This window comes from Emydura macquarii, unplaced genomic scaffold (genome assembly GCF_026122565.2).
Source record: "Emydura macquarii macquarii isolate MOO-44397 ecotype Brisbane River unplaced genomic scaffold, CSIRO-AGI_Emac_v2 contig_1305, whole genome shotgun sequence".
NCBI classification, from domain to species: domain Eukaryota; kingdom Metazoa; phylum Chordata; order Testudines; family Chelidae; genus Emydura; species Emydura macquarii.
The window spans coordinates 1,650,952-1,720,328 of record NW_027131442.1 but is presented as its reverse complement, the minus strand read 5'-3'; the positions used below and the strand labels follow the sequence as shown (position 1 = coordinate 1,720,328).

The 69,377-nt window shown below is 51.5% G+C and overlaps 2 protein-coding genes across 3 annotated transcripts; one reads left to right on the top strand and one right to left on the bottom strand.

The window, feature by feature from the left end:
- Window positions 1-47,463: 47,463 nt before the first annotated feature.
- On the top strand, window positions 47,464-59,575 carry CHURC1 (churchill domain containing 1). The gene is made up of 4 exons (XM_067550650.1): window positions 47,464-47,610; window positions 50,667-50,802; window positions 53,740-53,810; window positions 59,380-59,575. The coding sequence occupies exons 1-4, from the start codon at window positions 47,572-47,574 to the stop codon at window positions 59,470-59,472; spliced, it is 339 nt and encodes a 112-aa protein (XP_067406751.1). The 5' UTR covers window positions 47,464-47,571; the 3' UTR covers window positions 59,473-59,575.
- A 3,883-nt stretch (window positions 59,576-63,458) lies between these two features.
- Window positions 63,459-69,161, bottom strand: GPX2 (glutathione peroxidase 2). Of its 2 annotated transcripts, XM_067550754.1 has the most exons (3): window positions 68,613-69,161; window positions 65,520-65,953; window positions 63,460-64,095 (listed from the first exon to the last, which is right to left on the bottom strand). In XM_067550754.1, exons 2-3 carry the CDS (start codon window positions 65,739-65,741, stop codon window positions 63,745-63,747), a joined length of 573 nt encoding a protein of 190 aa, XP_067406855.1. In that variant the 5' UTR covers window positions 65,742-65,953; window positions 68,613-69,161; the 3' UTR covers window positions 63,460-63,744. The 2 variants fall into 2 exon arrangements, with proteins under 2 accessions (XP_067406856.1, XP_067406855.1); XM_067550755.1 differs by lacking the exon at window positions 68,613-69,161 and having other exon boundaries at window positions 63,459-64,095; window positions 65,520-65,761.
- Window positions 69,162-69,377: the final 216 nt, after the last annotated feature.

Sequence of the window (69,377 nt, the reverse complement as noted above, 5' to 3'; positions counted from 1 at the left end):
GGCCACTCACAGCCGATGCTAGATGCAGAAGAGATTTGTCGGTGCCATTGCATAGTCAAGGCGGGAGGGACCCCAACCGTTCCCCGATTCCCTTTGAAAGGTGGCAGGCTGCTGTAAGCTGTACCAGAGAGCAACAGGACCCTTTCTGGGTGTCACTGGAGCCTGAGTACAGCGCTCCCAAGGCACAGCTTGATAGTATTATCATCCAGTTTACTGAATGACACAAATAACAGTATCACCCGAAACAGCTGTAGCCAAGCCGCCGGGTTGTGAGTTCCCCAGGCGGCCTCCTCCTCCGCCTGGAATTAAAAAGAGCTCTTTCCAGCACGCCTGGTGTAGAAATTCCCCTCTAAAAGTAGCCCAGCTTCAAATAGCCAGGCTAAGGTGATATCGGCACCAGCTGTCCAATGCTCCCTCCTCTCCCAGCAGGCCGGGGGCACTGCATACCTGTGCCGGTCGTTTGAAAGATTTAGGTCTAGACCCTTACTATCTATAACTGCCTGGAAGCAACTGTCAATTCAGAAAGGATCAGGAAGGCTAAGGTGTCTCCAGCAGCGCCAGCGCTCATCGGCCAGCAAGCCCCACCCGGGAGATTTAGGAAGGTTAACGTTATCCTTGCTAAGAACAAAAGGAATTCCAGGGGAGAGAATCAGGCTGCTCTCACCATTTGGGGAAACAGCTGATGGCAAAGAATGTTAAGACTCTCAGGGGACCGAGTAACCCCAGGGGAAACAGAGGCCGGCATTTTAATTTCCACTCAGAAAAGCCCTATTTTCTAGCTCTGGCCATCAAGTATTTTCTAGTGCGGAGGATGCGGGGCAGTAATTCATAGATCTTATGGGCAGAAAGAACCAATCTGATGATATAGTTTGGCCTCCCCCCGGCACAGAACCGTCCCACACCTCTTCTCCGCTACAAGTAGTAATGCCATTGTCTGGGGCTCATCTGGGGCACCGAGTTCTGTTCTGGTCAACCCCATTCAAGGCTGATGAATTCCAATGGGAACAGGCGCAGAGAAGAGCTATAAGGGTGGTCAGGGGACCGGAGGGCCGATCTTATGAGAGGAGAGGCCCAGCTTGACAAAGCCCTGGCTGGGATGATTGAGTTGGGGTTGGCCCTGCTTTGAGCAGGGGATGGGACTAGATGACCTCCTGGGGTCCCTTCCAACCCTAACCTTCTATGATTCTATAGGACTGGAAGAGCTGGGCTTGCGTTGACTGACAAACGCAGGCTGAGAGGATCTGATTGCGCTCTATAAATATGCCAGGGGGCCGGGAGACAACCGGGAGGGTGAGGAGCTATTAAAGCTAACAGATGAAGTTGGAACAAGTCCAAATGGGGATAGACTGACCAGCAATGATCTGAGGCTGGGAATGAGAAGGCGGCTACTAACCACCCAAGGAGGGGGTCCAGGAACAGCCTCCCAAGAGGAACAGTGGAGGGCAAAGAACATGACTAGCTTGAAGATGGGGCCAGATTGGTTCATTTACAGGATGACCTGGACTCGATGACCCAGGAGGGCCCTCCCTTTTCCACGTCCGTTCACACCAACACTTCCTGCCAATCAGCGGTGACCATGGGCCCAGCAGCTACTTCGCTTTGGCTGTAGAAGCAAAGCTGCCGGAGCACTCAGACATCCCGAGGAATCAGACACTGACAGCCCATCCCGCTCACTGCCCCGCACTCCCAGGGCATGGAGGGATGCAGCGGGATCTGCTAGTGTCCGCTGCCAACGGCCACGCAGGGACGAGGCACTAGAGGAGCGCAGATCCGAGCTGCAGCCGCAGTGAGCGCCTTGCTTTTGCTGGTGATGTGAAACGGAAATGTCTACAAATCAAATTCCTCCTGGGGTTAAGACGTTCACTGCCAGGTCCTCAGCCGGTGCAAGTCGGCAGAGACCCAGGGCACAGCACTAATTTGCACCAGCTGATCCCGCGGTCTCCAGTGCAGCTGGGAACCTGGCCCCGCTGATTCCAAGGGAACTATGGCCGATCTGCAGCTGGGAACCTGCTAAATTGACTCCAATGGAGTCCAGCTGGGGATCTGTCCCTGCTCCCTGGTCCCTTCCGCTGGTGTGTGGAGTACTGTGAGGGGGTGATAGAGAACCCTAGGCCCTTTTCTAAAGGAGTCAGGGATGGCCCCGGTGTCACTGGCCATGCTAATCATTGGCTATTGCTGTAGGTGCTATTGCTTTAAGGACAGTGACCATGCCAGGATATTTGGCACAGGTTTGGACGGGGGCAACGGAAGGCTGTCCAGCACCCTGTTCACCTCCCGTCCAGTAACCAGGGGAGCACCACTGACTTCCTCCAGGAGCCAGGGCTGCATCATGCCAGCCAATAGCACTGCTCTCTTGGAAGCCCTTGGAAACTACTAATGTGGCTGGCTGGGCCTTGTTTCGACTTCTGGGAGGCCTTTGACTTGGTTCTGCACGACATTTTGATTAAAAAACTAGAACAATATAAAGTGAACAGGCACATGTTAAATGTATTAAAAACTGGCTAACTGATAGGTCTCAGAATATAACTGTAAATGGGAAATCATCATCATCGAACGGGTGTGTTTCTAATGGGGACTAGCTGAGATCAGTTCCTGGCCCTTCACTGTTTAATGTTTTTATCAATGGCCTGGAAGTGAGCCTGATCACTGATAAAGTTTGCAGGTGACACAAAGATGGGGGAGTGGTGAATAATGAAGAGGACAGGTCACTGTTATAGAGTGATCTAGATCACTTGGTAAGCTAGGGTCAAGCAAACAATGTGTGTTTTAATACAGCTAAATGTAAATGTATACATCTAGGAACAAAGAATGTGGGTCCTACTTACAGGTTGGGTGACTATCCTGGGAAGCAGAGACTGAAAAAGATTTGCGGGTCGTGGTAGATAATCAGCTGAACATGAGCTCCCAGTGTGATTCTGTGGCCAAAAATGTTAAGGCAACCCTTGGATGTATAAAGAGAGGAATCTCAAGTAGGAGTTGTGACATTCTGTACCTCAAAATAGCACCCTGGAACCCCCATATTCACCACTGTGATATGATTATGATATGTTTGGTACAAAGTATGCTTGTGAGGTACCATCTGAGAAGTCATAATCTGTTGAATATTATTACGGTCCTGTTAAATTATGTGTGCTACCATTGTATGTGAAGTTATGAAGTTTTGCTATGTGTGTGTGACTGAAATATGTTGTGAGGTTGGGAGACGCCCACAGCTAGCCTTTTGGTGGCCACAAAGGAGCAACTAACACTGGCCAGACAGGCGTTGATGGCCCATCAAGAAGAATCGACTCTCCCAGAGACTCCTTGGAGAGAGCAAGGTACACAGTGGGGGGCTACCTAACCCCCATGTCACAGCCAGGCTCTTTCTAGCACCTGGAGAGAGAGTATAAATGAGGTTTGATGACATCACCACAGGGCCTTTCTCCTCCCCCATCTCAGCACCTGGAAGATTGTTTGGAAGACAAAGACTTTGAACTGGGGAGATTGGTCCTAGGCTGGGAAGGAAAATCCCGCCTGTGTAATAAGTAGTATAAACTGCCTGAAACATCCAGTGGGGCGAGACACCGCTTGATTCAAATCTTGCTTAGTCTGTAGAATTTAGACTGTGATTTTATTTTTATTTCTTATGTAACCAACTTTGATTTCTATTCCTGCTGCTTATAATCACTTCAAATCTAGCTTTCTGTAGTTAATCAATCTATTTTATATTTTACCTCAAACAGTGGGGTTTTGGGCTGAAGTGCTTAGAAAATCTCAGCTCAGTTAACAAGGGCTGTTGCACGTCCACCACCCTTTGCTGGAGCGGCAAACTAATTAATGAGCTTGCCCTGTCCAAGGGAGTCTTGAGCAGTGTAAGACAGTATAGTTCTGGGTATAGTTGGGTGGTTTGCTGGTGCCTGCCTTCATACAATTCATGAGCAGCTTAGAGAGCCTTCATGCAATTCAGCTGAGTGTGAGGCCCCACGTGCTGATGGCTGAGTGATCACAGCTCCTGGAGGGGTGCTGTGCTTGTCATTGGCATAGCACTGTAAGCGACAGCCCAGGCTGGATTGTTAAGGAGGAATAGTGGTCACACAGTTCCAGGTTGTACCCCCGGAATCCTGTCACAGGAGCAGAGAGGTTATTTTACCTTTGAATTTGACATTGGGGCTCCCGTTGCTGGATATGCTGTCTCCAGTTCTGGTGTCCCCAGGTCAAGAAGCAGGTCGATAAATTGGAGAGGGTTCAGAGAAGAGTCACAAGAATGATTAAAGGGCTAAAAACCTGACTTACATAGAGATACACTCAAAGCGCCCAAGAGAAAGCTAAGGGATGACTTGATTACAGTCTATACATACCTACATAGGGAACATGTATTTAATAATGGGCTCTTCAGTCTGGAAAAGAAAGGGCTAACATGATCCAATGGCTGGAAGTTGAAGCTACACAAATTCAGGCTGGAAGCAAGGTGCTCATTTTTAACTTTCAGAGCAATGAACCACTGGAACAATTTACCAAGGGCTGTGGTGAATTCTCCATCACTGCAATTTTTGATCCCAGCTCTGCTCTAGGAATTATTCTGGGGCAGGTCTCTGGCCTGTGTTTCCAGGAGGCCAGACTAGATGATTACAGTGGTCCCTTCTGGCCTTGAAATGGAGGAATCCTTGCTCCAGGCCCCCTGCTCAAGACACTGGAAAGCTCCAGTGCTGATGTACAGAGACACTTGTTAAGAGGGAGAAAAAACAAGCGAAAGCCAAACCCAGCTACAAAGAGCAAGCTGAAAACCTCCGTACACCTTTATCTGGGGCTGGCAGAGATGTACTGCGCCCTTTGTTTATCTCACAGCTTGTTACATCCACACCTATAGGAATGCCCTAATCAGCAATACCAGGGGCAGGCACTTGGCTAAGTACCGCTTTGGCGCTTGGAAGCAGTAGCAGGGACTCAGGCTGCAGGCTGTTCTGTGCAGGCAGAATCGCAGGGGGCACATGCCCCGAGCTGCTGGCGGGATCGGGGCCTGGGGGGGGGCAGCGTGTGTGTGATGCACATCCCCTTAACGTCTATTTCCACAGAGACAGCCAAAGCATCTGGCAGTTGAAAGATGCTTGATGGTTTCATCGGGGGAGGGATAACTTGGCTTCCTACATGGGGGCACCTAGTAAGGTGTCTAGCCGCCATCCCGCTCGGATGACGTGAGCATGTGGGTCAGACGTGGGATTGAACCGGGGCCACGGAGCGCAAGGCACTGCGGCTAAAGCTACAGGATCCCTTCCCGGAGGTGGAAGTTGCAACAGATTCAGAGCGGTCGTGGCTCAGAGGTGACCACCTAGCGCGCAGCGAGCCATGCGTCACACCCCGCCAGGGGCAAATCTTCAGCTGGAGCTAGGACAATCTCCGCCCATTGATGATCTGCCTCACCCCGGAGCCGCAGACATTTTGTCAAGTGTCGTGTTTCTCTGGCTATCGCTCCAAGCAGTTTCTGCAGTTTAAGGCCAGAACGGATCATTGAAACCATTCCACTCTGACCTTGATGGCACAGGCCACCAAAACCAGCCAGCTTCACAAACATTTTTTGGTTGGGAGCCCCTTTGAAAATATTTCAGGCTGTAGCAACCCCCTCCAAAAAAGTGATGACCCCCCCATGCCATGCCACCCTTACCGGCCAGCGCGAGGGCTGACAGCTCACAACCCCCCCCCAATAACCTAGTGACCCCCCTTAGGGATCATGACCCCCAGTTTGAGAACCCCGATCCAACCTGTTGTGAGCCATAGGCAGAGACAAGGTGAGACTGAGGTGCCACCAATGCAGTGAGAGGGAACGGATTAGGTGGGAGATGCCCAGCTGATTCCAGCAGGCAAACCACTCCCCGAGCTGCAGAGGAAGGAGAAACACCCCCTAAGGTCTTCATCAATCTGACCTGAGGGGAACTTCCTTCCTGACTCCAAATCTGGTCATCAGTTTGACCCCCAGCCAGGCAGCTAGAAAGAAGAGTCTCTGCATGTGCGCTTAACGCCAGCAGACAGCGAGTGTTCACAAAGCGTCCGGTGAGGGCACCCGGCTTCCGTGTGTGTCTGCTCTGACAGCAGGTGGGCACAAGAGTGGGCAGCGCACGCGCGACAATGGGGAGCGGCCAGCATGAAAGCACACGCCCTCCAATACCCGGCACTGGTGTGCTGCAACAGATGCTACCGTGCCTATGATAAATGTCATGGCCACACTGTCAGAGCGGACAGGTGCAGAGACACGCATGTACATGGCATGACGGCATGCAGGGGCGCTATAAAGCACGTGCTGTAAGCACAGCTAGCAGCATTCATGGACCCAACATGAGTGGCTAGCGTCCTGTGCGCTAGACTGGCAGAGTGAGTTTGCAGTGACGGCCAACAGCAGGTGTGCCCTGACAGCTGATGGCTGCCAAGTAATGAGAGAGAAGAGCGTGTGTGTCGCGCTTCGGTCCTGACAACAAGCACGCTACACCAGACCGACTCCGATCCAATCGCACACTCTTACGCCAGGCCAGCCCTGACTGGTATGTAGAGGCAGGAATCCAGGGGAAATCCAATGCCCCAGGGTGGGGTTACGGCTGCTCTCTTTTGGGTCAGATGGAAAGCGAGACCCTCCTCACTTGTCATGCAAAATCCCGTGGTGCTCTCCCGCTGTCCTGGCCCAGTTCCAGCATTGGTAAATACCTCCTGCCAACCTCACTTTCCCTGGCAGTTTCATCTGGATCCAGGGTTCCTCGTCACCCCCCAGATGGCCGTGTAGTCTTGCTGGGGGCCGCTAAGGGCCATTCTTAAGGTCAAATCTAGTCGATTATGAAGTCTGAGCTGGGCACCCTTGACAACGGCTGGGGGTTTCCAATCACATTTCCCTGGGTCTTTAAAAAAGTGTTTTTCCCTCCCCTGTTGCCACATGAAAGAGCCACACAAACCAGAGGGGAAACCGACATGAAACCAATACCACAAAGCACTGCCAAGTGGGCAGAGCAAACCAACTACCCAAGCCCTACCTGTTTCCGCTAATCTTGCGCATGTTTTAAGAACATTTGCTGGAACAGCAGCAGGGGAAACGTTCTCAGGAGAAAGTGTGGGGTTTAAATAGAGGGTATTGTATTAAACAGCTGCCGTGTTCTGCCCCAGAAGTGGCTGCATTTCAATGGGGCAGGAAGTGGAAGGACCCCTGTTGTAGCTGTAGCTGTCTTTCCCATTCCTCACTCCTCCCCCAAAGTTCAGGGTGAGAGGCTCCTACCCCTCACCCCCGCTGAAGCAGGATGGAGGTGACTTTGTCGGAAAGCGGTAGGGCCAGAGTCCCTCATTACTTCCCACATCAACACGTCACAGCAACTAGCTCCCCAACATCTTGCCATCACCTCCGCCGGACAATGCTCCTAGAACGAGCAGCACTGAAAGAGTTAATAGAGCCAACTCTGAAGCCTACTGATGACAGTGAAGCAGCAACATCCCTGGGGAGGGCACATGAGCTGGTGTTCCAGGCCGCCTGCCACCTCAGGCACATGTCGCTGCCTCACTGCACCGGCCGCCCGTGCTCTGATGATTATCTTCACAACAGCAAGGTGAGCCGTGCGCTGCTCAACCTGCTGCGGTGCTGGTCATACGGCACTGGCTCCTCCTTCTCATTTCCAGCAGCCACGCGACCTTAAGCGGCATCCCCCCGGCCCCCGATCTTACTTTCCCCTGTAGCTGCCACATGGTCACGGGTGGGAGAGGAGGCGCCGCAACCTCCTCCTTGCTCTGCAGGCCAAGGAATCATTGCATTGCAACGTCAAGGGGTACTGGGTAGGCTCCAGGGCCCTTCTGCACTAAGGATTTTTGCATGAGGTTGGTGCTGGAATAGCAGCTGCAGCAATAGCAAGCTCCAATACACCACAGCCCTGCGCTGGGGGCCATCCTACGAGAACAACTGAGACACCTTGGCTTAGCGACCTTTCAAACAAAAGATTCTGGGGCTCAATTAGGCAGCAACTTTTCTCTTGTTTTGCTGAGCAATCCATTATTCGGCTGATGGCAGCCCGAGCAGTTCTAATTCTAGGTCCGAGACTAGGGGTGTCTTGAGGCTCCAGAACATCAAGTCCAAACGTGTTGCTGTGACTACAAACTACACGCACAAAAGAATGCAAAGGCCGGCCTGACACCAAAGAAAAGAAGGCGTTGAACTAGACCATTCATAGGGTCATCCATTTCCAGGTCACAAGGGACCATTATGATCATCTCATGCAACCTTCTCCCGAACCGGGACCTCCATCTGGGAATCCTGCCCAGAACTTCTGGCTGAGCCAGAGTGGAGCTTTTAGAAAGAGAATCCAGTCTGATGGACTCCACCACATGCCTACATCAGCTGTTCCAATAATTAATTAGTGTCACGGCTAAAAATTTGCACCTTATTTCTAGCCTGACTTTTAAAAGGGTTAAGAACTTCAAGAACGACTAAGCATAAAAGTAGGCCTCAGCTGAGCTGAGCCAGGGATGGAAGGTTTGGTTCGGGAACTTTAAGATGATATCAGTGCAAAGAAGGTCTGGTCTATACTAAGAAAGGGTTGCTGCTATAGTGGAGATACAGCTTATCCCAGCAAAAAAGTGCTTTTGCACATTTCGTTTATAGCAGTTCCCCAAATAAAATAAGCCATACGGGCATAACTGTGTCTACACTGTATGCGAGGGCATGTAACCTAGTGGAAAGAGCACTGGTTTGGACATCTGGATTCTATTCCCAGCTCAGGAATAGACCTTAGCTGAGTCACTTTGCTTCTCTGTGCCTCAGTTTCCCATGTGTAAAAACAGGGGTAAAGTACTTGGGATCTGCTGATGGAAAGCACTATGTAAAAGCCAGGGCTTATTATTTTCTATTCCTCCTTTCACTGTTAGGTATTCAGTGTGGAGTGCAGCTCCCATTAGTAACCCTCTCTTCATAGACATTCGGAGCATTCATGTCTCAGATGAGCAATATGGGCGGGAGAACCCCGTAGAAGCACCTTTAAGTTTTGCAGGTCCCTGATTTTTGAGTACTTGATCTGGCAGAGGTTACATTGCATTCATGCTGCAAAGGGAGGGTCTTTGCCTTTAATATTTATACGCCACGTAACTCTGCGAAGTGCCTTGAGGCTCGTGAAGTGGGCCGCAGAAATCGACTAATAGATTAATGGAATGGCAGATGGGCCCAGGCCGTGGGCTGGCGTGTGGAATCTTGTTTATGTGTAGGAGGCACAATGCAGTGAGAGGCAGCAAGGTCACGTGCACTGAGGTGGGAATCAGGACACCTGGGTTCTATTCCCAACTCTCCTCTGTGACCCTAGACAAATTGCTTCCCCTCTGTGCCTCAGTTTCCCTTTGTCTGTTGAGGTTGTAAGCTCTTTGGGGCAGGGGCTGTCCCTCGCTGTGGGGATAGTACTCAGCACGATTCAGCCCTGATAGCAGCAGGGGTCTGTGAGCACTACTGTAATATGAGTTATAAACAACGTCCAAGGGGCTCCTCTGTTCTCCTTTGGCACGGATCGAGGGTAGACGAGCCATGTCACAGAACAGGCCTCCCGAGAAGAAAAACAGCTTTGAACGTAATTACTTCTGGGGGATCAAATTGTGCCGACAGCGTTCATTGAAAGAGCTGCTCTCAAACCTTTTAAGTCTTTTCACTTGGCGGTGCCTTAGAAATAACATCAGACAGAGAAGGGCCACCGGCAACGGCCTTTGTGCAGTGATGGATTCTCTCTGCTGCCCCTGCTGCGCTAATGAAGCAGCAAGGTTCTGACTCCCAACGGGAGAGCTCATCAGAGGCCAGCGTGAGCTCCCACGATTGGCATGGCAGGTAACCACCCTCACCCCTACCCTGTCACAGGCAAGCAAAGCAAACCTGATGAGACCTCGCCAGATCTACTGTGCTTGTCACAAGGAGCAGAGCAGGGATCGAACCTGCACAGCCTCTTGATCAGCACATTAAAGAGCACAGCCCTAGATAAGGCTCTAGCAGCTCCTTCAGTTGCTAGCCCTGGCCCAGCTACCACTAGTGGGGACTGAGTGCTGCCTGGCGGGGGTCACCCAGGCCAGCCCATTTCACCCTGATTTAGCTCTTCCCCGTACAGCACGTTGAGCCTGCGTTCCGGAGCCGGGAGCGTGCACACGTTGCTGGAGCAGGCTCCGGGCTCTCCACAACACGTGCCTTTAGGAGGGGTTCTCCCGTGGCCTGGAGTCAGTCTGCAAATCAGCTAGAGGAATGACGTTTTTACTGTTAAAACCGTGGAAACCCTGAGCTGATTCAATAGCCACGTTTCCACAGGACAGCCGGGAGAAAGGGGCACGCTCCCCGCCCCCAATGAGACTAGACTAGACCTTCCCACGCCCCGCAACTTTTTCCAGTTGCTCATCCAAACGCCAAACCTGGACTGTGCATGGGTGCGAGAACGCGCCGGCCGGCTGTCTGGCAGTCTCTGTTGCACTGGCTGTGGGGGAAAAGCCTGAAGCTGCTCTGCTTTCTCCAGCTGCCCTTTCACCTTCTCTTGGGTTTCTGTACAGTGGGTATTTCAATGGCAACTTCAGCAAAGAGCAGTATCAGCTCCTCAGAGGGTTAAGAGCCAATCTGCTTGCAACTCGGGCTTTGCTTGAAGGGAGGACTTGTGCCAGACACAGCCAACCCCCAGCCTCGTGCAAATCTGAATTTGCCATGGGAAAAATTGGAGAACTTATCTATAATACTTATTTGGCCCCATCATCACAGCTGAAGGTTCACTTAAGATATATTTAACCTCATCCCCATGCAGTGGTATTGTCCCCATTTTACAGATGGGGATGAAAGATGCTAAGAGACTGGCCTAGGGTCACACAGGAAGAGCAGGGATTTGAACACCACTCATCTAAGACAGAGGCTAGCACCCTAAGCAGAGGGCCATTCTTCCTCTCACCCTGCAGGGTGGATGGAGGTGGTAACAGGAGAATGAAGCAAGTCCAATAGTGCAGCACCTCACCCTGTCTGGGTTTTGTTCAGCGGCCTGCTGGAGCCCTGCAACTCAGGAGGCAGTGGACGCGTGACCTTTCTAGGAAGGTAGCTGGGGTGGGGGAACGAGGAGGGCATCTTTTGCAGTAGCTCAACAAATGTCTCCATTTTCCGTCTATGCTGGTCCAGAACCCTCTTCCCCAGGGCTGGGAAAGTAAAGCGCTCATACTATTCTAAACAGAACCAGCTGGAAAATGGGCTCGCCAGCTTGCAGAACGTCCCGAGATTTCAAACACCGGCTTCAGCCTCCAATTGGGACAAAAGGTCAGAATTTCTGAGAAATGAAATAACTCGAAATATTTCATTGCGACCTTGTCGAAGCGTTTCATTTTTATTTAGACTTCTAGGTGAGCTCATGTTACTTTATGGTTTCTAATATAACAGTCTAAATGTTCTGATTTGATAATAAAATGTGATGATCATTTATTATTATTTGTATGGCTGTCACTTCTCAGCGCCACCAATCCTGGACCCATTGCGCTAGGTGCTGCAGAGACCCAGAACAAGGAAATGGTCTCTGCCCCACAGAGCTTCCAATCTCATTTAATACAACAGAAAAGTCTAAGCAATAAAGCTGAAATGCACGGTTTTGATGCTTTCCTGTGAAAGCGTCAGTGAAATCAATATGTTCCCACAAAACATTTCAGTTTTTGTCAATCAGCATTTTCGAAAACTTTCCAACCAGTTCTCATTTTCAGCGGCTATACAGTAAGATTGGCCCTCATAGCAAAAGCATGCTCTCAAGTGTCTGTTTGCCAGAAGCTGGGAATGGATCACTTGATGATTACCTGTTCTGTTCATTCCCTCTGAAGCACCTGGCATCGGAAGACAGGATACTGGGCTAGATGGACCATTCGTCTGACCGAGTACGGCCGTTCTTATGTTATTATGTTCATAAGGGAGACCCCTTCAGAAGCAAGGGAATTTGTCCAGCAATGCAATCCATGGCGTGCTGCTTTTGGAAATGTCTTGTTAGACTTCCAGAGTATTCGTAACCTACTGCTTCCCGCAGATGATTATAGTGTTTCTGCCTTGCATCAGAACAGAGTCACTTATACTATACCAGCCCACAACCGGCCACACTGAATCTGGGATGGTTATTTGCTTTTGTTCTACAAGCTCCATCCACCATCCCTGCAGCACAGCCTGAGTTGGAATCACAGCAGTCAGCAACCACCCCGCTCACAGGCCCCACATGCTCATCACACAGACCCTCCATTCCCTGTGGGCCTAGACTGAGATAATCCCACCTGATATATTTAGTGTTGTTAAAATGCGGTGAATCTTAGATGCAGATTTTTTTTTTAATTCCCAGAAGGGACCATTTAGTCTAACATGAGGCAAATCCGAGGAACTGAGCAACTTTTAGCATGCGGCGCTGTTTGATTTCTCATTATGCGAGATTTTAAACTCGACCTGGCCAACCAGCAGCCATTCAAACAGTTAATTTGCAACAGCACCTCCACCTCTTTCCTCCAGCAAAGGAGACGGGCACATTCCCGGCTTTGTACACTTCCTCGCCTGGCAACACGGGAGTGCCAGGGGCTTACTGCAGACAGAAGCTGTGTTCGGAGCTGATCACCCCAGAACAGCAGCAAGCAGGACAGGCGGCTTCCCTGATTATTTTTTTCCAAGCGTACAACGACACACAGAAAAGCGGTCACCGAAATTAACGCAGCCAGGGGCTGCCTCTGACTGAGATTTCACCCGTGCCCCATGCGGAACATCCAAGCTGGGCAAAGGAGGTGTTTCAGAAGGGCAGACCCGGTGTTGAAACAGTCTCTCACGGGCCCCGTTTGTGTGACAACTGCACATGAGTTCGGGACACTAGTTCCGACGGGCTCCATCGTGTTGACAACACGGTAGAAGTTTATAAGCTTTAAGGTCAAAAGGGACCATTCTGATCATCCTGTCTGACCTCCTGAATAACCCAGGCCAGGGCCCCCTACCCAGTGATCAAAGGCTAATTCCCCTCCCAGTTAAAATGTGAGCCTTATCTCCAGTTGACATTTGGCTAGCTGCCAGCCATTGGATCTTGGGCGGCCTTTATCTACTATAAACTTCTGCTATCAGAACCCTCCCCTCTTAACCTTTTCTGTGTCTGCACTACTGCAGCTGTGCTGCTGGAGTACCTAGGATAGACATTGACAGAAGGGGTTTTTCCAGCAATGTAGTTAATCCACCTCTCTTGAGAGGCAGAAGAATTCTTCCATTGTCCTAGCTGCGTCCATGCTGGGGGTTAGGGTGACCTAACTACAGTGCTGAGGATGCAAACTTTTTCACAGCTCTGAGCCACTATAGCTAAGTCAATCTAATTTTTAAGTGTAGACCAGGTCTAAGGAGAGCTACTTTACTCTCTCCCTGTAAGACAGGTTTTTCAAGCTTTCACCACATCATTTTTGTGGCTCTTCTATGAGAGTACGTCTTTGCTACAAAAAAGGTGCATTCTTAACTCGGGTTAACTAACTCAGGTTAAAATAGAAATGAAGATTAAAAACGTCGACTTTTAAGTTCGGTTAGCCACTTGAATTAAACCTTTACGGCAGTCTGGGGTTGAACTCAAGCGGCTGTCCTGAGTTAAAAGCCACGTTGCCGTGTCTTCACTGGTATTCTAATGAGAGTTAGCTAACTGGAGTTAACAGACATTTTATTTGCAGTGTAGACAGACCTGGAATTCCATCCAGTTTTCAACTTCCTGTTTATAGCTTGGACGCCAGAACTGGATGTTGGAGTTGGAGTGTAAGGTGTCCTTCCGCTGGGAGGTTGTGTTATTATCACTCTGTTGCCCCTTGGCTTAGATGGGCATCAAATCCAACCAACTGGTGTGGTCCCATCAGAAATGAGGGATTGCATTGTACATTATTGGAAGCAGGAATCGATGCTAGCACTAGAAGAGCAGATTAGTCCTGTCTAATATTGGAACAGGGTGCTTAGAGAGTAGAAACATCCCCTGGAGTACGTGGGAAAATAGGAAATTCCCATTTGGGATTTTCATCGGTCGTATGAGCTGCTAGGTGTGTTACGCTTCCATTGCATGACAAGCATTGGATTATGGGGGCGGAGGAGGCTGGGAGAATTTTGTGATTTTTAATGGGTTTTGTCTAAGACTTAAATTTCAAAAAGAGCAGGGTAAGGCCTTGGCTACACGGGAGAAACTGACCGATGTGGTTAGAAATAAAATAAACAACGAAGCGACTTATTTCAAAATAGAGTGTCCACGTGGACGAGCTGTTTTGGAATAGCGACAGCTGACCAGCCGTCCCGGAACAGCAGAGTCAGGCAGCTTCCCCAGGTGGAAACGCCCTTCATCTCGTTTAAAGTCCAAGGGGCACAGGCACTTAGGACATTTTACCTGAGACCTAACTCTGGTCCTGGAACTAAAGCCACGTCTACACTACTAAACGACGTCGACCTGACTTATGCCGGCACACAGTCACCGCCATTCTTGAATCACTCATGCGGGCGCACACTTGGCTCCTCGTGTTGGCGGGGCGTGTCCTCACCACGAACGCTCGTATTGATTGTGGTGTCAGTCTGGGGCATTGTGAGACAGCTCCTGAACACCAGTGACAGTCGAGATGAGCAACGCAGTGTCTACATTGACACTGCTTCCACATAAATGACATGGACCGTGACTCTACGCCGCTCGGGGATGTGGTGTGACAACATGGGTGCAGAGAGTCACTTAGGTTGGCAGGAACCAAATTTAAGTGAAGACATATCACAGCGAGGTCGACGCAAGGCAGCTTACAGCGACCTAACCCTGTAGCATAGACCTGGCCTAAATTAAAACCTCAACTACCCAAGGATTTAGCCAAGTTATATCGTGCCTACCCGCGGCCCCGTACAATGCTAATTGCAGCCAGATTGTAACCGGGTTCCCTGCCTCCGTTAGAGTTAGGAGAGAAATTTTCCAAGACCCCCAATGACTGAGGAGTGCAAGTCCCACTGACTTGCAATAGGAGTTGGGTGCCCAGCTCCCAATGTCTATGGATGAGGTGTGACTTGAGAGCCCATGTCTTATTGACAGACAGTGGGACTGGGACCCCTAAGTTAGCTGGGTGCTTTTGGAAATTTCCCCCCGGAGCTATTGGGCATTGGGCGCCTAACTCAATTCCGCTCCTTTAGAACGCCCAGCTGCAACGTAAACAGACTTTAGTGAAGCAGTGACTCTGCTTAGTATTCAGGATTATAAAGCAAGCAATGCTTTGTAGCTGCTCTCCATCAGCTTGGAGCAAAAGGCAAAATTGCCCGCTCCCCCTCCCATCCCCCCCGGTGTTGGCCAAAATCTTGTTTTTGAAATATATGTAAGAACAGAGCCACAAACACCCCCCCCCCTTCCTACCAAAAGGCACATCAGTCTGAATCAAAAGCTAAAACCTCAAACTGACTCTTACTGTTCTACCCTTTTAAATGTTAATTCAAGTCTGTCTGCATTTTGTATAATTTTAAGATTGTTTGTAAATGTCTGTGCTATGTCCACTGGCCAGTTTATCTGTTAATTTTACCTGCTTCCAATATATTTGTAAAAATCCTATTCTAAGTACAAAAGCCACACTGCAATGTAATGTATCTATCTAATTGTGAAAGACACTGTCAAAAATGAAATAAGGTTTGCTCTAAAAAAAATAATATGTAAGTTCTTCAGCTAGGAGTTGGCCCTGAGTGACTGAAGTGTGAATGGCTGAGCAATTGAGTTGGGTGTAGACAAAAAGAGTGATTGAACAATTGGTCTGAGTAAGGGATATCGAAACAGACATGAAGAAAACACCAGCCTCACCTAAAACGCTTGAGGGAAGAAGAAAGAAGCAAAGATGATCAAATGGCTGAAAAGGAGCCCACCCTGATAACTTTGGAGCCAGCCCATTTCAAAGGACAAAATCTGATCAGGCTTGCAACAATGTGGGTGATTGAGGATCACACCAAGAATGCAGTTGCAGCATGACAATGCAAAACCCATAGACTTACATGGGGTCCTTTCCCTATAAAATGGGACAAGAAGATGAAGGCTGGAGGTTCGGGTCTACAACATCACATCAGCCAGGAGTACCGATGCGCATCGGCAGAACCTTGCTCCTCATCCTCATGCTCTAGTCACCTGGCCAGTGACTATCATGAGCACCAAGAAGCTGGTAACTATGACATCTGGAAGATCCCTGTGTATGTTTGTCTGTCTCTATCTGTGTGTGTCTGTCAGTGTGTGTGAATGTGAATGAAAGCATCAATTGAAACATGTCTCTGTAATTTGTAGTATTGATATAATGTTAATACTGTTTTCCTAGTGTTTACATTATTATTAATGCTATTTCACTAAGTAGAGCACAATATTAATGTTATTACAGTGTTGATACTTTTCTTTTCTTTGATACTATCTACAGAAGTTTCTGTGTTCACAATAAATGCGGCTTGTTGCCTTATCCCCTAATAAGATCCTGTAATATTTGTTATTTGGGTAACACCGGGAGTCTACAAACTTTTCTTCCTAGCGGCAGGGATGTGCGGACACATTAGCACTAAATTCCTCCATCGGGCCAAGAGGGGAGAAGCTCATTTCCTCTAGATGAGGCACAGAGCAAGGGGTAAAGAACAGGACTTGCTGGATTTTGGCTTGGCACCTGTACCTGGGAGAGGGAACTTTAGTGTCCCCTAGTCCAGCTCCCATCACTTACAGCCATCCCTAGATGCCTTGGACGCCACACACAGCCCATTCTCTTTAAACAAACCGATCCCCGATCTCTATAAACCAGCCTCTGCCAAGCTCCCAGAGCGCTGATGCGACTGGCTATGCGGACAAAGCCCAGTGCTACTGCCAAGAATGATTCTTGCCAGGTAGGGCTGAAGCAATGCAGTGAGTCAGACATTCCACAGCCAGAAGGCACCTTTATCATCATCTCCTTTGACTGCCTGGATCTCACAGGCCAGAGGCTCACACCCGCTGTCCCTGCATCCAGCCTGTCATTTATGGTTCTTGGTGGCGAAGGAAGGAGGATTAGGACTTCAGCTTGGTCTACAGTACAGGCTTATGATGGTATAACTACGTCGGTCAGAAAGTCCACACCTCTGAGGAACCCCCTGACCGAACTCCTGGTGTAGACAGCACTACGTTGCTGGGAGAGCGTGTCCCAGTCGTCATTGCTACTGCTTCTCGGGAGGTGGATTAACTACGCCAACGACAGAAGCTCTCCCGTTGGCGTAGGTAGCATCTTCACTAAGCGCTACAGCAATGCAGCTGTATGTCCTGATTGCTGTACCAGGAAGATGCTGTCACATGTCTAGAGCAGCTGTCCTCATGCAGCACTTCACAGATCATATATCAGTGTCACTCCACCCATCACTGACAGGCAGGCCCCTCAAGGAGGGGACACAGCAGCTGATGAAAAGCGAGTGCATAGCAACCCTACGCAACAGTGCAGGGCAGGAAGAGAGAAAGGGTAGGACATCCAGGGAAATCACAGGAGACACAACATAACTCTGTCCTTTCCCTAAGGACAAGTGCCGGGGGTCCTGCAATGAGCATGAGTGACCAGCAGTTCTGCTCTCCATCTCACAGTCAGCTGGCACTGCCTGCAGCGCAGCGCCCAAGAAGGGCAACCTCAGGGCCTGGGCTCAGCACTGCTCAGCACAAACACCATGTCCCATGGCCCCATGGCCTTTCCCTGGAGGCTCCTGTCCAAGCACTGAACTCAGTGGGTGAGCTATGCCCCAGTGCCAGCCCCAGCTCAGACCCTGCCTGCACTGCCCCCTAGCCTGTCAGGGCAGAAGGAGCCCGTGGTGGGCGGTGGGAGGGAACGCCCCTTGCCTAAAAGGGCCATAAGGATTTCTCACGGAGAACCCCCAGGCCACGCGTTAGTCCATAAATTGCAGCAACAGCCCCAGCGAGAAACAAGCCCTGGGAGCGAAGTGGGCGGTTTGCCGTTATTTGTGCTAATCTCCGCTCGCGGCAGAGAGCAGAGTCCGGCATGCAGGGAAGCTCCCCCAACACGCTGTGGGTCTGAGACAGGCGCGCGCAGCTCTGGCAATGCCTCCGGGGATCGCTGCATTCCGAAATGCAGGGAGGGCAGGCGGAGCTGGCCCCTGGCCATCCCTGGCCAAAGCCCCGCCTGTGGGCTCGGAGAAGGGAAGAGCTGGCAGATGTCACTGTTCAGCCGAACGCAGCCAGCATCGGGCAGCCAGCTATGAAACAGCAAGCCACGATGGCCGGGCAAACCCATCTCACCTAACATCAAAACCATTTCTGTGCTGTGAATAGTATGGCCCCGGGGCTAGGGCACAAGCTTAGGATTTGGGAAACTGGGATTCAAGCCGCTGCTCTGTCACAGCTGCTGTGTGTGACCTCGGGCAAGTCACCCAGCCTCATTGTGCCTCAGTTTCCATCTGCAAGGTGGGGATAATAGTGCTGTCCTGCTGCATGGAAGGGTGCCCGGATGCGATGGGGACGGGGGCCGATAAACGCCTGAGAAAGATTGTGGGGTTGGAAGTGGGACCCGGCTGGGGGAGAGAGGTGGAGAATAGATTATTGGACAGGAGGGGATGTCTCTATCAGACCGATCCGCTCCAAGGGCTGGGCGCAGGGAAGACTATGGGAGGTTCTCGGGCCTGTCCTTGGAGTTCAACCTGGATGGTCCAAAGAGCCCGGCTGGCCTGGGAATCCCTCCCGTAACCCACCAGGCTGCGTGCTACTTTCCCGCCACCATGGCACTCAACTGCGCAGGTTGCATAGGCGCCAAAGCCACCCGTGTACATGCAAGGCAACCACCAGCTGGGGCGACCTTATTTCTCAGACCAGGTCACCCACCCATCGCATTATTGATCGGCCTCTCCCACAGGCCCCTCACTGGCCTTCCCCACGCATGGGGAGCTCACCCCATTCCTCCGTTTCATGCACCGGAGCAGGGCCTGTACCCCAAGAGCAGGCTCTGGGCGTGGCATGCACCTGATCACTGGCACACGCCTCCCAGAGAAATGCCCAAAGCGATGGTCCACCACAACTTCTGCAAGAGAGACAATGTGACCAGGACCCCAAATGGCAGAGCACCTCAGTTGGAGCTCACCGGCATTCAAACCCTATTTCCTCCTCCCCGGCGTTGCTAAACGCCAGCCTGTCCTCTCCACCTGCACAGCTGTCAACACTCTCGCCCAGGCCCGCAGCTGTACCCACTCCCCAGGCCTGCCTCACCCCGACCCACACAGAACACCTCCCCTGGAACCGTCCTGCCCTCTTCCACTCCAGCAGGTTCCAGCCTCCTGTCCTCCAATCCAACCTTCCAGGCCACTCCCAGCCCACCCAACTTTATCCTGTCTTCATCCCAGTTTCTTATTGCCTCGGGCTTTCTCTCACACCGCCCCCCATGCCTGGCGCACCCTCCCATGGGATCCATGGTCCTTCAGCTCCTCCCCTTGTGTCGAGCCACTGACTCAGACAATCAGCCGGAGCCTCACACCTCGGCCAGGGAGGGAAATTGATGCTTATCTATGGAATATGTAGGTGAACCATGGGCTAGGAGGTGGCACAAGTTCGGGGGAGTGGGTTTTGAGGAGCATTGGTCCATCTTTAATGGGGACTTGCTCATTTCTGAGCATAAATTTGATCAAGTTGGTATCACTGAAGCCTGGTGGGATGGTTCCCATTCTTGGGAATGTTATAGTCAATGCTTATAACTTATTCAGGAAGGATCAAGTGGGCAAAAGAGGAGGGGGATATGACCTCTGTGTTAAAAATGACATTGCCTTTTTCTTAGTCACCGATGACTCAAAAGGAAATGATCTTGAATGCTTATGGATTAATGTCCTAATAAATAAAGCACAAGATGGTATATTAGATGGTGCTATGGTTCCCCAAATCACATTATGGAACAGCATGACTGGCTCCTTACAGACCTATGTACAATATGTACGACAAAAACAGCGTGATCATAGAGGATTTCCAATCTGAGTGCCATATGCTGGAAGTCTCATGCTGCCAGGACTAACACATCCTTGGAATTTCAAAACCTTACAGGATGACAATTTGCTAACTCAAAAAGTGTTGCATCCAGCACGGGTAATTACATATTAGACCTTGTCTTGACAGATAAAGAGGAACTGATCACAGAACTAAAGATCAGTAGCAGTTTAGGAACAAGTGATCATGATTAGGTCACATCTGTGATGTGAAAACAGAATAAAGTCCAGACCAGTTCTATGTTATATATAAGTGGTGCTTTAAAAGGGCTAATTTGACAAAGTTGAAAACAATTATGAGCCAAATCAGCTAGGAGGAAAAATTTAATCAGAAAAATGTGAATGATAATTGGGAATTGTTTAAGAACATTTTAGTAGATATCCAAAAAAACAAAATCAAGGAATAAGATCATACTGGTTAAAAAAACAACATGGTTTAAAGGGGAAGTGAAGGCAGTTATAAAAAAATTAAAAATAATATATTACAAATGGAAGAAAGGGCAAAAAGGGGAAGTTAATGGTGGTGAATATAAATCAGAAGTTAGTAATTGTGGAAGACTGATAAGGGAAGCAAAGGGACAAGCTGAGTCAGCTTCTATACCAGATGACTACATGATAGCTAATGTGACGCCAATTTTTTTAAAAAGGCTGCAGAGGCGATCCCAGCAATTACAGGCCAGTAAGCCTGACTTCAGTACCAGGCAAACTGGTTGAAACTATAGTAAAGAACAGAATTATTAGACACATAGATGAACTTGATATGTTGGGGAAGAGTCAAAACAGCTTTTGTAAAAGGAAATCATGCATCACCAATCTATTAGAATTCTATGAGGGTGTCAAAAAAGTGGACAAAGGTGATACAGTGGATATAGTGTACTTAGACTTGCAGAAAGCTTTCAACAAGGTCATACACCAAAGGTTCTTAAGCAAAGTAAGCTGTCGTCTCATAGATCAGTAAATGGTTAAAAGATAGGAAACAAATGGTAAAAATAAATAATCAGTTTTCACAATGGAGAGAGGTAAATAGTGGGGTTCCCCCAAGGATCTGTCTTGAAACCAGTGCTGTTCAACATATTCATAAAGGATCTGAAAAAAGGTGTAAACAGTGAGGTGGCAAAATTTGCAGATGATACAAAATTACTCAAAATAGTTAAGCCCAACCCTGACAGTGAATAATTACCAAAACTGGGTGACAAAATGGCAGATGAAATTCACTGTTGATAAATGCAAAGTAATGCATATTGGAAAACATAATCCCAACTATGCATGCAAAATGATTGGGTGTAAATTAGCTGTTACCACTCAGGAAAGATATTTTAGAGTCACTATGAATAGTTCTCTGAAAACATCCACTCAAAAATCTTAACCGAATGTTGGGACTCCTTAGGAAAGGGATAGATAAGAAGACAGTAAATACCATAATGCAGCTATATAAATCTATGGTACGCCCACATCTTGAATACTGTGTGCAGTTCCAGTCGCCTCATCTCAAAAAAAGATATATTGGGACTGGAAAAAATACAAAGAAGGGCAACAAAAATGATTAGGGGAGTGGAACAGCTTCCATACGAAGAGAGATTAAAGAGTGGGGCTGTTCAGCTTGGAGAAAAGACGACTAAGGGGAGATATGATAGAGATCTATAAAATCATGACTGGTGTGGAGAAAGTGAATAAGAAAGTGTTATTTGCCCCTTGACATAACACAAGAACCAGGAGTCATCCAATTAAATGAAAAAGCAGAAGGTTTAAAACAAACAAAAGGAAGTATTTCACACAACACACAGTCAGCCTGTGCAACTCATTGCCAGGGGATGTTGTGAAGGCCAAAAGTATAACTACATTCAAAAAAGAATGAGATAAATTCTCGGAGTTTAGGTCCATCAACGGCTATTAGCCAAGATGGCCAGGGACACAACCCCAGGCTCTGGATGTCCCTAAACTTATGACTACCAGAAGCTGGGACTGGACCACAGGGGACACATCACTGGATAATTGCACTGTTCTGCTCATTCCCTCTGAAGCATCTGGCATTGACCAGTGTCAGAAGACAGGATATTGGGCTAGATAGACCATTGGTCTGACCCAGTATGGTCATTCTTATGTTATGTTTAGACATTTATGGCCAGCAGAGTTAAGGACAATAAAAGGGAATTTTTAAATATATTAGGAACAAAAATAATCCTAATAATGGTATTGGTCCATTACTAGATGGAAATGATAGAATCATAAATAATCATTCAGAAAAGGCAGAAGTATTCAATAAATATTTCTGTTCTATATTTGGGAAAAAACATCATATGATGATGACAACACTTTTTCCATTTCACTAGTATCTGAGGAGGATGTTAACAAGTGGCTACGAAAGTTAGACATTTTAAAATCAGCACCCAAGAGTCGTAAAAGAGCTGGCCGGGGAGCTTGCTTTACTCCTAATGTTGATTTTCAATAAGTCTTGAAATTCTGGGGAGGTTTTAGAAGTCTAGAAGAAAGCTAATGTTGTGCTAATATTCAAAAAGGATAAACAGGATGACCCAGGGAATAATAGGCCTGTCAGCTTGAAATCGATTCTGGGTAAAATAATGGAGCAGCTGATGCGGGACTCGATTAATAAAGAATAAAAGGGGGACAATGCAAATAATGCCAGTCAACAGGGGTTTATGGAAGATAGATTCTGCCGTACTAATGTGATATCTTTTTTCAATGAGATTACAAGTTTGGTTGATAATGGTAATAGATGTATTGATGTAATAGATTTCTGTAAGGCAGTTGACTTGGTACCACACGACAATTTGATGGAAAAACTAAAATTAACATGAGACAAGGTGGGTGAGGTAATATTATCTTTTAGAGGACCAACTTCCGTTGGTGAATGAGACAAGCAATTGAGCTACACAGAGCTCTTCTTCAGGGCCTGGAGAAGAGCTTTGTGCAAGCTCAAGGGATTGTCTTTCTCACCATCAGAAGCTGGTCTAATGAAAGATATTAGCTCACCCACCAGGTCTCAAAATGCAATTCTAAACGGGGAATCATCATGGAGTGGGTGTTTTTCTAGTGGGATCCCACAGGGCTCAGTTCTTGGCCCTATGCTATTTAACATTTTTATCAACCACCTGGAAGAAAACATCAAATGATCACTGATATAGTTTGCAGATGACATAAAAATTGGGTGCATGGTAAATAATGAAGAGAGGTCACTGATACAGAGGGATCTGGATCACTTGGTAAGCTGGACGCAAGCAAACAATATGCATTTTAATACAGCTAAATGTAAAGGTACACACCTCGGAACATAGAACGTCGGCCGTACTTACGCAATGGGAGACTCTATCCTGGGAAGCAGTGACTGAAAATGACTTAGGGCTCATGGTGGATAATCAGCTGAACATGAGCTCCTAGTGTGACGCTATGGCCAAAATCCCTGAATGCATAAACAGGGAAATCTTGAGCAGGAGTAGAGAGGTTATTTTATCTCTGAATTTGGCACTGGTGCAACTGCTGCTGGAATACTGTGTCCAGTTCTGGTGCCCACACTTCCAGGATGTAGGCAAATTGGAGAGGGGTCAGAGAAAAGCCATGAGAATGATTAATGGATTAGAAAGAAAACCTGCCTTACAGTGATAGACTCACGGAGCTCAATCTATTTAGCTCAACAAAGAGAAGGTTAAGGGATGGCTTGATTACAGTCTATAAGTACCTATGTGGGGAGGAAATATTTGATAATGGGCTCTTCAAGCTAGCAGAGAAAGGTCTACCATGATCCAGTGGCTGGAAGTTGAAGCTAAACAAATTCAGACTGGAAATAAGGCGTACATTTTTAACAGTGAGCGTAATTAACCATTGGAACAATTTACCATGGGTCGTGGTGGGTTCTCCATCACTGGCTATTTTTTAAATCAAGTTTGGATGTTTTTCTATAAGCTCTTCTCTGGGAATTATTTGGGAGCAGTTCTCTGGCCTGTGCTATGCAGGAGGTCAGATGAGATGTACGCAACAGGCCCTTCTGACCTTGGAATCTATGAAATTGCAAAACAAACCAGCTAGCAAAAAAGCAAAGGAGTATTTGTGTCTATAAACAGTGCATCTCCCCTTGCCTCGTACTCCCACGCCATTGTCGATTGGGTATCTTGGGAGAGGGAGATCCACCCTGAGACAGACTGTGCCCACTAGTGTGATGGCACAGCGCCCAGTCCCACACGGGGATAAGATACACTCAGCCTGACTTCATCTGTGCTAGGCCTTGGTCTGGGGAACAATAAAAGTGTCTCTTGGCTCCAGAGCAGCTGGGTGTCTTATTTTTGGCATGGGGGAGGGAGTTGGCAGCCTCGGCGGGCACCCTGGCCTCCATGCAAGCCTGAGCCAGCCGAGGAGCCCTGATAGGGAGGAGAAAAGAAGGTTAACGGCGCAAGCCAAGTTATTGTCCCCACAGCTGCAGCTCTTCCCACCTCCCCCAGGAGCATGTTCCGAGCGGCTGGAGTCAAGAGACCCAAGCAACGCAGAAATGTGACAGCGCTGGGGCCTGGGAGTGGGGCAAGGACAGATGCAGGGAAGCCGATAACCGGCTTTCTGCTGCCACTGCCTCTGATTCCTCAGCCCCATAGAGGCCGGAGGCGTTCCAGCCTGGTGGTATCACCAGCTCCAATGTTCAATCCAACACCAGCTTCCCCGCCCCAAAAAATCATGAGGACTGGCATGAAAATCATGAGTGACTTTTAAAAAAAACTCATCTGGGGCTCCTTCTACTCGCTTTTCAGGTTCACACAAGTCATGTTTTCAAGCTTTTCTTCATGACTAAGGCTAGAAATGTCATTTCTTTAACAGCACAATACGAGTGCCGAGATCCTCCCCAAAACACCAGGCTCCAGGAGCTGGGGCTTAAATTAAAATACTAAATCATCATGAGTCTCATGATAAAACCGAGAAAGCGGGTGACGCTGCCCCCAGACGCACACATTACCCCAATCCCTCTTTCCCCGTTTATTTAGAAAGACATTCACCACGGTCTTTATAAACCCATCCTCCTCCTAGAGTGCCACCATCAGTCCACGTTTCCCTGGCTAGGCTAATTCAGCGCTGCCTCTGCCCAGACAGAAGCTCAGCCCAGAAGCACAGGAGAGCAGAGTTTGTGGGAAATAACTTTCTTTTTTGGTGGGACGAGGGTAGGGGAAGCACATAAAGAAACAACCATTTCCAGACATCTAACATTTCCCCCGTAGCCAATGACCAAAAATGCCCTGTCCGTCTAGCCAGCACTGGGCACATCCTGAGAGCAGGGCCAGGCTGCCGTGACTGTCCCGTGTCAATTAATCCAGAGGACGCACGCATACGCTGACACTCCACATCCTAAAAATAGAGCACAGTTGCATGAAGTAGAGCATAATCTCTGCTCCCTTCTAAAGATGTTCCCCCGCCACAGTACTCCTCTGCCTTGCCAAGTCTCGCACGGGTCAGGAATCAGCATTCAGGCTCTCCCCAAAAATACAATCGTCTTTAAAATCAGATTTTTCCCCAAAACAATAGCCGAGGTTCTCTTCCTTTGCCTTCCGGCTTTCAGAGTCTCGAGAGGTCACATCTTCAAGCTTTTCTTTGCAAGCACGTGGGCTAGAGAGACTTACTTTTTTCAGGGATGAAAGATTCTCACCTGACTCCAGCAGCCGGGGCTTTACGACAATGCCAGACATTGTGAGATTCATGAAGAAAACCAGGCGAGTTGGAAGCACCGAAGCTCACTCTTAAACTTGCCTTTTCCAAGGAAGTGGCTAAGGCATTAACCCAGGACTTGAGACCTCGGTTCAAGTCCCTACTCTGCCACACACGTCCTGTGTAACCTTGGCCAGGTCACTTAGTCTCTGGGCGCCTCAGTATCCCATCTGTATTATCATTATTTGTATGACCATAGCTTTTAGGAGCCTAGTCCTGAGCTGGGAACCCCATTGTGCCAGGTGCTGTACGAATACAGAACACACAAGATGGGCCCTACTCCAAGGCGCTTACAAGCGATTTGAAGTGAGCAAAATAATCCCATAAATGGGTCCACTTGTTGCAAGTGCGCCTCCCTGGAGCCAGGTGTGGCACAGCTGGGATATCCCTGTATGGACCCCCTGCCCACGGTCACTCCTCTGCAGTGCTCTCTCTTCCCGCAACTCAGCCCTCCAGCCTGGTCATGCTTTGCAGGGTAACAGAGAGTCCAACCTGGCTATAGTCCAGGGGCTTGCAGCAGGTTTTCCCTCTGTCTCTGGGCTCCATGGTCCTCACACCCCTTATCTCAGGGGGTTTCATCCCACCTTCCTTGGTGGCTGGGAGGACAACACAGGCCTTCCCTCTACTCTAGGCTCCAGCCCAGGGACCCAGGAGCTGGCAGGCAAGGGCTGCTCCCTCAGACCCCTGGCTTTCTCACTCGCATAGGGATTAATGGGCCTCATTAGTCCCCGCAGGGACTGTGTAGCACCCACAACCCCTCCCAAATCCCTGCCTCACCAGGGTGGGGTGAGCTGTGACCAAGTGGGAGTTGTTTGGAATATTTTCAGGGTGCCTAGGTGTGCCTCAGTTTCCTCCTACACCTTGCCTGGCTACCCAATGAGGGGAGGGGAAAGGGGAAGGATTAGGTCTGCTCTCAGGGCAGAACAAGAGCCATAGATGAGCGGGTGTCACGTCCATGTGTGGGCCATTAAAGAGCTGGCTGAACCTGACCCAAATCAACAGCCTGACAGAGACACCCCCCACAAGGCCTCAGCCATCCACCTAACAGCAGGAAACGCCGGGCAGGCAGGACATGGGAACTGAGCTGGAGAACAAGGGGAAAAGGTGTCAGGTGATAGGGAGAAGAGCTGCCCTTCGTGGGTGGACAAAGGGACAAGAGAGGGAACCAGAGATGGAGTCCTTTACAGCTTGGCTGGCTCTGCTTGGACAGGGATGGGCTGTGGCTTTAACTTCTGCCTCTCTGGGCTGTTCTAAGGACTTTCAGATTCGTCAGCCAGGTGATGAATTGAGGTTACCTTATTTTTGCAAAGGCTGCCGGTGTCACGGTAAGTACGCAGGGGAACATTGGGCCTGAAGGGACAGTGTACACACCTCCTGCAGGGGTCTGGCGTGGCTGGATTCATTGCAAGGAGTCACTGGAAGAGTCAGGGAACACTGAAGCTGAAGGCCCAGTGTGGAAGTGGTGGAGGCTGTGGGCCTGCCCCTGTGGAGCTGTGTGGGTCGTTGGTGCCTGGTTACACTAAAGGGATCACTCCCAGAGGACTGGTGACTAGCTGGGGCATAGACCAGAACATGTGACTCCATGACATGAGGATAAATCCATTAAGGACTGAGAGACACACGCATACTACAGCAATGGGGGACTGTAGAAATGTCTAAACTAGATAGACCAGCATGCCCAAAGTCACAGGGCAGAACAATAAGGACCAGAAATGAGGCTGGCATGGGAGATCATGATAAAGAAACACTTTAATGTTTGGGGAACTGCACAAAGCTTACGAGCATCAGAGCCATGGGAGAATCCGTGCCTATTTTCAACACAGAAGTTAAGCGAGGAGAGTGGGAAATCAGTGCCCTTCATGGAAACTTGGGCAGGGTCTGAGAGAGGGGCCTCGGTGGGGTGGAGTGTAACATGTGACTGCTGCTTCCGTCCAGCACACAGAGCACTGCCAACATGTTGGGTATGTGTCTTAATGAGGCATATGAGGTGTAAGGGTAGGAATTCTCCATGGTAATTGACACTCAGCTAGACTGGCGGAACAGTGTATCCGGCCTAGTAATCAGAGAGCCGGCACTTATGGGCAGGTCAAACGCATTGCAATTGCTGGGACAGAGCCTGGCTCAGAAAAAAGTCAGAACATTTTCAAGACTGGACATAAGCCGAGATGCCTGCTGCTGAGAACAACAACGGGAAAAGTGCCTCTCAGTTAGATGTAGGTATTGTAGAAGCCTGTGCCCACCCCGTCACTGAGACACTTGGTGACTTTCACCAAGCTAATGGCAGATTATGATATACAAAACCAGATTTCCTGTTCACCCAATTTACTAAATTGATCAAAAACTTAGCCAACACGGGGCTTATGCTGTATTTGATCAATGCGAATTTTCAGACTACTCCTGAGGGTCTGGGGTCTGCAGCATACAGGAATGATCAGGAAATAGTCACTGTCACTCACATGTCCCCTGCATCTCTTACAGTGCTGGGTCAGGCCGGGGAGGACGGGGAAGGTCTCATTTTAATTAACTGGTGTAAATTGCTGACGTTAGAGGCTGCCCCATGAAAACAACATTACAGGAAACGCAATGCTCTGAAAACTAATCCCGTACTGTACTGTTCGCTCAGGGCCTCCCCAGGATCAGGGAGTGCCTGGAAATCCCTTTGAAGATTAAACATGCTGGAGAAGTGCTAAGCGTTATTATTTAGATTCCCTGCATGGGGAGATAAACCATCTGTAGCAAGGCAAACAGCAGGTTTGTTTGTGCAAACTCAGAGGAAAAGAAAAAGCTCTGCATGTTCACTTTAGCATTTAACATCTAGAGCATCTCACAATGCGAGGGCCTGTGGCTCTGATGCCCTCTTTCTACTTTCTGCTGCTTCTCTGACTTTTTTAAGAACCGGGAGGAGCTCCGGAGGAAGTTAGGCCTCCAGAAGAGGAGACGTTAACTCAGGAACAGCCCAGCTGCTCCTACCTGCCGTAGCAACCCTTGCCAGAAACTGCTGTCTCAATTTCCAGAATCTCAGCTTTCATTTAAAAACAAAAAGTCACTCTTTCCCCGTTGTGGTTGTGAAAACCAATATCTCAGAAATGTGGCCGAGCATAAGCAGCCCTGAGTCTGAAGAGAGCCTAGGGCAATGGCTCGCAGATGTGTGAATTGCCCGTTCTTCGCAGAGGGGGGATGTCATCACTGCTAACAACAGCCCAGCTTCTGTGCAGAAAGGAAGGAGAGGGGCTACAGCCCGGGCCGGCTCACTGCGCGCCACGGCGCCTCAGTGCCCCACGTGCATGGCATTTGGGGCACACTGGTGCTAGTTTTTTCCTCCAATCAGGGAGCCTGGGCTCATCCCAGCCCCAGAGAGAGGAAGCCCAGCAGCAACACAACCCTGTCTTGAACATCAACACAGTCTAGCAGGAGCAGTGCCGGTGACTCATGTGGGTGGACTACTTTGGTGGGGGGAGCTCAGCAGAGCCCTGCCACCACCTTCCCCTCCCCCCTGTGACTGGGGCTGGGGACCCGGTTGCCGGTTGGCTGGGCATCTGGGGTCAGAGAATTAACTTTGTTCCTGTCACAGCAGCACCCAGAGGCTCCAGTCAGGATTGTTAGGAAGCTGGGTTATCTGGCCTCTTAATTAGAGAGTCAGCAGGCAGATCAGACTCACAGCCACGGCTTGGACACCCAGAAATAGACAGCCCTTGCACCCAAAGAGCCGACATGACACTCTAAAGGGAGACAAGGTGGGACAGCGGGGTGTAGAATACAAGGGGAGAATCTGAGACAAGAGGGCCAGGAATAGAAATACTGATAAGGCCAGGGCTATGCTCCTGGCAGCGTGTGGAGTACGGTTGGGCACTGCATGTGTAGCTGCAGGAAAAGGCTCCGGCAATGGGGGGCAGTGGGGAAAGGCTCTGGCAGCTCCCCACTGCTGGAGCCTTTCACTGCGGTGGGGAAAGACCTTGGCAGCGGGGAGGCACTGCTACTGGGATGCTATGCGGCTAAAAGCATGAGTGCAGATGGGGGAGGCGTTGCTTGGGTGTGTGGAGAGCTGCGTAAGGTAACATAGCCCAGGGTTCAGGTGTACGGGGCACTCTACTCGCCTAAGCCGTGCCTCACTCTCTGCACGGCTGTTTATAACCCGGCTAACTGGGCACGCAGCATCCGGATGCCCCGTGTTGCCAGTGATTTGCTTTCCGGAAGCCGAGATATTAATGAGGCAGCAGCAGGCCACCTGCCGAGGCTACGGGGCGTTTCTTAGAAAGGTTTAGTGGCAGGGTCAATGCGGATGGGCTCCCTGGGCGGCCCAGGGGACAGGATAGGATAAACAACAATAATAGTAGCTCGCTCTTACGTCGCGTTTGCCATCAGTGGATCTCCAAGTGTTTTACAAAGGATCATTACGCCTCTTTTACAGATGGGGAAACGGAGGCAAAGGGAGGTGAAGTGATTTGCCCAAAGCCACCCCACAGGGCAGTGACACAGCGGGATTAGGACCCAGGTCTCCTGAAGCCCAGCCTTTATATCAGATGGGCCCTAGGCCAGGCAAGGGGCTTTCCAGCTGGTTTGCCAGCTGGGCATTATGGACAGGCTATCCATGTCCATTTGCCCAAAAGAACCAAGACAGAACTGGGAACAGGGTGATGCTAGCGCCGTTTGGGACACTTGCTGAAGGAGCAGAGGGATAAAACCTAATAACAGCCCAAAACACGCAGCCATTGCAACCACAGCTGACGCACTTGGCCACCCGGCTCTCTTTCTCTCTCGGACTTACATTATTCTTATTTATTATTCGTATTATCGCAGCGCCCAGGAGCCCCAGCCATGGCCCAGGACCCCATTGGAAGAGGTTCTGTGCAGACACGGAACAAAAGAGGGTCTCTGCCCCAAAGAGCTCACTAAGTCACATGTCTAAATCACATGCCCCGCCCCGTGTACAATGCCTGTGCAGCTCACAATCTGTATGTCTCTTCACACATCTCTGGGGGGCAGGGCAATTATCTCCATTGTCCAGATGGGGAACTGAGGCACAGGCAAGCTGACGTCACACAGGGAGTCTGTGGAGGAGCAGGAAAATGAGAGCAGTTGCTCTCATGTCCAAGCTTAGCACTCACGCCACGAGGCCACCCTGCCTCTCTAGCAAAGTCTTCAAAACCACAGCACACCGAACGGACACACACACCCCTCCCGCTAGCTCTGTCCTGAAGCCGTAACTCAGGTAGGACACAATGTCTGATATTTTCTTTTCAAGTTCTGGACCTGGGCTGCCCTCTCTGGCCCAGACGACGCACAGGGCAGGCACTAAGCAGCACAGGGACTGCATTGACACATTTGGACCCCATGTAGAAGAGCGTTCCTTGTGAAAGATCACATACTCAGCAACGAAAACACGCATTGAACTGGACATCAGAACAGCCGTCTGAAGCAAAGACGTGATCTCAAGCCTTCCACCGGAAGGGGTGCACATCGCCTTTATATACATTAACTGCAGAACCGAAGTTAGCGATGGGGTTAGGATCTGAGGCGCCCAGGGCTCGAGATGTACACTTACTATGTGCAACGTGGCCGCGTTAGCATTGCTTCAGGAAGTATAACTTCAGCGTTCCTGACACTGTGGCCCGTAGGTTCTCCGTCAGGATACCCTGCTGTGTTTAATGAAGGGCAGAGGGGGTGCTCTCTGGATCACGCCTGCACATATGCAGGGCCCAAGCATAATTTTTCCGGGCCCAGTACAAACTTTTAACATGGGCCCCCTCCCATAATGGGGGCAATGGGGGCTCCAGCCTGGGCCAGGCCCCCAGGGCCTCTGGGTCCCGGTAAAGTATACCCTCTCTCACCCCCATGTGGGGGCCTTGGACATATGGGAAGGCACAATCAAAGTGCTGCTACCTTTAAAACAACTGAAGAAATGATGGACCAGCCAGCCAGCCCATCCTGGCTCCTGTCAGTTACAAGCCCCACAGTGGCAATGTACACAGCTTGAGAGACAAAGCCCCAGAGACGTAAACTGAATGGGGCCCATGCAGATGAGAACTCAGGCTGGGGCAGAGGACGAGATGGTGAGGTAAAGAACAGGAAGAATGGGCCAAGGCTAGCTGCATTAGCAGGGAAGCCAATCTTAGCTGGGTGAATGCAGCCTTTCACCGTCCAGGGCTCTGACCTGACACTACACATGCAACACTGTCCACACAGGAAGCTTCACTCCTTTTTAAAGTGCGAGGACCTTGTTTTAGAGCACAAGACACCAACACTACCAGCCTGGAGTCCACCGAACGGCCCACGCCCCCACCGCACCACAGCCCGGTGGGGAAGTGCCACTTCTAAGTAAGGAAAGTGCCACTTTCCTTGGGGTGTCTTTTCAATTACTGGCCTTCCCCAGGGGAATGCAGACGGTCCCATCACTCAAGGCTCACAAAAGCCTGGAGCAAGCACCAGGATCCACTCCATAAGGAACCATACTGCACGGGCAGGCAGCTGGACGCTGACTTCTGCAAGGCCACAGGAGATGCCAGCAGTTGGGGTTGGCTTGGGGGCTGGGCACCTGGCACAGCAAAACCCAGCCCCCCTCCTGACACAACAGACACCATATGGATGGCAGCGGTTTCTTAATAACCAACCCAGGCAGGATTCAAAGCAAGACACACACAGGCAAAAGGCTCCATAACCCACCACACCCCTTCTTTCCAGCTTGTCCTTACGCTGCACCTACCAACATGGGGCTCTGGACCCGCTGGGTGTCTACAAGGTTGGCCATCATCCTGGTATCCAGAAGCCTGCTTCCACCCGCTTTTCCTCTCATTGTCTATTGTTTGCATTGTGATAAGGCCAAGGAGCCCTGGTCATGGACCTGGACCCCATTGTGCTGGGTGATGTCGGAACAGGGGAAAACCAAGAAAGGCCCTGCCTCAGAGAACTTGCAATCTTACTAATAAATCCCTTGGTGAAAGGCATGGAGCACACACAGGCCCTAACTGCACTTTCTGCATCAGATCTTTCCAGAGACACTGCCACTGGGGGCCCAGGTGGGAGAGAATCCCTGACCCCCGGACACAGAGAAACACTGGGGATTAGCTGCTTAGCACCCCAGAAGGGCAAGAAGGAAGGGACCACCATCCAGCTTCCCCTAAGGAGACCAGCCCGGGGAGCCTCAGCCAGGAGGGACAGGGAGGGATTGAAACAACTCCCCACCCCACCCCACCCCCACACCTTCCCGGTGTTTGCCAGGGAACTGTCTCCTCCAAGTCCACGCTATAAATAGGCTTCTCCAGGGCGCCTCATTCCAGGCAGCTCCAAGCGGCACAGCAGCCCCGCCAGTGCAGACGGCCGGGCCGGTGCCCCGAGAAGGGTGTGGGGGGGTCCCCTCTGTAAACCACGGCTGCGTCCCTCTAGGCGCGCCTGCAGCCTCCTCCCTTGCACCGGCTCCCTCCGTGCGCCCCCGGATCCGGATCCGGACCCGTTCTCTCTCCCTGCGCACAGGATCCGGTCCCTTTCCCCTCCCTGCGCCCAGGATCCGGACCAGTTCTTTCTCCGTGCGCTCCGGATCCAAATCCGGACCCGTTCTCTCTCCGAGCGCCCCAGATCCGGACCCGGACCCGTTCTCTCTCCATGCGCCCCGGATCCGGATCTGGACCCGTTCTCTCTCCGTGCGCCCCGGATCCGGACCTTTCCCCCTCCGTGCGCCCGGCCTCCTCCCCGTGCAACTCCCGGCCGCTTTGGACTCACCTGTCCAGGGCAGCAGCAGCAGCAGCAGCAGCGCAGCGTCCCTGGCAGCGGCGAGGCAGAGGCGCGGCGGCGGGGCCGGGGCTGGGGCTGGGGCTGGGGCAGTGCCGGGAGCGCCGAGCGGAGCCGCCCTGCCCTGCGATATAAATAACATTATCTGAGCGAGCAGGGACATTCCTGCTCGAGGACAGCGCTGCTGCCCGGCCCAGATAGCCCCGCTGCCTCCAGGGGAGGGCGGGGGAGGAGGCGCCCGCCCCGCATTGCAGCACAGCGGCCCCCCCGGGCCGGCGCCAGCAGCGGGCACCGGGCGATGCCCAGCGGGGCCCGTGCTAAAGCTCGGCCACACCCAGCGCGGGGCGGCGGCGGGGCTGGCCCTGCGGGGAGGGGGAGAGGATGCTGGCGGCCGCCCGCTGCTTGCGGCTGGGTGGGTGGCACCAGGACCCGCCCCTGCGCTCTGCCGTGGCAGCCCGGTGGGCCAGAGCCAGGGGCGGGGTCCTGCGCCAGCCTGGCCAAGGGGGCAGGAGCTGAGGCAGGAGGGATCCCACGTAGGGAGCCCCCCTCCAGCATGGGGGAGCTGCCATGGCCAAGTGGCGCCTGCTGGCTGTGCCACCTCTGGGTACTTGGAGAGAGGGGTTTTGGCTTGGACACTGCAACCAGGCCTTCCCCAGAGGAGTCTGCATCCCAGCCCCCTCCCCCGCCCCCCACAGGAGGGAGAGGGAGCTTGGTCTCCAGGAGGATGCTTCCATTTACCCGAGGCTTTTCTCAAAACCTGCTTCTTTCAGCCTAAAGCTTCCCTGTGTCTCCTTAAATCCAGGGTGACCCAGCTCCTCTTCTCCGGGCCAGCACATCCCCCCCATTGGCTATGCTGCTGCAGGAAGAGAATCAGGTCCAGTCCCGCCTGGCCTGGGGCGCATGGGGAAGAACCTCCAGAAGGGCAGAACTAACCCAATATAACACAGGCTGGAAGAGAGAGTGGGAGACCAAGCACTTTAAAAGCTTCCCAAGACACTTATTTATAAGAAGGGCCAGACATCCGGCAGGGTTACAAATCTAAAAACATTTGGGGCACGGTCCATGGATTACTAGGGCCAGGAGTTTCAAAAGGCACCAAGACCCACGTTTTCCGAAAAGCTCCACATGTGGGGTGCTCTGAGCCCTTTTGGTCACCTGTCCCCCCAACAGTGGGTGCTAAGCTCTCAGAAACCTGGTCGTGAGCTGTATGGAAAATTTGGCCCTCTATGTCTGGGCAGCATCTAGCACCTGGCAGGCCTGAGCTTGGATGAGGCCTGGAGGTGCTACAGTATGAATTACTGTCAGTTCCAGTTTGCTCATCCCTCCTTTACACGCTGGGCCATTTGCTGCCGGCCTAAGCATGGGAGGGTGTGATATAAAGTAACATAATCAAACAGTGAACAAACTAGAGCACAAATAATAAACGGCAGCTGACATCTGTGCGGAACACAAAGCCTCCCTCGGAGCCTCGGGCCAGTTAAGATAAGGGCCTGTCTCAGCTAAACCGTCACAGGGCCAAGCAAGCTGAGTGTGGAGGGATTTCTTATACACACAACTGTAAACGCTCAAAGGGAGCAATCACCAGCAGACAGACAAGAGATAGCACACAGCCCCGGACCCCAGGTCTCATTCTGCTCAGCTGTTACCTTTCACATCTATAACAGTCCAGCTTTGGTAACTTCCCAATTATCCTCCCATGCCCAGTCCCCAAGAACCCAGTCACACTGTTTTTGCACCATATTTGTTCCCTTTACCTACACACGATGGCTGATGGTGGTCTCTTCCCTTGGCCATCATTCATTGACTAAAGCTGAGCAGCAAATGGTTTTCCCCTCCAGAGAATATTTTTGAGAATTCAGATGTTTTTCCCATCTCTAACGGGGACAAAAAAAAAATTCAAAATCATGAAAATATTCATGAACTGAAATTTTCATTCCAGGTCAATTGGAATGTTTGTTTTGACAATTTTGAAATGTTTCACTTTGATTTTGACTTTTTTTTTTTTTTAAAGCCTGGTTTTTTAGTCTAATTATCTTACATTTCTAAACCAGTCATTTTGAGTCAGGAACCCAGAATTTTTCATTTGGAAAATGTTGAAATTAAATGTTTTGAACATTTCAAAACTTTTTCTTGACTTTTTTTTCAAGCTAGGATATTCGTCAAACTTAACACTGTTTGGTGAACAGTTTTGGTTTTGATAAAGTGGCACTGTTCAACAAAAAATAAATCTGTTGAAAAATTTCCGACCAGCTGTACTCATGACTCAACCATCAGATGTTGGCAAAATCCTTGAATAGCGTGGTTGTTAATGTATGCTGGGTGGATTTTAAAGGGTGCGATATTAGTTGATGTTAATACAAGCTTGCACAAAATCCAAGACCAACTGAAAAATGTCCACGCACTGTTTAAACATTCCAATGGAATCAGATTTTTGCTTTCCATGTTGCCAATTCTTGCAATATTTTGTGGTTTCCTTCAGGCTCCAGTTCCTGGAGTCATCTGATTTTGTGAGCATCTCAGCTTTCATTCTTTAAATTCAGCAAATAACATTTCTAGCCCTCCTGGTTGCAGAGGAAAGATGGAACGTGACCAGGGCATGTCCTTGAGGTTTAAAAACAACCAAAAAAAAGGCAAATAAAATGAATCCCAACATTGTTGTTTATTATTATTTTAAATCTCATGAATTTTAAGCCAATCTCATGATTTTCTGGATGCTGATCCTTATTTGTGAATGCCTGGGGTTGGAAACACTTTGTTTTGCTTTTTTTAAAAACTGAATATTCCCCTTGTACTGTTTGCAACAGAAATATAACAGCAGTAGGACCCCACTTCAGGAAGGTATGTAAGCCTGTGCTGAAGTACTTTCCTGAATTGGGACTGAGGGGTATGGAGAAATTGTGCTATATCACTTTAAATTCTCAGGGGTTTTTCTGCTATTGCTTGCAGGCTAGGAGGCTGTTTAGGGGAGTGTGAGATCTGAGCTTAGCGGCTGTCAGTTCTGCAGCCAGCCACCCTTGAGTAAGGAGGGTTGAGTTGTGCCTGTCAGCGCTAGGGAGCAGCCTGCTTTGTCTCCCTCTGTTTCAGGGTTCTTCTTGCATGTTATTGTTATGGATTTTAAGAAATAAAGTTGGGTTCCATTGCAACCTTTCAGCAAGAGGATTTTTTGTTGTTTTCCAATTTCTCTATGTGTGTCTACTACAAACATAACAGGGACCTGTGCCAATGAACCTAATGATAAAGAAAAGTGAAACTGTCTAGCCTATTTTCAATATCCAATTCAATATTCAATATTCCTTTAAAATGTTTTGTTTTGAAGAAGTTAAGATGTTAGTAGTGACATCAGAAAAGAACTTTTTTTTTTACATGTATTAATTTTAATCTCGTCCGTCCTCTTTTGCCCATTTCTCTCATCTCAATTATGTACTATTTGACCTGTACATTTATGTCCGATAATGCAGAAAAGGATGTAATTACTATGTAGCAACCTAAGATTCTCCAAATAAAACCTCTTTATTTGCTAACTGTATAAACAAGAGCTTGTGGATACCTGAGTTGTGTATTTCATAACCGAGAATAACCCAAACCAAATGCAGAAAGAATAGGATAGTTTCCTACAGCGTCTTTCATACTTCATTTACTCCAAAGCTCTTTGTAAGGCAATGAGATTGCTCCTGGCAGTGCGATGGCTGTATAGGCAAAGTGAAATTAAAGTAACCTCATTAATAAAGGTGAGGAGGAATCAAAAACAGAATAAGAAAGAAACTGAAAGTTAATGGAAGTAAAAGATGGAAGAACAAAAAGGTGGGCTAGCGTAGTTAATTGGAAGAACTAATCACACCATTCCTGATTATTCATGCTCGCTTGATTGTATCCTGCAGTGTACAGAGAATCCCTGTTTTTCCCCTTGCTTGGGTGCTGAATAAGTGTTATAGTGAGAGTCCCAGGTAGGTAGTTCCAATACCCCACACACAGATCCACCCTCTCACACGCCATTCCGGCAGCCATTTGTTCGAGGGGAAGACACCAGCCACCGGGGCTCCTCTCTTGGTATTTGGGCTTCCAGCCCCACCTCAAACCCCCAGTCTGAATGACAAGCCCACAAGATAATCCTCAAAATGATCTCAGGAGACTGCTTATTGCTGGCTGTCCAGCCAGACCCTTCTTAAACCTTGTGGCACTCCTGTTCCTGAGGAAGGCACGCTGCATTCCCTCCTCCCAGGGTCCCCTGACAAACAAAGTGTTTAAACAGTCCTTCTCCTCCTGAGGTTAAACCCCAACTCCAGTTACCACCTCCCACCTCCCACCCAGGCTTCTATCTCTTCCGGGAGATTCTGGCCACTCTTCCCAGCAGCTCTGCCCCCTAACCCCAGAGGGGGCCTGTTGCCCCCTTCTCTCCCTGTTTCCTCTTCATGGAAGGTGTTCTTGGCCCCTCCCCAGCTGGCACTGATCGTTCCAATTGAATTAGCCCCAGAGGTACTCAAATGGGTTCAACTGGCCCCCCCGGAGAAGCAGCTTCCTAGGGGATATCCACACACCAGTCGCTACAATGGCACAGCTATGTCACGCTGGAGCGGAGAGGCACCCCACAGGAATGGAAGCGGTTTTCCAGCCCGGTGGCTAGCCCACCTCTCCAAGAGGTAGTACCTAGGTCGAGGGTGGGAAGGGGGGGGAGCCCTCACACCGACTGAGCCGCCTTTATGCCAAGGTTTAGGTCAGCCTAACTCCGGTGCTCAGGATGCAACATTTGGTACAGCCTTGAGCGATGTAGTGGGGTCGAACTAATTTTTAAGTGGACACCAGGCTCTGGTTACAGAGGCCCTGCACCCCGTGACCTGCCATTTCATTGTTTCACAGCTTTTAAGGCCAGAGAAGGATCCATAAGATCATCCCGTCTGACCTCCCGGAGAGTACAGGCTAAAGATCTTCACCCCATTACCTCTGCACTGAGTCCACTGACTAGGGTTAGACTAAATGTAAGGGGACTATTAGCCCCTTACTGAAACGTAGCGAGTCTTTTTGGCTGGCATCTCCCAGCACCAAAGGACAGGGAAAGGGTCAATGAGGAAGCAGGACCCTGAAATGGACAGACTCCAGACCCCAGGGCCAGTGGGGAGAGGCCAACACACCAGGTCAGCCTGATTGACAGGGCAGACAGGCCAAGGGGGAGCAAGGAGGGTGGTGGGGTGGGTCCCGTCCTCCTGTGAGTTGGAGCCGCCTGGGCAGAGAGCAGGGCCGAGCTAAGGACAGAGCAGCCAGTGGCTGGGAGGTGGGAAAAGCCCAGGCCAGGGAGCCGAGCTGAGCTGAGCAGGGCCACAGCAGCAGAACCAGAGAAGCAGTCCAGAGAGGCAAGCTGAGCATAACGGAGCCGGAGCTGGAGCCATCTGGAGGTGGGTGCGGGAGGCCAAAGGAAAAGTCTAGGGAGCTGAGCTGAGCAGAGCTGAGCGGAGCCAGAGTGAAGCGGGAGCTGGAGCCATCTGGAGCCAGGTGAGTTGAGCAGCTGGGGACAGTGAGTGGGACCCTGGGTGGAGGGCCCAGCGCAGGTGGACATCACCAGCCAAGAGGCCTGGCAGGCCAGGCAGGGAGGGGGATAGTGACCACGACAGGGGGCTGACACTGGGGAGAAGGGCCCTGCCCCCTAGAGCCTGGGGGGCGCGTGGCCACTGCCAAAGCACGTGTCCGACCCACGGCATCCCTGCAGCGCAGCCAGGACCTGGGCAGCAGGCTGGCGACATTTGAAAAGCAGACTGTGAACATCCCTTACACCCCAGAGACACTGTATGTGGTGCCCCTTGGCCGGAGGGCGGCCTTGGGTGTTTTCCTTTTTTCTTTATTTTTTTTAATTGATAGCTGTTTAATAAATTGTATTTGATTTGAACGGTACGTAATGATTAGTGGGTCAGGGAAGCATCCAGTGCAGAGACCGTATCCAGGAATCATAGAATCACAGAATATTAGGGTTGGAAGGGACCTCAGGAGGTATCTAGTCCAACCCCTGCTCCAAGTAGGACTAACCTCAGCTAAATCATCTCAGCCAGGGCTTTGTCAAGCCACAGCTTAAAAACCTCTATAGATGGAGATTCCACCACCTCCCTAGGTAACCCATTCCAGTGCTTCACCACCCTCCTAGTGAAAAAGTTTTTCCTAATAGCCAACCTAGACCTCCCCCACTGCAACTTGAGACCATTGCTCCTTGTTGTCATCTGTTACCATTGAGAACAGCCTAGCTCCATCCTCCCTGGAACCCCCTTTCAGGTAGTTAAAGGCTGCTATCAAATCCCCCTCGTTCTTCTCTTTTGCAGACTAAATAAGCCCAGTTTCCTTAGCCTCTCCTCATAAGTCCTGTGCTCCAGCCCCCTAATCATTTTTGTTGCCTCTGCTGGACTCTCTCCAACTTGTCCACATCCTTTTTGTAGTAGGAGGCCCAAAACCAGATACAATACTCCAAATGTGGCCTCACCAGTACTGAATAGAGGGGAATAATCACTTCCCTCCATCTGCTGGCAATGCTCCTCCTAATGCAGCCCAATATGCTATTAGCCTTCTTGGCAACCAGAGCACACTGCTGACTCATACCCAGCTTCTTATCCACTGTAACCCCCAGGTCCTTTTCTGCAGAATTGCTGCCTAGCCCGTTGGTCCCCAGTCTGAAGCTGTGCAGTCGAGACACCCAAGCCCCTGCCCTAAGTGACCACGACAAGGTTGGGGGTTGAGCCCCCCAGGAACCCTGGGCCCAGTCTTGTTGGGGTTACAAGGACTCCGCCACACAGGAGAGCGGGAGGGGAGCCCTTGTGGTCGGGCAGGCCTCTGGGTAAAGGGAGTAGGAGTGAGAACTCAGATCCGTTCACTAACCAATTCCACCGGGGTAGTGGATGAGCCAGGAAAGTTCCCCACAATAGCGGGACCATTCCCCCGCTTACATAAAGCATTTCAGGAAACTCTCTTGCAGAGTCCAGGAGAGATCAATTTTGCTGTTTGGAGATCGAGTGAGATTATCTCACTCGTTTGCTTTGACGTGCAAGAGGCCTGAGATGAGGAATTGGCGCCCTGGCAGTACAGGCAGCGGACAGTTGATCAGGCGGGTTAGAAGGAATCCCTCACTTAAGAAAGACAAAAGACTCATGAGCACCAGCGGAAAGGCTCTGCTGCACACCCCAGCAATGGGAGCCCTCACCAAGACAGACAGATCCTCAGATCTCCGGAGTGACCTTTATATCTCTGTCTGTAACCTTCATTCACACAACTCACACCGCTGGGAGGCCCCGCCATTGACTTCAGGGAGCAGGCGGTGCAGCGAAGAGGACGGAGCAGTGACGCTCTGGGGAGGAAGGGTTTGTCCCTGGCACAGGAGGATCTAGTTTAATCTCTAAGAGCAGCGATTCCACAGCCGCCCTCCACAGCGGGTTCACCGAGAAAGCGTTCTGAGGGGCAGCGCCTCAACTGCTGTGAATTGTCACATCTCCGTTAACAGACCTTCCCCTTAGAGACTTGGGGCCAGATCCTCTGCTGGTCTAAACCAGGGTAGCGCCACTGGCTCTTCACAGCAGCATTCACGTCAGTGGCTGCTCCTGATTTACATCGGCTCGAGGGGTCCACAGGTCTTGAATCCAGGCCCAGCAGGCCCTAGGCAGCCCTCCCACTCCAGCCACCCCCACACAGCCCAAGCGAGGGGCTAGCAGAACTCTGCCTCCTCCTCCCAAAGCATCACCCACAAGACTCCTGACTGGGGACGAGGAGTGGCCCCACTGATTGGCCCAACCATCCTATTTAAGCCAGAAGGAGACACACAGGAAGTTGTCTGAACAGGTGACTGTCTTTCTGATTTGCTGCTGCGCTGCATCTGACCTGCAACTTGATCCCTGGTTCCTCATTCCGCCTCTGACACCTGGCCTGGTTCCTGATTCCGGCTCCAATGTCTGTGCTGGTTCCTCATTCCACCTCTGACGCCTGGCCTGGTTCCTGATTTCGGCTCTGACCACTAGGTCAGACCACCCATGTCCCAGTTCTGATACCAGCTGAGGATCTCATCAATAAAGATTTTTTCTAATGTAACCCTGGCTTTAACTAATACCACACCTGAATTGTCCCTGCTGCTAGAATAAACCATTGCTGCCAGGATAACTTCCCCTGTCCTCTTTAGACAATTCTGTTACATACCTCTAGACTGCTGTCATCACATCCCGCCATCCGATTCACCGCCCCTTTCTGCGTGACAGTCGTCCAGGAGGAAAATCAGGCCACTACGTAACTATCAGCACTCTTTTATTTCAACTGCTGAGTCAAACTGCCCCTAAGAAATAAACTCTGTGACTAACTAATCTTAAACCAAACATTTGGGAGTTTAAAAACCCAGCATTTAAATTTGCTTGACTTGATTTTGCTTAATTAACATCTGGCACTGGCTGCATATTCTTAGTGCACCGTAGGCACCGACAGCAGGAGGCAGTCGGGCGACAGCTCCGGCTCTGGCGCTGCCACGGCTCCGGGGGGAAACAATACAACAAAGTAAAACGCAAATGACATGTGGGGGAAAGGTAATTAAAACCAAGCAAGCCCACGGGAGGAAGCGTTCACAGTGAAGGACACTGTCAGGTCATTGAAGCAGAGAGAGCCAACAAAGTGTGAGGCTGAATGATGGGAAGGCAACTCATATTAGGGAGGAAAAGACCGGTGGAATAACATATGGAGACCAAAGCCTCTGGACAGGACCGCCCTGCTTGCAGGTAGCCGGGCAATAGTTTCTATGTCAAGCAACAGCAGAAGGGGGTGGAATGCTTGCAGCTGGGTACGGGTAACAGCACCCAGGCGCCTTGGTTAGGAGGCCAGCACTGGTTAGCAGAGCTGGGCGAATAACGGATTCTTCGGTTGGCAAAAATTGGGAAAAAAATTGTTTCGGGTCAAACCAAAACCAATTTTTAAAAAAAATGTGCAGCTAAATTAGCTGTCATCTCTCAAGAAAGAGATCTTGGTGTCACCATGGATAGTTCTCTGAAAACATCCGCTCAACGTGCAGTGGCGGTCAAAAAAGTTAACAATGTTCGGAACCGTTAGGAAAGGGATCGATAACAAGACAGTAAGTATCATAATGCCACTGTATAAATCCCTGGTACGCCCACACCTTGAATATGGGTCATCCCACCTCAGAAAAGATATATTAGAATTGAAAAAGGTACAGAAAAGGGCAACAGAAATGATTAGGGGTATGGAACAGCTTCCATATGAGAAGAGATTTAAAAGACTCGGACAGTTCAGCTTGGAAAAGAGATGACTAAGGAGGATATGATAGAAGTCTATAAAATCATTATGGTGTGCTGAAAATGAATAATGAAATGGTGTTTACCCCTTCACATAACAAAAGAACCAGGGGTCACCCACTGAAATTAATAGGTAGCAGGTTTAAAACAAACAAAAGTGCTTCTTCACATACTACACAGTCAACCTGTGGAACTTGTTGCCAGGGACGTTGTGAAGGCCAGAACTATAGCAGGGTTCAAAAAAGAATTGGATAAGTTCACAGATGATAGGTCCATCATTGACTATTAACCAACATGATCAGGGATGCAACACAATGCTCTGAGTGTCTATCACCTCTGACTGCCGGAAACTGGGAGTGAACGACAGGGGATGGCTAACACGATGATTGCCTGTTCTTTTCATTCCCTCTGAAGCACCTGGCATTGGCCACTGTCAGAAGACAGGATACTGGGCTTGATGGATCATTGTTCTGACCCAGTAGGACCATTCTAATGTTCCTATGTTCTTATGCAGCTAACCAAAAATTGTTTTGAGTCGAACAGAACATTTGATTTCAATTTTGACCATTTTTACATGGTTTTGATGGTTTTAAAAATAAAATGAAAAGGAAGTTTTGAAATGAAAAATTGTTTCAGACAGACTCGGCATGTTTCATTTTGAAAATGTCAAAACAGAATGTTTCCATTTTTCAGACTTTTTTTATTCTTAGGATTTTTTTTTTGACTGAAACAATTTGGCGAAACTGATGTGACTTCACAGAATGATGCAGTGCCGCCCAATCTGTATTTTTTTGCTAGAAAAAGGTTTTGGAAGAAAAATTTTGCCAAGCACTAGCTACTAGGCAAGCCAGCCCTTTTCACACCAGAGTCCTTGATGGAACAGCTCCCCTTAGGAAGCGCTAGGGAACAAGGAAGGGCTGAAATGCTATTAAGAGAAGCCCTCTTGTTCTGTCATCTCTGAGCATCAAGCTGTCCCCTGGACATTTCTCAAAACACATTGTCAGAGACAGTAACGACAGGACAGGGATATCACCAACTTGACTGTGATCTTCCCAGGAACCCTAGCAAATGGCAGCTCTGACCACGCCCTAGTACCAGCTCCTGGCTGCAGCAAGATGTGATGAGAGCAATGCCACATTCTTTCCTCTCCGACCATGCGAGGAAAAGTGGATGCTGAGACACTAACAACAAATGGAGAGATCTAATTGACATGCCAGCACCCAGCCTAGGGCATGGAGCAAGAGGGGTGTGGTTTGCACCTCCCCTAGCCTGAGGTTGCCAAGGCCTGGTTTAGTCCTCACTGTAGGTCAAAGCTGCCTTAAATTGTGCTCCAGCTGCACTGACCCCTAGGGGATGTTGTACAAGCAGGGAATAGCAGGCACACTGGAATTCCCCAGCCATGCCCCTTCCCTTCCTTCCCTTGGCCTGCCCTGGTACCCCCTGGCACATCTCCTGAACTGGAGACTCCTGTGGCAGCATGGAGGGTGGTATGGCGCCCGTGATTGCTCTGCACCCACACAGCTAATTCTACTGCTATCAAGGGCACCGGAACCTTTGTGGCAGTGGGGGCGGGGGGCCAAGGCCAAAGTGCCCCTCCCTTGCCATGGCTGGCTGCAGCTGCCCTCTCTTCTGGTGCTACAGCAGCCCCTGGTGGGCAAAAGGTGTAATTGCAGCGCCTCTCTGGCAGGATCTATTATTGTGCAAGGGGAAAAAAAATTACGGGGGACATCAATGCTGTGCTTACGCAGTGAAACAGAATTCCTCCAGGAGTGTATAGTGCATCTCGGCCTTTAGCAGTACGATCATGTTTTTCCCACAGAACATATGTTTCTTTTGTTAAAAAGTATGTGTGGGGGGGGGATGATTCCCTCCTTCCCCCGGTTCAGGCACCTGTGACTGCCATTACTAGTCTATGTTCTGGAGTGCTGTCACACGGCAATCAGCAGGCACCCAGGGGCAGAGGGAAGCAATGTTATTCCCGAGAGAATGGGGTGAGCTTGTTTTTCATTGGCTCTTGGAGACAAAGAGGACCTGCTGCCTGCAGAGAGGATCATGTGTCTCAGCAGGTGGGTGGATGCTGCTCCGAGGGGTAGCCCTGTCAGGAAGCACCAGGGGAGGGAATCTCTGGTGGCCCAGCTGAAAGCAGGGAGTTCGATGACTGGACACATGCCAGGCTGAACCCAATAAAGGGGCTTTTGCAGTACAACTCTCTTGCGTAGGTCAGTTGTTAAATGAGGAACCCGCTCCTTGGCAGAAGGCTTGCAGCCCTCCGCAGACCGCTCTCCTTCTCTTTCTGCCAAGCTTGTACCCGTAACCTGAGTCATGGATGTTTATTGCACTGGCACAGACCCAGTGCCCACCCTATTTCGTACAACCACCATTCAAATAAATAGTCCAGATAAGCTTTATGGCTGGGAATCTCAAAGCAGAATAAGGGAATTAACCACCCAATTGGCAGTGATTCTCAATGACAGATGGGTACCTGATTCCCTTAGGAAAATGCCACCTTGCGTCCTTGGTGGTATTTATATTATATGGCATGACCGCTTCTGTGTTTGTCATAAACAATGCTGATTCTTGTCTGTGTCTGTAGGCCAATCAGACTACATAACCAAGAGATGGGAATTCTACATACTTTGGGGCCTGGCAAAGGGGCATCCATGCACTTCCCTCACAAAGCAAAATAAATCTAGCCCAGGCGCCAATTAATCAAAGAAATGGAACTACCTTCATACATTTGTAAGAAGAGCTATCAAAATAAACACCAATCGAAAGAGCAGTGCACACTGATTGCTGCCTTTTAGTTCTCTATACGCCAGTCTCAAACCAGACCTGTTACAACCAAAAAATCAACCTTGACCCTTGGCTTTGTTCTTGAAGTCCCAGATCCTGGAGTCATGAGAGAATCTCAGATTTCATTTTTTTCAAGTACGTTTCTAGCTCTCACAGTCACAGAGAAAAGCTTAAAAATGTGACCCAAGTTAACCTTCTCTTTGTTTAGAGGAACAGTTTGAGCTCCAGCTCCTTGAGTCTGTCACTGAAAGGCAGGTTTTTCTAATTCTTTAATCATTCTCGTGGCTCTTTTCCGAACCCTCTTCTGTTTATCAACATCCTTCTTGAATTGTGGGCACCAGAACGGGACACAGTATTCTCATAACAGGCTAGTACCCTTCCACCTATACATAAACCTCTAAAACCCAGGAAATACAGAGGTAAGGTACACATCACCCTGTCCCACAATCTTAACTCTGGTCCCTGGAGCTCACCAGGGCTGCCCTATAATTAAGACTTCTGTTTTGGGGGTTTATTAATTTCATTGGGGGGCGGTATTTTTAGCAAGTTGTGAGTTCTACGTAGATGTCCAAAAATGAGGGGATGGTGGAGGCGCTTTCTCTTTGATTCTGAAATGAGAAGATTTTTATCTGGTACTTCCCAAAATTCTTGCCTAAACAGGATCTATTTCAATTTGTATTCTATATATAAAAATAACTTACATGTTCGTTGAAGCTTTGCATCTTTGTTATTGAACCCCTGGTTTAGTGTTCAGGGCCTTTGTTCCATAGTGCATTTTAGCATGGCACTCTTTCAAACTACACACTACATTAAAGTGCACTAGGGAACCTTTGGTGTGCACCTGCAGGGCCTACACAGACCAACTAATGCACAACACATTAGTCTGCTTTAAAAAATCACACCCCTGCAGTCTTTATTACTGCTCCGTGGAGACAATCCCTTAGATACAAACCAGGAAGCAGGGACATCATCTATATAAACAAACTGCACTGGAGAAGGAGTAAAGTCAACACAAATTGATTAACCATTTTTGTGTTTTTCTGGGATTTATTGGATAAACACCAGTTTCATTTTTTGGGTACCTTTATCAGTATTTGTTGATTAAAACCTAAAATCACAAGCCCTAGCAATAATAGCAGACATAAGGAGTGACAACGTAAATGTGCCATTTGATGTGGTGTGTTGTTGTGTCCCCCTTCCAGGCATAAGGGACAGCTGCATCGACTGTTGCAGAGATTAATTATGGTAGGTTGCCACAGCCCACTCTACAGCATAAGAGGTGCATCTGCATCCGAAGGGATCATGAACCCCTCATTTCTGTGCAGAGTTACATGAATTGTGCGAACAGAAGAGCACAATGGTTTCTTCTTGCCATAGGTATTTGTAGCAGTCAGGTACCATATATAACACTGCACTATAGCCTAAGGCAGATTTCAGTCAGATCTCTGGACCGAATTCCTCTTGGCCATGTCCACTGGCTCCTTACATGACTTTGAGGGGTGCTGGGCGCTGCCAGGGGTTCTCTGCTCGGTGTCCCACTCCAGATCCCTCATTTTTTACCCCACTGCTGTCCCTGGTTATTTCATTTGTTGTCTCCCATACTCCTTCGTGGTCTGGGCCTAGTGATTCCTGCCCTTTGGCTGAGAGGCCAGGCCTTTAGTCTTGGGTGGGTTTAGCCCCCAGTCCTGGAGGGGACTGTGGGTGAGATTTGCCATGCCATTGCTGCTGAAAGGGCTGCTGGAAGTGGAGGCTGGAGCAGCTGTTAAAAAAACAAAACCAGGGTGGATGGAGGCAGGGAAGGGGTTAGGACTGCACCTGCTGTGTGCATTCTGTCAATTTTAATCCCCCACCTGCTACCCCAGCCCGAAGCCCCACATTCTTCCCCTAAACCACTAACAGAGCCCACCCTCACCCTGCAGGCCACGCCCCACTCCCCTAGGCCACGCCCCACCCTAACCCAATAGGCCCTGACCGGCTCCGCAGAGCCCCGCCCCTTCAGGCCCCGCCCTCACCCCTCAAGCCCGGCTCACGCAGCCTTGCCCCTCCGCCCTGGGGGCTCCTCCCAGGCCCCGCCCCTAACCCTCCCAGGCGGGCGGGGGCGGGGCTGGCACTAGCTCTCGCGAGACGCGCCGCGAGGCTCCCGGGAAGCCGGAGGAGGGAAGAGGCGGCAGCGGCGGTGGCGTCATAATGTGCAGGGGCTGCGTGGAGACCGAGTACCCGGGCCGGGTAAGGGCGGTGGGGCCTGGCCCCGCCCCTCCCGTGGCTCCTCCCACCCGGGGCTGGGGCTGGGACGGAGGAAGTCCGTCTGTCCGTCCCGGTCTCTCTTCTCCCGAGTCCCAGCTGTGGGAGCCAGGACTCCTGGGTTCTCTCCCAGCTCTCAGGGGCGGCTTAGCGTGGGATGGGGGCGCCTGGAGCTCTGGGGTGGGGTGAGATAGAGTGGGGGGGAGGGGCTGGGAGCCAGGACTCCTGGGTTCCATTTCTGACTTGATACCTGGGGTAAGTCACGCCCATCTCCCTCTGTACAGTGCCCCCTCCCCACTCCCGCCTCCCAACCTCTGTCACCATGACTAGCCTCAGGCCAGGGTGGGCCAGAGGCTGCCCTGTACCTCTGGCCTCCAGATACACCCTCTGTGCAGCCCCGGGGGCAGTTCTGCTCAGGGCTGGGTTTTCGGGCCGAACTGCCCCCACCGGAGTTACTGATAAAACTCCTTGTGATTTTAACGGGTGCCAACGCCAGGCACTTCTGAAAACTCTCCCTTGTCGGGAAGTGCCAGGCATCAGGACTCCAATATCCCTGCTCGGCCTGATGCAAACCTCTGCCCTTGTCATAGTAGGGTGCAAAGACGTGCCAGTGTGAGGCTGCTTAAGGGCTAGGAAATAATAGTGCAGACATTGCAACGCCATTACATAAACCAGCCATACCCCTGCCTGGGGGATAGTGTTACCTTGAAATAGATAGAGCAGAAAGAACAGGGTTCTGAGATGGTAGCAAAAACGATGGGAGTATAGAAAGACTTCTCTGTGAGAAGAGACTGAAAAGATGGGACAATTTAGCGAGGAATTAAATAAGAGGGAATACAATCGAGATATGAACAAATATGAATGATAAGAGAAGGCAAGTCAGGCCCTTCTTTGTTGTAACACAAGAACAAAAGAACATTCAATGGAGTTGAAATACAACACATTTAAAATTATGAAAGGAAATACTTAATTATAGTTCATAAAAACCTGTGAAACTCATTGCTACAAGGTATTGGTGGGATCAAGAGCTTAGTGGGATTCAAAGAAGAATTAGACACGGATGATGAGCTCATATACAGTTACATTGACTGATTTGAGGAATTTTAGGAATAATAATAGCTAGTTCTTATATAGTGCTTTCCAGCCACAGATCTCAAAGCAAGTCAGTATCATTACCCCAATTTTACAGTTGGGGAAAATGAGGCACGGAGATTTGACATGACCTGCCCCTGTGGGATGTTAACCCTCGTGCTTCAAGACATATGCCGATCACTAACTGACTGGCTTACCATGAAACTCCACTCAGGGGAAGGTTTATTCCAGAATTGGCTGCAGCTGGCTTCCTTGACCTTTCCTCCGAAGTATGTGTCACTGGACTAGATGGCACACTGGTCTGGGATGGCATGTCATATGTTCTTGTTTACTTCTATGTCCTTACTTCTCCCCACTCCCCTCTGTTATTCCAGACTCATTGAATATACCAGTCTAGTACTGGGCACAAACTCCAAAGCAGTTCCCATCAGAGTGAGATCCCTGTGCTAGTCAGGGAAGAGAAACTGAATCAGCCTCCAGCATCTGCCTGTAAGGAACTGTAAACTGAGTGTTTGCATAGATATGATCTGTTAGGCCCGGGTGGCTCCAAGACGCTTTGGTGTGATGGTTCCACGTTACGTAGTATTCTGAAGTTACTGATGCCTTTCCTGCTCTTGGCTCCGAGCATTCTCTTCTTCCGGGATCACCACAGTGCTTTTTATTTCCAAACACATGTTTTAAAGTATATAAAAAAAGTAAACCCCTAGTTTTTACACCAGCTGCGTTCTAGATCATGAATGCACTGGATGGGTCTGACAAAAGCCGGGAGGTGGTGGATGCTAAAGTGCAGCCTGTGATGCTCCTTTCGACAGCTGAGAGGCAGGGCCCCCACATGGGTGGGAAAAGGGTACGCTTTACCGGGATCCAGAGGCCCTGTAGTGCCCAGCCCAGGCTGCAACCCCCATTACCATGAGGAAAAAAATTTTCATGGCTCATGAGATTGTATGTATGGGATATGGGATTGTGGGATGTGTGTGGGAGAGGGCCCGTGTTACAAGTTTGTACTCGGCCCGAAAAAATTATATTTGCACCCTGCTGGGAGGTGCTGATAAAAGGAGAGATGGTGTTGGGTGTTGTGCTTGGAGCAGAGGAACAAAACTCCTGGCTTCTGTTCCCACCATTGACTCACTATGTGTCCTCAGGCTGCTCCGTTAGGCCATAGTTTCCACAGGGATGCCTAACATTAGGCTCCTAAATGCACAAGGCCTGATTTTCAGAAGGGAGTCCCTAGTGAGTGAACTTTGATCCTTCAAGGGAAGGTGAGCGCCCTCAAATGTTCCTTGGCTGGGCAGTCTACTGCTCTCTGGCCATTCATAGGGGAAATGTTATGTCACCTGGCCGAGAACAAATGAGGTTACAGGTGGTCGGTGTCTTCTTGTATAGCCCCGTTTGGAATCCCACATGATCTATATGCCGGGCACCCTTGGGCAGTAACCCCCAGTTTGCTTCCAACTTCCGTGATGATTTAGTAACTCACAGCTGGATGATTGATATTGCTGAGCCCCCAGTCTTGGAGGTGTTTCAGGATCCTCCTTGCTTGGTTTGTGTTCACAGCTATTTCCTTGTGGAGTTTTCCAATGTAGCTCATGTCTTCTATCCTCCACACTCAGGGGTAGTCTGCGAAGACTCCAGGTCCCATCCTGTGATGCCCTTTCTTGACCAGAAGAGACTGGCTGTGTTGCATAGTTGGGCCTGTTTCTTCCCATTTGCCTGCAGCTCCATATTCAGGATGAGGGTGACAGCAACCTTCTTTGAGAGCAAGTTAGATGCAAATCTCAGGCTCCTGTCAGTTTGCTAATGTGGGCAAAGCTTTGGGAAGCCCTAACCCATTTGCCTGTGCTATAAAAATTTCTACTAAATACAATGTTGCGACAAATCGAAGGGGGCGGGGTTGGTGTTTGACAGTAGCACGGAAGTGAATGTGGATATTTTCTCTTTCAATATCATAGGGTAACACCTGCCTGGAGAATGGGTCTTTCCTATTAAACTACGTGGGGTGCGTGGAGTGCAACAAGAGAGACTTTGTGCTGATCACAAACAGAGCGACAGAGGAGGAGGATGGAGAAGAAATCATCACTTATGATCGTAAGGAGTTTCCCTTGTCATAGCATCTATTGAGTGCGTGTGCAGCCACAGGCTTTAGGAACCGGATCAGCAGAGGGTGTGAGGTGTAAGGTTTTATTATTAGTATACATGTTGGGGGTGGGGGATAGAGTTTAATACTTGACTTGAAAAAATTACCAGATATCTCTTAGCCAGAGGGTAATATGAAAGATGGCTAGGGCTCCCTAAAGAGGTCTAAGTCAGTGATCTGATGAGTAGCCCAGATCCCCAACTGCGGGGAAGGAGAAGATTGTTGAAATTTTTACCTTGCTGCCATCCTGGGACCTTCCGCATGGGCCCACTTTCACATAAGTCCCTGGCTGGAAAGTGTCAGAGGCCTTGTCTACCCACAAAAGTTGTACGGCTTAAATTATGCCCATGGAGTCCCTTACCAGTAACTGAGAGCTAAAGCCAGACAAATTCAAATTAGCAATAAGGCACACATTTCTAACCATGGCCATCGGATGGGCCATTTGAATAAACTCCCAAGGGAAGGGATGAATGCTCCATCTCTCAAAGGCTTCAGATCCAGACTAGAGGCCTTTCGGGAAGATCTGCTTTCATAGAATCATAGAATATTAGAGTTGGAAGGGACCTCAGGAGGTCATCTAGTCCAACCCCCTGCTCAAAGCAGGACTAACCTCAGCTATATCATCCCAGCCAGGGCTTTGTCAAGCCTCAGCTTAAAAACCTCTATAGATGGAGATTCCACCACCTCCCTAGGTAACCCATTCCAGTGCTTCACCACCCTCCTAGTGAAAAACTTTTTCCTAATGTCCAACCTAGACCTCCCCCTCTGCAACTTGAGACCGTTGCTCCTTGTTCTGTCATCTGCCACCACCAAGAACAGCCTAGCCCCATCCTCCCTGGAACCCCCTTTCAGGTAGTTAAAGGCCGCTATCAAATCCCCCCTCATTCTTCTCTTTTGTAAGTTACTGGGCTCAGCCCAGAGGGAACTGAGTGAAATTCTCCATTTTGGGTTGTACAGGAGGTCAGACAAGATGATCTAATGGTCCCAGCTGGGCCTAAAACTAAGAGTCTGTGACTATGGGCACAACCCCCTAGTGTGGATGCAGTTACAAAGGTGTTTATACCAGTATACCTTGTCTCTGTGCAGGAGGGGAATGATCTGTTCTGGTATAACTTGGTCTGCATGAGGGGTTGTGCCAGCATAACTATATTAGTTTAAAAAAAAATCACCCCCTCTAATGGACATAGTTATATCAATACAAAACCTGCAGCTAGGTGAGCATGTGCTTAACTGTTCGCACAATCAAGGTCTGAGGCTGGAGCTCTCCTCCCCGCTCGCCTGCTGGAGGAGTCTCTGCTACTGAAGAGGTTTCCTGCCCCCTCCCATTTCTCAGCTGCTGAGACAGGGCTGGTCTCCAGGATCCCTCCCCCAGCTTCTGCCTGTGTGTCATCTTCACCAGTGATTAGCTCCAGGGCCCGCCTGTGCTGCTTCCCAGTGCTCCCAAGAAAGCTGCAGTGTGAAATTCATGTGATTCTTGACAGCTTCACTGATCCTCACAGGTTGTGAACAGCCCCAGTGAAACTGACCAGTCTCTTGTTAATGTCAATCTGCTGCTGCTGCTCCCAGAAGTGGCAGAGGAGTGGGAGCTAACTGGCCTGCCAGCTCAGTGAAGCAGCACTGTATCTGTTCACGTTTTGCAACCATGCAGGCTAAGCATTTTTTCAGAGCCGAAATTCTCCAGAAGTTTGATAACTTAGCTCTCCCTTATCACCAGAATAAACCGACTGCTTGCCAAGGGTATGTCCATTTCAAAGCAATGTAAAATGAGAGGAAGTAGAACTGACGGGATGTGAAGGGAGAAAATAGGCTTGCATTTGATTGTGCATTTCACTGTGTCTCTTTTAAAATGTAGAAAAGGTTTCCCAGCTTTGCATTTGTTAGCACCTATTACATTTCTACTCTTAGGAACGAATGGACAATTGCCATTGCATTAGTGCTCCTTGATTGACCCCCGTGGAGTCTAAAATCCAGTGGCAGTCCAAACTTCTCCCTCACTGCCTGTCTGGATCCCAACCAACCGCCAGGAAACCATCCATATGCCTAAAAGAATCATCTGCCCTGGCCCATTCAGCTCCTTGGACTCCCTGCTGAGACTGAAGTGCCCATTAGTGTGGGTGGCTTTTGCGAGGTGGAAGCTTAGCTGACACCCCCACCTTATTTCACAGAGGCCTCCAAATAGCCACAAGCCGGAAACAATTTCTGCTGGATTTGAACAGCCAAGTGAGTGACTTGGGTGGCGCTCCACACAAGTGCAAGCAGAAAATTGCAGGATCAGAGCCGTAGTTTCTATGAAGCATTTGTAGATCAGTTGCAATCTTTCTTTTAACTAAATGTGCTTTTTAGGTTGACACAGGTGATGAGTTGGGAATGGTTCAAGGTGGCATGTTTCCATTAGTCCCCTGAATTGATACAGTGCCTTTCCCCAGTGATTACAGGTTTCAGTATAGACGACCCAATGAGCGTTGTGCTTTCGGGGAATATCAGGGAGTGAAAGAGCTTCTTTTCTGTTCAGTGTCCAGGTTCCAGTAGTTAGAAAAATGTACTAGTTTTGAACTGTTTGCCCTGCTCCTTATGTATTACAACAATTTCTCCATGAATTTATGGGGATGTGAAATACTGATTTTTAAATTGCTGCGGTAAATCCACAGAACTGGTGTGGATCTAGTCCTGGGGGGGGGTCTAAAGATATTTGGCTTTGCCTTTAAGATTACCACCGCTCTCTTGGACCAGGAGGGCTTTTTGTCACCGATCCAGGATATCAGGACTTTGACCTTGGATAAGTGCAATTTTCAGGCAAAAGAAATAAGACTTTCCCTGCCCCCAGATTGGGGTGAGTGAGGTTTCCCTCTGAGCTGGTAACCTTTGTGCATCTCTGGTTTTCATTTCAGATGTGTGTAAGAACTGTCATCACATGATAGCCAGGCACGAATATACATTCAGCGTGGTGGACGATTACCAGGTACGGTGTCTTGCACAGTGTCACAGATCCACAGGATTGGTACTACGCTCCCAGCTTTGAAACAGTCTCTAGGATGATCCCTCCAGTGTGCCAAACTTGCAAGGGGTCTCACTGTTCCTACAGGGCAGGCCACACGCCTTCCCCCTCCTTCGACTGAGCCTTTTCAGCTCTAGGAGCCGTGAGCTCTTCCAAAGTTCAACTGAGACAGACTCCTGGGAGAGGTGTGTCCACACTTCAGGGACTCAGGTACCTCAGCAGTATTTGCAGTGACACTCAAACAGTGTTGTCAAAACAGTCAGATTTATTAGTCTGCCATTACACAGCACAGGAAGTCCTTAGGTTAGCACAGAGAAATGAAGGTTAAAGCCTAGTCCAGTCCATTCTGGTCAGCCCAGAGCCTAGCCCATGGGGGTGAACTTCATGTTCAGGCTCTGTCTCTCTCGATCTGACCTCCTTGGCTAGTTCCCAGGTGAGAGCCCCAACTGCTTCCAGCAGCCAGTTCTTATCTCCCACCTTCCCAGTCCTTTGTTCTCCAGCTGGGGGTTTAGAGCCCTGTCCCTGCTGAGTAGTGGGGAAATTCATCTCCAACGGAGGCATTGGTGTCAGCGTCCTGGTCATTGGATTTCTCATTGTCTTCTTGGATTCTTCATTGATATGGGGTGGGCCTCAGCCAGTCCTTTTTAATGACCCGTTCAGGCTCAGACAGGTAGGCAACCTTCCTACCTTCATCTTCTAACCTGCCCTGAGAGGAAACAGTCCTTTTTTCCCCACTGGGTTGCCATGCAAAATGTAAGGGAAACTGAGGTGCACATAGGGGGCATACAAATGTTACAGAAAATTCCCACCTCGTCACACATGCACATACACGGGTTGCAAATACTGGACTCCTTTATTTCTTCATACAAACGCCCTTGAGACTTGGAAGGCCTGGTGAATGATGTCCCTGAAGCACAAGGAACCTGGGGAATACCACGGCTGGAGTAGAAAGTTCTGCCCTGTGGGTTTTCATCTGGAGGTGCTCTGGGTGTGTAGGGTTCTGGCACATGTGGGACTGTGCTCTGTGCAGCCTGTGTGCTGCTTCAGCTAGGAAGCTAAGGGAAGGATTGAAGTTACTGCCAGACCCACTGGTGCTTTCTTAGGGCAAACTTCGTTGCAAAACGTGGCTTCACTTTCCAGCTGCGTGTTCCACTGCAGCACTTCCACCCGTGTGACTTGATCCCTGAGTCAGATGACGGGTGCATCCCGCTGATGAGCATCTCTCCAGCACCCAACACTCTGGGCCATTCTGGCACCATCAGATCAGGCAAGGGGCCAGCCATGCAACGTGGGGGTTGATATTCTGCATGCTCCCATGCAGGGATGTAGCTTTCAATGCCTACAGCCCTACAGCCCTGGCTTTAGGCTGGCCTTTTGAAAAGCACCTAGTGATTTGAGAGCACAAGTCTCATTGCAAATCAGTGGGACTGGGGGGCGGGCATGCGATTTTTCAAAAGCACCTAAATGACTAGACCCATTGACTTTCAATAGGACTTGTGGTTCTAACTCCCTTAGAGAATTCCAGCCTGAAGGCTTTAGGACCCAATGCCATAGGGTGCGGGGCACCGCACCTCCTGTGAAGGGCTGAGCACCTTCCATCTCACATGAAGTCCTGGAGAGCTGAGGCTACGCAGTACCCTGCAGAATCAGGCCTTAAATCAGACGCAGCAAGGTCATGGTACAATTGCTTGAAGAACCGCAGCTGTTCATTTCTTCTGCACAGGAAGGTCTGCGGGGGTCTTCGGCCCGGATCCAGCCTAGCAGACAGACCCAGGCCTGCCAGCCACTGGCAGGATGGGTGTGGCCTGACTCCTGACTTTGCTTGTCATGTTCTCTCTCCACTGTGGCAGGCAGTACACGAGGGCTTGGTCTACACTTACCCCGGCGATTCGGCGGCAGTCAACGGGAGTTACACAAACTACGCAGAGAACTTGCGTAACTCCCGTCGACTGCTGTGCTTCTCTTCTGCGCGCCATCTTCACTGCACTGTGCCGACGGGAACCGCGTTCCCATCAGCGCAGCGCTACGCCACTTGAAGTGGTTTTAGTACATTGACTTCTGGATCGACTGAGCGGGTCTTCACTGACTGCTCAGTCGATCCAGATAAGTCGATCTGATGATGGCGACTTTGCCGCCCTCAGTGTAGACATAACCTAGGTGAAAGGACAAGGTGGGTAGAAGCAGGTGGGGAGGAGGTAGTGATGGAAGAGGGGACTTCTCGGGCAAACCCTGGATTGCATCCTGGCAGTCAGCGTGGCCTCAGATCAACAAGAGGAGCCAGATCACAAAGTTGTGCAACGGATTCGCTTGAAAGACAGGTGTTGGGCGTAGTCCACCCACGAGGGCAGTGTGACGGTTCCTAGAGACTGAGATGCAGGCTTACGTTATCCACGCCCTCAGGCTGCCCTTGCAGGAGGCAAAGCCGGGGGCGGGGGAGATGGAGGTTAAGGAGCTGGGCTGGGTCTCAGGTTCCTGAGCAGATACCTCCACAAGCTGAAGTTCAGCGTTCTTCTGTTCAAACCTCACAGTTGCTGTAGATCGCTCCAACTCTGGTTGTTGTTCACCCTTTGGAAACACCAGAGGCAGAGAGCGGGCTCAGAGGTCTGTAGCTACAGCAGCCTTTCAGCCTGCACTGCGTGCCCCGTTTTCAGAGCAGCTATCTGTGAAAGCATTCCACGTGTGAGAAACCACAGCCCCCGCCACCCCTTCCTGCTTGGAGGGGCGTGTTTCCAGTGGCTACTACCTGGGCACTGCTGCCAACCACAGACCTTGTACTGCCAGGCCCTAACGCACAATGCTCTAGACTCTAGAGTATCTAGTGGCCTCTCTAAAGCTGATCCCTGCTCTGCTGCTGGCCCATTTCAGGAGTGCTTGTCTAATAGCAGCCCTGGCCAGCAGTCCCAAGGTCTTTGTGTGGGAGCAGGAGCAGGAGATTCTGGCTCCCTTTGAAACTGGCGTTGGAGGAGTGAAAGCAAGGCCAGCCCTTTACAATAAGTACTGCTAAAAGCTCCCGCAGCCTTTTCCTTCCCTCCTTTTGGTGGTTGTACCTGCGTTTCCCTGGCGTAGCACTGCCCTCTTGGTTGCTTGGCAAGCTGCTGTGGAGAGCAGGACTAGCCATCTGCAGCTCGTGATGAAAGGCTGGGAGCTCCGATTGGGGAAACATAACCAGGGGCTTCAGGGCCATTGCCAGTGCAAAGGAAAGAAGGACTTTGGAAAATGACCACGCACGTCTGCTTGAGATGAGGGGACAGTTTGATTGAGCCTTTGCGCTCCCCATTACTACAAGCAGATACCCTGTTTCATAATGCTGGGTGTTGTCCAAGGAGGTATAACCAGGAGGAGTGAGGTTAGGGTTAGGGAAAAGGAAACCAGAGCTAATTAAATTCCTTATGCTTTTAATCCTGGCATCTTATCGGATTTCCTGGTCCATATTTAATGATTTGGGAGGCAAGACCTGGAATCCCATAACGATTTTTAACCAGAAATCGGTGAACAAACCCTTCTTCCTGTACCAGGTCTTGGTAAAGGGGTTCACCCGAGCAGCATGTGTTTAATGCAGCCAAATGCAAGATCAGACAACTAGGATGCAGGTCGCATCTGGAAAGCAGTGACTCTGAAAAGCCTTCGCGCTCCCAATGCGAACCAGCACAGTGCTGTAGCTAAGGTGCTGTGCGTGATCCTTCGACGTGTGAGCGGGGGAATATCCAACAGAAGTAGGGAGGTGAGGTTACCTCTTTGGCACTGGAGAAACTGTTATTGGAGACTGTGTTTTGCTGGTGCCCACCCTGAACAAAGGATGTTACAAAGGGGAAAGGGCTCAGATAAGAGCTAAGAGGATCAGTCAAGCTCTGAAAAACCTGCCTTCTAATGAGACTTAAAGGACTCAATCTGTTTCGTTTATCCAAGAGAAGGCTGAAAGGTGTGTCGATCACAGTTCCTGGGGGTAGTTTTCTGCTAGCAGGGGGCTTTTTGATCTACCAGACACTGGCAGAGCAAGATCCAGGGGCTCGGAGATGAAGTGAGACATGTTCAAACTAGAGATAAGGTGCCAATATTTAACAGGGAGGGACATTAACCAACAGAACCACTGGCTCCATCCCTTGGAATCTGTCAGTCCAGACAGGATTGTCTCTCCAAAGTCCCTTCTGGCCTCGAAATTTATGAATCTATCAAAGGGCAAGTCCCTTTTCCTGCTCACTCCTGTCCCCAAAGCCCTCCTCAGTAGCTGCTCCCAGAGCGGAGTCCTGATTTTGCTGGGTAATGAGAGTGACCGTAAATGTCACGCTGGACCCATGCAGCGGTGCCCAGCGAATGTGCTGTTCCTCCGCCTGCCTGGCATTAGGGGAAGTGGTGGTAGTTTTCTTTAGGATCATTTTTATTTGTATAGTGAAAGGATAATGCTGATAAAGGGAGGCTGGAGACAGCATGCTGAGCTGACGCTGAGCTGGCTTTGGCTGTGGAATAGTCTCCCTGGGGGCACTTTGGATGCCCCAGCTCTTGGGATGTTTTAAACCAAGAGCGACAACCCCTGATGAATATCTTGGAGGGAGCAATCCAGAACTGGCCCTGGGGAGAATCCAGAGGGCCCCATAGGTGTGATCGAAGCTTCCCCTCGTTCAGGATCAGGTGCCCAGTCTCTCTCTCTTTTCTCTGGCTCTGGTGCACAGCCAAGATGAGTGATGTTGGGGAGACGGGTTTCCGACTGCCATAACCATGCTCTTTGCCGTTCCATTGCATGCCAGTGCGGGTGCAGAAGTTGCCTTGGTCTCCCTGGCCAGCCTGCATGAGTTCTTGTGAGTGAGCGGGGCAGGGCCAGTCTGCCGTCTGACGTGCTCTAGGCAGCTTTCCAGCATGGCTCTCGGCTGGAAGGGACTGAACGCTGTGTCCTGGGGGCAAGGCTGTGTAACCATGTGATGGGGTTGGCTTCTGCTGTGCCCCACCGTGGCATTACTCACCTGGCCTCAGTTTCCCTCCAGCCCAGCAGCCATCTGCAGCGTGGTCCGGTGCCGTGGCGGCTCAGCCCTCTGGCTAATTCACACCAAAGCTTTGCCCCTGCAGGGTAGCTAAGTTGCAAATACAACGAACTCTAAAAGGAGGGTCGGCGAGCTCAGTCCATGACTGGACCCCACCCTTCTACTCAGGGTCTCCTTTCTAGTTAACACTTGCCTGGGCTCCCAGCTTCAGGCCCAGGCCCAGGCTCAGGCTCCCCTTCCCTCAGGGAGGCCCAGGCCTGCAGCAGTGTGACTCCATTGGTTCTCACCCAGCCAGAACTGGAGCTCTTCTCCCCTGCCTGGGCAGCCGCCCACTGAGCTGGGCTCTCCCCTGTTAGTGCCTCCCTCCAGGCCTGACACCTGCTTCAGGTGTAGTGGGGTGGGGCTGACTGAGCTCGTCAACCTCTCCTTGGCCAGTGTGGGGGTGTACACCCCATCTTCCACCCCCTGGGACGAAGGAGCATCACGAAGGATTCCCAGCCCTGCGGCTCGAAGCGAGCGCCTCCTTCCCCCCCACGTGAGCACGCTCTGTCTCGTTGCAGGAGTACACCATGCTGTGCCTGCTGTGCGGCAGGGCCGAGGACTCCATCAGCATCCTGCCCGACGACCCTCGCCAGGCGGCCCCCTTGTTCTGAAGCAGTGGCTGCAGCGTCATCAGTGCTTTGCATCCAGCCTCCCCAGGCTGGTTGCAGCGTGGTGGCGGGAGAGAGTCATTAAACACGTGCCCTGTGTTCTGAACGCTAGTCGCCCTGCGGTCCGGCACGCTACTCCTCCCCAGATTCAGCAGCAGAGAGGCTCAGGACCCTGTTCCCCTGCCTAGAGGAATAGGGGAGGGGGCATTAGCCGGGCTGCCTGGAGGAATGGGGGATGGGAAGAGGAACGTTAGCCGAGCTGCTCTCTGGGCATGGTGGGTACCTGCTGGGACAGGGCTTCCTTTGCAGCTCCATTGGTTAGGGCCAGGGGCCAGGACTGACCAGCTCTGGAATACAAAGACGGGAGACAATAGGCCATGGTGGGAGAGGCCGGGGGCTGTGCAGGGAGCATACTTCACGCTGAGGGGGAGAGAGTGGGATGGTAACATCTGCTGTCATGTCCACGGTGCCCCGCGTGGGATGCGCCCCCCTCTCTTCCCGGGAGGGTAAGGTGACAGCCGGAGCGCAGGGGCACTGCTTGGGTCTCTGGCTTTTACACGTTTCTGTGGAATTAGACCCGGCTGGCAGTAGCAAAGCCCCGAGGCGCACCCCCGTGTGCCCCTCGTAGGAGTCCAGGGGCGCACACCTGCTGTCCTCCCGGCTGCCCCTGTCTCCGCTCTTCTGTGGTCACTCGGCTTTCTCCCCCGAGCTGTAGTCCAGGCCCTCACAAACTGGGCTCTGTTTCGAGCCGTATCAGGAGACTTGCCAGCAGCTGGGGCCAGACCCCTTGGGCTAACAGTGGAAGCTTGCAGTCTAGGACCTGCAGTCTCTCTCCGAATGGAAGGGGAAGGGGGCTCCGGATTTCACGGCCACCCTTCACCGAGAATGGTCGCTTGCCGCCGCCCTTCCCAGGGATGACCAGCTGCAATGGGGCGTCCCCCTTCAGATGAAGAGTACAGCAGACAAAATGTTCCTGTGCACGGGTGGGGGATAAACTACGGGCTGTGGGGCACTGGTGGTGTCTTCCTAGGCATCTGTCCAGTGCCTAGCACAGTGGGGCCCCAATCCTGCCTGTCACCGCCTGCAGCCATCCTGTCCCTGGGGAGTGGGACTGACTAGACGTTTGGAGATTTCTCCAGCAACTGGCTCGTCCCAGAGGGCTGCCCTCCTTTATAAACCACCTCTTCCCTGCCTTCCCAGGGCTCCAGTCAGCCTCCCCCAGCCCCTCCCCCCCCACAGTGAGTCATCCCTTCAGCGTGGGGCAAAGAGCAGAGCCTGGTTGATCGTAGTGTTTGCTTTCTGAGGCCTTGACAACAGGGTGCTATGGAAACGTCTGCTCGTGGTGCTGAGGGAGACCAGCGGCCATGAGGCTCACCGGTGGTTTGGTTTGAAAAGCGCTGGGCACCCAGGCCTGGGAGAAGAATCCCGGCTTGCTTTCCACGAAGCCCCAGAGGGCAGGTTCTGGGCTAGACCGAATGAAATCCCTGGGAGGGTTTGCACTGAGCGCCCAGGTGCAGTTGTTTGTGACAGGACTGTGGGGGGCTCCTGTGGTTGTTTCCTGTGCCCCCTGGGGTGCCTGGGCAGAGGAAAAGGGGCTGTGTTGATTGAGATGCCCACACCTGTTGCATCCCATGGCCCGGCTGGGGGGCAGGACAGTGAAATAGGGTGATGTGTCAGTGAAGGGAGCCACACGGATCCGTTGTCACCATCTGGCTCCCTGGCACTGTGGCAGCAGCTGCTGCTCTGCATCCCTGCAGAGGACAATAAAGACATGACCGGTGCAGAATTACCTCTGGCCCCGCAGCCAGGGTCATGCATTTCTGTGCCACCCAGGGAACACCCTGGCCACTAGCTGCCAGTGCGTTTGTGACTAGCCAGGTGCTTTCACTTGGCTTTAATACAGAGACGGAGTGCCTTTCTGGGGGTTTTCCTCCAGTGCTCTCCAGGCCCTGTATGAAGGAGTCTCAAGTGTTAGCCCCCGATACAGCTGGGGCAGTTGAGGGGACAAGCAGAGCCAGGAACCAACTGTCCACGGCCTGGAAAGGGGCGCCAAAGAGAGTCCAAGGAGGCTCTGAGGGCTGCAGCTCTGCTTTATGGTGAGCGACTGGAGGAGCATGGACGGTTTAGTTTCTCCAGGAGGAAGGTTTAAGAGGGGACTTCCTCGTGATCTGGGAAGGCGGTTTCCACTAGAGGGATTTGTGATCTACCAGACCCCAGCAGGCCAAGATCCAGTGGTTGGGAGCTGATGCCAGACTCCTTCAGACTGGAAGAAAGGGGCAGATTTTTAAGAGGAAGGGGAATTAACGACTGGAACAACTGCTCCAAGGCCGGGACGAGTTCTCCATCCCTTGGAGCCTGTAAAGTCTCTGGAAGTAATAGAGCCTGGCTCCGTCACAAGGGCTGGGCCAGCTGCAGAGAGGTGTGGCGTGCGGCCCATGTTATATGGGAGATCTGACTGGGTGAGGTCTGATCTTTACCATGGCTGACCCCAGGTCTCCTGCATCCCAGTCCCCTCACCCCTAGGCCGTGCTGCCCAAGAGCACTGTAATGAGAGGCATGGAGCTAAAACCCCTGAAAATCTCAGTTGCTGCTCTGGGCAACAGCCCCCATTTCTGCCAGCAGGCCGAAGCCAAAGCCCCTTCCCTGGGTAGCATTTGGGGACCAGTATACCCAGTGGGTACCTCCTGGCAGGGGGAAGGAGGAGCACAGGGTTGGAGCTGCAGAGCATGCCTGCACAATTCACTCCCCATAGCAAGCTCCTCTTCTGAAACACAGGCTGGGCCCTGGCCAGGCTGCCCCGTTGGTGCATCACTATTATGATTTCCTCCTTGTGCTAGGTGCTGCGCATGCACACAGAGCAGAAGGTGCTGTCTTCCCCAGTTGGCCGATGCTGAAGGCAAACAACAGGTGGGGAAAATGAGGCACTGAGCAGGCCTGTCACTCAGCAGAGCTGGGAGTAGATCCCCGGTCTCCTGAATCCTAGCTGAGGGCTCTAGCCACTAGACAACACTACTGCTCCCAGCCTAAGATGCCGTCAGTGACTCTCACCCTAGCCACGGCACCACTGTGGCTGCCCCTGGTGGGCTGTGGCTGGAGGCAGGGCAGGGTGGAGGTGGGATGAGATGAGGCCAGGGGAGACCTGCACCCTGCAAAGCATGATGGGGCCACGGCGGCAGGGACACAGGTTGAGCTGCCTTGGCCGGTGCCAGGAGCCACACGGCACCTGAACTGGGCGGGTTCACGTTGCCATCAGCGTGTGGGGGAATCTCAGGCTCTCTGCGGTGGCAGTGCTGGGTCGGTCACCCCTGGGGCAGCTCACTGCCAACGACAGGTTCAGGCTCTCTGCAGCCTCAGACAGCGTCAGTCCCACTTGGGGCATGGTTTTGAGACGCTCTGTACACCCAGTGGGGCTGGGGCTGTAATTCTACGTTGAGCTGGGAAGTGGAGCAAGGGGCAAATCCCCGATGCGCTTGGGGTGGGGTGGCAAAGGCCCATTCTCACACGCAGGCTGTTTCAGCCATCCCGGAAAAGGCCAACTGGGCCCAATGGGTGGCAGGGCAGCTCCAGGGCTGATGCCGTCCTGGGGGGGCTTGTGGCATGGGGCAGCAGCTCCTCCTGATGCTCATGGAAGGCAGGCCCGGAGCTGTTGGGGGGGGCAGCAGCACCCTATCAGGTAGCTGTCTGGTGAGGCCTCTTTATGTAGGTGGAATATTGACATGCCTTCCCTGCCAACCTTGGTGACGGGTATCCCTATGCCCATCTCACGGCCCTCGGCGCCCGCCACTCTGCGCCAGGCTCCCTCCAGCACAGCCCCGTCCCCTGCAGCAGCCAGGACTCAGCTCGCTCTGCCAACACAGCAGAGGCCGGGGTAACACCAGGCATCAAAGCGCCCTTGCTATCTCCTCTCCTCTCCTCACCCAGGAAGGCTGGTTTCTCCTGCTCTAGCCAGTGGGCGGCAGCAGACGCTGCTGCAGTTTGGAGACGGGTAGAAAATACAGAGACCCAGGCCACCTTCCAGCTTGTTTATTGGACTCAGGCTGTGCCGGGTGGCCGGCGGGCAGAGGGCCAGGCGTGCAGTCCCTTTACCCCCTTCGGGCCCCTTTCCTGCGTGGTTTAGAAGGGGGCCGTCATCCGGTAAAGCACTGACGCCAGCCCCAGCAGGCGGCACCCTGCAGGCCGAGACTTAGGGACCGGATGTTGCTCCGATGGGCCCTGCACCCCTCCGGCGGGGGGGCCCTGTGGCTGGGGCCCTGGCCCATCACCGCCGCCGCTGCACTATTTGGCAAGCTTGAGGAGGCGCTGGATGTCGGGCTCGATGGCGGCGGTCTGGAACTTGGGGCTGTAGCGTTTGAAGGGCTCCCCCTCGGGCCCCACCAGGAACTTCTCGAAGTTCCAGGAGATGTCGTCACGGCGCACCGGGCTCCACACCACAAACTTGGGCTCGCCCATGAGGGCCGAGGGCTCGTCGGCCGGGGCGGGCAGGTGGGCCTTCAGGTAGGCGAAGACGGGGTGAGTGTCCTGCCCGTTCACCTGGCATTTCTGGAAGAGGATGAAGTTGGGCTCGAAGCCGGCGCCGGGGCGCACGTACTTCAGGCTGTTGAGGATCTCCTCGTTGGTGCAGTTCTCCTGCCGGGGAGAGGACAGGGCGTGTTGGGACTCAGAGCAGCGACGGGGCGGAAGGAAGGGACGATTGGAAGCCAGCCCTGTCCCCCTCCACCCTCTGCCGCTCCTTAGTGACTCAGAGCTGGTTGGATGGTCCCAGCCCTCACTGCGCTGGCCCAGTCTGTTGCAACAGTCAGTTCTTTATTTGCTTTCCCGCAAGCTGACAGTCAGGAGTGCAGGATATGACTGAGATCACCCCGCTCTGCCTGTTGTGTCAGAAGCTGACCCTCCGCCCCCCCCCCCCCCCCCCCGCTGAGATCAGGGCCGGGGGCTCTGTCCTGGCACTGCTTAGACCCTGACCGAGATCACCTCCCCCGTTGTGCCAGGTGCTGTGCAGACCCTGCCTGAGAGGCAGTCCTTGCCCCAATGAGCCCACAGCCTGAACAGACAAGACAGGCGAAGAGGAAACTGAGGCACAGAGAGGGGAAGTGACTTGCTGAAGGTCACCCAGGAGATCTGGAAAAGGACACCCAGGTGTCCTGTGTCCCACTTCATTGCCCTACCCGCAGGGCCCTGTGGGAGCAGGGGAAACGCCCCGAGCTGCAGCAGCAAACGCTGGATTGTATGGTCCCAGCGACAAAGAAGGCTCTCTAGGCAACAACCCTGCCCTGGCCCCTGAAGGGACTCGGCCACCCTGCTCATCTCTAGCTCCTCTCGCACTGGGCCAGTTATGGGGGCAGGCTGCAGCCAGGTGAAACATTGGCACACTGGGGCCCATCTCTGCCACCTCTAGGGTGGGGCTGCTCTAATGCTCCCCCTCCTCCAATCAGTGCTGCCACGAAGGGGTCGCCAAGGAGGCTCTACGCTGGCGGGAGGGCACCTTGCCAAGACAGGGCAGTGGGAGAAGAGCAGGATGCAGGCTGGGAGGAGGGAGCCCAACCTGGGGGAGGAGCATCCCAAACACGCGGTCCATGCCGCACAGACCCACACGGACCATTGGGGCTTGCTGAGGCCAGCATGGGCTAGTGAAATCATAACTGCCTGTGCCACACAAGAGGGTACTGGCAGCAGAGCCAGAGGGCAGGATGCCCCTGCTCTGCCCAAACCCCAATTGCAAGGCAGAATGTCCCTGGTGTGAACGTCAGGGCAGGTGGCAGCCAATCCCAGGGTCAGCTGACTGGCTCTGGCACTGTTCCTCTGTCGTCGTGCTGCTGTGTGGCCATCCCAGAGGGGCCGTGCCCCCTCCCTGCAATTCATGCCCCAGCAGCTGCTCTGACCCCATCCCACGTGCCCAGGTGAGCTGCCGCAAGAAGGGCTGGCTGGTCGGAACTCTCCAAGCACTGCGTGTCCAGCGTGCTGGAGGGGGGTGATCCTACGGGAAGCAGGGTCATCCACACCCCAGGCTCTTTGGTGAGGTAGAGGACTGGGGTGGCGCAGGGGGCACATACCTGGTAGCCAAACTGGTTGCAAGGGAAGCCCAGCACGACCAGCCGCCGGGGATACCTGGCCTGCAGCTGGTTGAGCTGGGTATAATCCCGCACCGTCGTGCCTCAGAGAGACGCCACGTTCTCGATCAAAACCACCCGGCCCCGAAAATTGTTGAAATCCACCTTCTCCCCATGGAGGTCGGTGGCGCTGAGGTCGTAGAAGGACTTGGCGATGTGAGCCATGGCTGCAGCGGCAGAGTGAGCCCTGCCCGCAGGTAGGCACTGCCTTAAAGCGCTCGTCCCACACGCCACGTGATCAGCCGCTCCAAAGGTCTCTCCCTGGCATGCCGTGAAGGAAATCAGATCGCTCACCTGGTCGCGAGCCAGCTATTTCCAGCCACAGGACAAAGCAACAGATCAGGCCAGCGCAGGTCTTGTTGCAAAGCCGGCTAGCACTGGAAGGAAATTCAGGGAGAACATGATACTCCTGCTAGTTCTCAATAATTGACGCCAGTCACCTCTAGCAGAGACCTTGCATGGGGGGGCAGGGGGCAACTGAGAGGGAAGAAGCGGTGACCCGGGCTGCCATCTCAACAGCTACCAGTCACAGGTAGAGGAAAGGGAAAACGTCATCGCCTTGGGTTTGGTTTGCACCTTCCTGCTCTCGGGCCAGGCCAGTCGGGGGTGACCTACAAAGGTCTCTGGGAGGAAGGAAGGGAGGAAAGATGGCCTAGTGGCTGGGATTCAGGACACCTGGGTTCTAGTCCTGACTCTGCCACTGACTGCTGGGTGACCTTGGCTAAATCACTTAATCCCGCCAGTGCTTCTCCCACAAAATGGGGCTGATCCTTTCCCACCTTCCAGGGGTCATGAGGGTAACTCTGTGACTGAGGGTGACATGCTCAGGTACCGTGGGAACAGGGGCCAGGCAAGGCCTTAGATAGACAGGCCTTCTGCCAGTCTTGCTTCTGGGTGAGCTATGCAGAGGGCCTTCAATTGGAGGCGGGTACTGCTGCATGGCCTGGGCACTGGAAACAGCCGGTGGCTTTGTGAAGGCAATGTCATGAGATGCCCAAAGCCCAGCGCATGAGGCAGAGGGACCCTCCACTCAGACAGGGTGTGTGTGTGTGTGTGTGTGTGATGCGGGTGTGGCTTTAAATCTCACCCAGGCCTATTTGATTCCAACGCCCAATGGACACAGGGGAGAAAGCAAGTCTGAGCTCAAAAGCACGCTGTCCATTGAGATGTGCACACTCTCACTAGGTGAGGCAGAGACTCTCCCTCCCTCCCCCCCAAGGAGTCCCCAGGGGAAAACCGACCGTGTGTTCTTGGTATATAGCAGTGAGCAAATAAAATGAGCCTGCATAATGCTTTTCGTCTGTAGCTCTCAAAGCAGGGCACGATCATTATCCCCATGGGGAAACTGAGGCACGGGGAGGGGACTTGCCCAGCAGGCCAGTGACAGAGCCGGGGCTAGACCCCAGAGCACCTAGTCCAGTGTTCTAGCTACTCACCATGCTGCCTCCTGGCAGTAAATGGAGCCCCACTACCACACCCCCTTTTGTTAATAAACCTCTCTGGCCTTTGGGCACCATTTAAAGGGCACCAATCCAATTTCTGTAGAGCCCTTTGCAGGTAACTTTAACACTGATGGTGGGGGGAAGGTTTTGTGTGTGTCCCTCCCTGTCCCTCTCTGCTGGAGGATATGAGCCCCACTTCTGTATGCATGTGTATTTCTCTCCATCCATCCTGGCCAGCTAGACTCAGCACCCAGAGCAGGCTCTGAGGCTGGCGGGCAGGCAGGTGGTCTGGCTGACGTCCCGCAGCAATGGGAACCATGCCTGGTGGGCACAGCACCTGCCCTCAAGGGGTTACCAAAGCAGCAGCTCTCAGAGGAGCCTGATCATGCCCCTTCCCATGGTGGATCAATCAGCCATGGGCAGCACCTGTAAGAAATAACTGGGCAGGAACATTGGTGGGGGCAGGGTGCTGCACCTCAAGACCCCTGGGTCCTGCCACGTCTGTGCCTCAGTTTCCCTCCCACCCATGGGCTACAGAAGCAGTAAGCTCTTAGGGGCCGGGCCTATCTCTGGGTGGCCATGTGCTGGCACCTTACAACAGGGTCCCAGTCCCAACTGTGCACGTACGTGCTCCTGTCACAGTAGGGGGTTATTTATGGTAAATGGGGGCACGGTGTCATCGCTGGGCCCAAGTTTATAACAGACCCCCCCCCCCCACCTGCCGGCTTCTTCTGGACTCATCCAGCAGTGCAACAAAGTCAGAGTGAGCCTGGACATCTCAGTGGGGGTCCCTGAGTGGTGCCATGATTGGGCACTGGGCCCATCCACTCTGGGCTGCGTGCACCCCTCTCCCCCACTGTCCCTGAGTGCCTGGATGCCCCAGTGAGGGTCACAGCATCATTGCCATAGGCAGTGAGATTAGACTAGAGCGCATGGGAGCTGGGCACAGCCCCCCCTCGCCGTCTCCCAACCATGCCTCTTGCCTCAGCCCCTTGTCAAGTCTCCACTCCTCCGATCTTTTTAGATCCAGGGCTCAGATGGGAGGAGAAAGAGATGGGGGCCCATCTCAGGGCCACCCACACAAGGAGCCAGCTCCCATTAGATGATGCAGATGATCAAAACATGAGCGGGTTTTCTCCAGGCTCTCCCAGCGGGGCTGGCACAGGCCCATGCCCAGCTGAGCTCCGATCCTCGATTGGGGTGCCCTCTCCAGCCCCCCTGCCTCCCCCCGCCTGTGGCATCACATGAGATGTTGCTCACGGTGAGCCTTTTGGGCATGTAACATTGCTGCCAGGTGGTGTCAGCGGCAACACGGGACAGGTTCCGTATCTAGGAGTTCCTCTTAACAATGCAGAACAAAACTGCTTCAAGCCCTGCCCCATAATCTGGGAAAATGTAACTGTGTCCTTTGCCTCAGTTTCCCCCCCTGTGGTGTGGAAGTTCAAACAAATGTCCCTTTAACACATCACTCCCTCTGCTGCACCGCATGCATAGATTGACGGCCTTATCCGCCAAGTCCCAGAGGTGTGTTCACATGAACATTCCCGACAGGGTCAACGACAAGCGATGCCTCCCCATCCATTGCCACCGCCACCTTTGCGACTGGCTCACTGCTGCCCCAATCTCTGCCCCGGTGATCTCTGCCACTGTCAATGCGTGCTGCTCACCGGCACGTCTCCAATGCTCCCCACTTAACCCAGCTCAGCGATTTCAGCTCTTGGCAATTTCACTGGCTAGCTGGGAATCTCTGCGCTGACTGTTCATTGTCTCTTGCTGCCACGCTGCTCCCATGCCAGGACTAGCCTTGCTCATCAGGGATTTCAGCGCTAGTAATCACTGCACAGAAACAAGGAGTCCAATCAGCTGTATCTTTAAATGGTGTCTAGCAATATCTACACTGCAGTTGCACAGCTGGGGCTGGTTTGTGCCAGCTGACCCATTCTAAGGGGCTATTTAACTGCAGTGCAGACACTGGGGCATGGGATTGAGCCTGGGCTTTGGGACCCCACAAAGCAACAAGATCCCCAGCATTCATCCACTAGCTCTACACTTGGATCAAACAGCCCCTTAGTCCAAGCCAGCCCCCCCAGGTATTTAACAGCAAGGTAGACACACCCTAAGGCTCAAACCAGAATGCATACAGCCACATGGAAACGCCAAGGCCCACACATATCTTTAGTGGCATTTGGTATCCCCAACTCCTGGCTTAGCCAGTGAGGTTAGTGCTAGGGTGACCCCCACACTCAGGCCAGGCTAAGCACAGTTCTGTTGCCCTTTACTCAGAAAGTCAGGATAACCACATTTCGTCACCCCAACACCAGCCAACATGGATCGCTTTGGACGAAGCTCTGCCTGCTGC

Bases quoted from the DNA above. Each gene is read 5' to 3' on its own strand.
- CHURC1 (XM_067550650.1), top strand. From the start codon at position 47,572: ATGTGCAGGGGCTGCGTGGAGACCGAGTACCCGGGCCGG. The intron at 50,803-53,739 runs GTAAGGAGTTTC...TTTTCATTTCAG, and splicing joins AGAAATCATCACTTATGATC to ATGTGTGTAAGAACTGTCAT. The intron at 53,811-59,379 runs GTACGGTGTCTT...GTCTCGTTGCAG, and splicing joins GCGTGGTGGACGATTACCAG to GAGTACACCATGCTGTGCCT.